The 72,089-nt window shown below is 40.9% G+C and overlaps 1 protein-coding gene and 1 pseudogene across 1 annotated transcript; both read right to left on the minus strand.

Annotated features, from left to right (window-relative positions):
• Nucleotides 1-30,437: 30,437 nt before the first annotated feature.
• Nucleotides 30,438-43,716, minus strand: LOC115832866 (protein ZNF738-like). The gene is made up of 4 exons (XM_030804341.1): nucleotides 43,594-43,716; nucleotides 31,638-31,764; nucleotides 30,706-30,801; nucleotides 30,438-30,490 (listed from the first exon to the last, which is right to left on the minus strand). The coding sequence occupies exons 1-4, from the start codon at nucleotides 43,714-43,716 to the stop codon at nucleotides 30,438-30,440; spliced, it is 399 nt and encodes a 132-aa protein (XP_030660201.1).
• Nucleotides 43,717-58,592: 14,876 nt separating this feature from the next.
• The window catches only part of LOC100591848, a 19,013-nt pseudogene continuing 5,516 nt past the window's right edge, over nucleotides 58,593-72,089 (minus strand).

Genomic DNA, 72,089 nt, shown 5'->3' on the forward strand with positions numbered 1-72,089 from the left:
AAGCTTTTAGCCAATCCTCAACCCTTATTACACATAAGATAATTCATGTTGGAGAGAAATTCTACAAATGTGAAGAATGTGGCAAAGCCTTTAGATGATTCTCAAACTTTACTGCACATAAGAGAATCCATATTGGAGAGAAACCATACAAATATGAAGAATGTGGCAAAGCTTTTAACCATTTCTCAACCCTTACTAAACATAAATTAATTCATACTAGGGAGAAACCCTACATGTGTATAGAATGTGGCAAAGCAGTCCTCACATCTTAATACACATAAGAAAATTCATACTGCAGAGAAACCGTACAAATGTGAAGACTGTGGCAAAGCCTTTAGCTGTTTCTCAAACCTTACTATACATAAGGGAATTCATTCTGGAGAGAAACCCTGCAAGTGTGAAGTATGTGGCAAAGCTTTTAAACAATCCTCAACCCTTACTGCACATAACCAAATTCATGCTGGGGAGAAATTCTACAAATGTGAAGAATGTGGCAGGGCTTTTAACTAATCCGCAAACCTTACTACACATAGCAAAATTCATACCAGAGAGAAACCCTACAAATGTGGCAAAGCTTTTCACCAGTCCTCACACCTTACTACACACAAGATAATTCATACTGGAGAGAAACCTTAAAAATGTAAAGAATTTGGCAAAGCTTTCAACTCTTCCTCAACTCTTACTAAACATGAGAGAATTCATACAGAAGATAAACCTTACTAATGTGAAGAATGTGCAAAGCTTTTAACTGGTCCTCAAACCTTACTGAACATAAGATAATTCATACTGGAGAGAAACCCTACAAATGTGAAGAATGTGGCATTGCTTTTATCTGGTCCTTGAACCTTACTAAACATAAGATAATTCATATAGGAGAAAAATCCTACAGATGTGAAGAATGTGGCAAATCTTTTAACCATTTCTTATTTCTTATTAAGCATAAGGTAATTTATATGAAGAATGTGGCAAAACTTATAAGTGGTCCTCAAAACTTACTGAAAATGAGATAATTCGTACTGGAGAGAAATCCTACAAATGAAAAAAAAATGTGGGAAGCTTTTAATTGGTCCTCAAACCTTACTGAACATAAGATAATTTATACTAGAGCGAAAACCTAGAACTGTGAAGAATGTGGCAAAGCTTTTTTTTTTTTTTGAGACGGAGTCTCGCTCTGTCGCCCAGGCTGGAGTGCAGTGGTGCAATCTTGGCTCACTGCAACCTCTGCCTCCTGGGTTCAAGCAATTATCCTGCCTCAGCCTCCTGAGTAGCTGGGACTAAAGGCATGCACCACCACGCCCAGCTAATTTTGTATTTTTAATAGAGATGGGGTTTCTCCACGTTGGTCAGGCTGGTCTTGAACTCCTGACCTCAGGAGATCTGCCTGCCTTGGCCTCCCAAAGTGCTGGGATTATAGGTGTGCGCAACCACGCCTGGCTCAATGCTCACATCTTATTGCACAGGAAAGCATTTGTACTTGACAAAAATTATACGAATATAAGAAATGTGGAAAAGCCATTAATATCTGCTCACATCTTACTCAACATCATGGAGTTCATACTTAATAAAAGTATTAAAAATGCAATTACTATCAAAAGATCTATCAGATAAACCTTTAAGAGTATTTATTTTGGGCCAGGCATGGTGGCTCATGCTTGTAATCCCAGCACTTTGGGAGGCCGAGGGGGCGGATCACCTGAGGTTGGGAGTTCAAGACCAGCCTGACCAACAGGGAGTAACCCCATCTCTGCTAGAAAAAAAATACAAAATTATCCATTCGTGTTGGTGCATTTCTGTAATCCCAGCTACTTATGAGGCTGAGGCAGGAGAATTGCTTGAACCCGGGAGGCAGAGGTTGCAGTGAGCCGAGGTCACGCCACTGCACTCCAGCCTGGACAAGAGTGAAACTGCCTCAAAAAAAAAAAAAAAAGAGTATTTATTTTGAAGATGAACATTACAAATATAAAAAGGGTTTTAGTACCTTTACTTGTATTACATTGTGATCTTGTTGTATACATTTTGTGCTACAGGAAAACCCTAAAGCAGTTTCTCAAAATTGTTGAACACCAGTAAATTTATATTGGAGAAATACCCTGCAAATTTAATGAATTTCGAAAAACATTTTTTAAAAAACTATAGCTTAGGAAACATCAGAGTGTAAGGCCTGGTGCAGTGGCTCACATCTTTAATCCCAGCACTTTGGGAGGCCAAGGCGGGCAGATCACCTGAGTTTGGGAGTTTGAGATCAGCCTGACCAACATGGAGAAACCTCCATCTCTACTAAAAAAAAATACAAAATTAGCCAGGCGTGATGGTGCATGCCTGCAATCCCAGCTACTCGGGAGGCTGAGGCAGGACAATTGCTTGAACCTGGGAGGTGGAGGTTGTGGTGAGCCAAGATCGTGCCATTGCACTCCAACCTGGGCAATGAGAGCGAAACCGCATCTCAAAAAAAAAAAAAAAAAAAGAAAGAAAACATCAGGGAGTATACTAAGAAATATTTTTTGTAAATGAATAAATATAAAGAATATTTTATCCAAAATTAAGTCTCTGTCAAAATCAGAGAATACACAGTAGAAATAATAAGGCACTGGCTCATCAGATATTTTTTGTAAATGCACTAAATATAAATAATATTTTATCCAAAATTAAGTCTATGTCAATGTCAGAGAATACACAGTAGAATTAATAAGGCATTGATACATCAGATATTACACTAAATGAGGGTGTTGAGTATAGAAAATAATCCCGAACTAAAATTGTTAGATAAGTTTTTTGTATATAACTTTTTTTAAAGTTAAAATCTTTTTGGACTAGATTTTTTGTAGTTATAATTACATTGGAAGTATACTTTTTATTCAAAAAAATTACAGACTTTTTGAAAAGCAAATAATGATGTAATTGAACCCTCAAATTATTTTATGCTCCTTATTTCTATTGTATTCACATGTGAAAGCCTGTGATCAACTGTTGCCATATAAGACATATGAGTGATTTTTTTATTAGATAGGCATTATTTATGAACTTTTCCATAAAAGAATAAAGATATTAAAATAGAAGATGCATGATTAAAATCTAAGTGGAGGCTTTTTGTGGTTAACTTATAATATTGAGTAGTGTATGAGATAGGTTTCTAAGTAATATTCTTGTGCATTATAGTGAGAGAAAAACATTTTTTATTTTAGTTAAAATTAAAATTAATAAAATTCATAGTATATAATTTCAATTGTGCTTATGTGTAATAGAATGTGGTACATTTAAAATTTTTAGATTTTATGTGAACTTAATTTTTTAAACACTTTTAAACATGTGAAGTTTACTGTGCATTCAATGAAGTGCTATTATGCCAGTAACTTTAACCTATCCCACCTTACTCAAGGGTGTAGGTAAAAGATGGTCACAGTATGTTATTTGGTAACATAGGAATGACATCTTTAGTAATCTATTTTTTCAGTGGCTTTAATCTGTAACTAAATTAGAGACTATTGTTCTCATAGGTTAAGTTTTTGTTTTCTTATTTAATTTTAAAAAAAAAATTTTGTGGGTACATAGTGTATATATATATTTATGCCATATATGGCATATATTGATACAAGCATACAATATGTAATAATTACATCAGAGTAAATGAGGCATTTATTCTTTAAGTTACAAATAATTCAATTCTACACTTCTAGTTATTTTAAAATATATGATTAAATGGTTACTGACTACAGGGTCATTTTATGGTAATAATAAAAATTATATACAAATATACATAATATCCATACATATCTGAGACCTCAATATTTTTAAAAACTTGTTACATATTTTTCTTTGAACATGTGGATACTCTGCCTGCAAAAACATAAGACTTTTAGTTTTGACTTGTTGGATTAAATATACACACATATTACTTTGAAGACAAACATGAGGTGTAAAAACATTATGCAGTGTGTTTGTGTAACTATGAGTTTGTATCTGTTTTCAGAAGAATACAACAATATTAGAACAAAACAAATTATTTTAATATGACTAATTTACTAGAAAACTAAAAACCTCAATTTGCCTAGGCAATAATCTATTGTGATTAATTTCCTGGATGTTCTTTGAGCTTCTCGTATTTTGACGTCTAGGTCCCTAGCAAGGCTGAGAAAGCTTTCCTTGATTATTCCCCCAAAAATGTTTTCCAAACTTTTAATTTCTCTTCTCCAGGAAAGCCAGTTATTCTCAGGTTTGGTTGTTTAACATAATCTCAAACTTCTTGGAGGCTTATTTTAAAATTATCTTTTCCTTGTTTTTGTTGGATTGGGTTGATTTGAAAACATTGTCTTCGAGCTCTGAAGTTCTTTGTTCTGCTTGTTTAATTTTATTGCTGAGACTTTTCAGGACATTTTACATTTCTCTAAGTGTGTCCTTTATTTCCCGAAGTTGTGATTGTTTTTTATGTATGCTATCTATTTCATTGAAGATTTCTCCCCTCATTTCTTGTATCTTTTCGAATTTTCTTAAATTGGACTTCACATTTCTCTGGTGCCTCCTTGATTAACTTAATAATTGACCTTCTGAATTCTTTTTCACATAAATCAGGGATTTCCTCCTGGTTTGAATTCATTCCTGGTGAGCTATTGTAATTTTTGGAGGGTGTTAAAGAACTTTGTTTTCTCATATTACCAGAGTTGTTTTTCTGGTGTCTTCTCATTTTGGTGGGCAATATCAGAGGCAAGATCTGGGGCTCAAAACTGCTGTTCAGATTTTTTTGTCCCACAGGGTGTTCCCTTGATGTAGTAATCTGCCACTTTTCCTAGGGATGTGGCTTTCTTAGAGATGAGCTCTAGTGATTGTTATTTCTTTTCTGGATCTAGCAACTCAGAAGAACTACCAGGCTGAGGGCTGGTACTGGGGCTTGTCTGCCCAGGGTCCTTTGATGTGAACCATCTGCAGGTCTCTCAGCCATGGATACCAGCACCTGCTTCAGTGGAGGTGGTAGGGGAGTAAAATGGACTCTGATGGTTCTTAATTTTGGTTGTTTAATGCACTATTTTTGTGCTGTTTGGCCTCCTGACAAGAGGTGGTGCTTTCAAGGGAGCATCAGCTGTGGTAGTAAAAGGAGGATCAGGTGGTGGGCAGGGCCCTAGAACTCCCAGGAGGATACCCTCTTTGTCTTCAGCTACCAAGGTGGGTAGGGAAGGACTGTCAGGTGGGGACAGGGTAGGCATATCTGAGCTCAGACTCTCCTTGGGCAGGGCTTGCTGTGGCTGCTATGGGGGGGGTGAGGGTGTGGTTTTCAGATCAACAAAGTTATGTTCCCAGGAGGATTATGGCTGCCTCTGCTATGTCATTCAGGTTTTCAGAGAACTGGGTGAAAGCCAGCAGTTACAGGCCTCACCCAGCTTCCGTACAACCCAAAAGGTCTGTCTCACTCTCACCGTGCCACCCCCAACAGCACCGAGTCTGTTTCCAGGCAGTGGGTAAGCAGGGCAGAGAACTTGCCACAGGCTCCCAGCCTTCCAGCTGAGAAAGCAGGACTTTCACACCTTACCACCTGTCATGTGTGCACACCGGATTCACACCCTTCTGGTGTTCTGGCTAGGAAACTTCGTGTCCAGTTGGAATTGTTACAAAGTTCAGCTGGATGGTTTTTTTTCTCCCTTGGTCTTTTCCCAGTGCCTCTGCCATCCCTCCCCAAGGATCCCTGTAAAATATATCACAACTGGGTTTTCTGGGGGACCCAGATTGCCCACAGGTCTTTTCTGGTTGCTGCTTCTACTCCTGCATTTTGCTCAGCCAAATTGATTTGGCTCCAGGTAAGGTCAAATTCTTTTTCTGTAATCTAGACCATCAGGTTTTTCAGTGAGGGTGTGTGTTTGGGGGCAAACAATCCCCCTTTCTTACTTTCACAGCTTGGGCATTCACAGTATTTGGGCAGTCTCCCGGGCCCTGCAGGAGCAATCTGCTTTTTTCAGAGGGTTTGTGGATTTTCTTGGCTTTTCTGGTATATTTCTGCAGTAGTTCTGGAGGAAAAGTTCATGATGCGAGTCTCAACATGCTGCTCTGTGTGTCTGAGTGGAAGCTGTGATCTAATTCTGTCTTCTGTATACCATTTTTCTGTTGAGTCCTGACCTATTTTTTTCTTGGGGGCTTTTTTAATACATATAGATACAGGTATAAGATTGGTGGATAAACATACAGAATGGGTCCCCTGGATATGTTATACACACTCCATATATACGTACATCTGTCAAGCCTCAGGAAAAAAAGGTCTGAGATTATTTTCCTTCACAACGCTTGAAACCTGGTGAATTTGAGAAGCTCATTAGCTCAGCCCAGGTTAATTCAATCAGCCAATCCTCTCAGCCCAGATGGATATGATCAGCCAATTAGCTAAACTGGAAAAGTGAAAGCATTACATTTTGTGATGTTATCAAGCCACAACATGGCTGATGTGAATAACACAGGCATACAGTGAGTATGAGTGTGGGGTCCTAAAATGTCAAAGTGAACGTAAAGTCTTACATGGCAGTAATGAGAACTTCTCAGGCTGTGTCCCATAATGTGAAGCTTTCTTGATGTTTATTCATAACATTTAATGGCTCTGTTCCAGCCTGAGATTCTATAAAGCAATATAGGTGAAAATAAGTCTAAGTCTGACCCTCCAGGCAGGATGAGGGATTAAAAGTGCCTCTTGGCCGGGCGCGGTGGCTCACGCTTGTAATCCCAGCACTTTGGGAGGCCGAGGCGGGCGGATCACGAGGTCAGGAGATCGAGACCACGGTGAAACCCCGTCTCTACTAAAAATACAAAAAATTAGCCGGGCGTGGTGGCGGGCGCCTGTAGTCCCAGCTACTCGGAGAGGCTGAGGCAGGAGAATGGCGTGAACCCGGAAGGCGGAGCTTGCAGTGAGCCGAGATCGCGCCACTGCACTCCAGCCTGGGCGATAGAGCGAGACTCCATCTCAAAAAAAAAAAAAAAAAAAGTGCCTCTTGATGAACATCTTTTGTATACATGAATATTTACATAGACAAACTCATATAATCTCGTGTGTGTTTATCTACTTATGTATATCTATATCCAGACGTGTCTATAATTCCATATTTATACAGAATATAAATATAGAAAGTGGAAGTATTGATAGGTATTTCTACTGAGTAATAAACTTTCATAAATGTAAAATTTTATATGCTTTTTGAACTATATCCACAAAAGTACACAAATGGAGGTATTCTTTGATATACATTCTGCTGCATTTAATATATATGAAGAAAGAATTGGTCTTTATTGGTCACATCTGTGAATAGAAAATAGACTAAGGCCATGGGAGTCATTCATTGCCAATTCAATGATGACTCTTCATTCTGGTGAACTAGGACAAGAGCTACACTAGCCTCAGCATATAGACCCTCACACAAATTTTTAAATACTTAATAATTTTCTTTAAACTTCAAGAAATTCAGGGGATTTTTTTTTTTTTTTTTTTGAGGAGTCTCGCTCTGTCACCCAGGCTGGAGTGCAGTGGTGCGATCTCGGCTCACTGCAAGCTGGACCTCCCGGGTTCACGCCATTCTTCTGCCTCAGTCTCCCCAGTAGCTGGGACTACAGGCACCTGCCACCACGCCCGGCTAATTTTTTTTTTTTTTTTGTATTTTTAGTACAGATGGGGTTTCCTGTGATAGCCAGGATGGTCTCCATCTTCTGACCTCGTGATCCATCTGCCTTGGCCTCCCAAAGTGCTGGGATTACAGGCGTGAGCCACCACGCCCAGTCAGGGGCTCTTCTTTTATGGACATGTGGCTCAACGCTAAAATCTTGGCTTCTTTGTTGGCTAGAGAAGTGACTTTTTAGGTAGGGGAAAAAAGCGTTAAGTTTGTGACTTAGACTTATATACTGAAAGCAAATTGTTTATCTTGGACAGTTTTTTTTTGTTTAGATTTAGATACAGATATAAAATATGTACATGGATTAACATTTACAAATTACACAGTTGTGTAAATAATGTCTGTGTAATGTCCATTTATGAGTATGTCTCATTAAGAAGCCCCAAAATAAAAGTAACATGTCATTTCACTATGCATCCCTTCAACACAGGTTAGTCCATTCAGCTAATTAGCTCAGTGGTGCTGATTTCAATAATCTAATTATCTAAGCCTAGGTGATTCCAATTAGTCAATTATCTCAGCCAAGGTGAATAAAGTCAATTAGCCCAGGCCAGGTGATTCCAGTCAGCCAGTTAGCTCAGAGTCCTTAGACCCAATATCATCAACAGTAGATTCCTCAAGGCAGACTCAGAATGGTTGATGGGAGTAGCACATTCACACATTGAAAATGAAAGCATAGCCCTAAAATGCTAACCTGAAAATGAAGTATTACATTAGTACCCAGCACTAGTATCCAGAATCTACGAAGAACTTAAATTTACAAGAAAAAATCAACCCTATCAAAAAGTGGGTGAAGGATATGAACAGATACTTCTCAAAAGAAGACATTTATGCAGCCAGCAGACATGAAAAAATGCTCATCATCACTGGCGATCAGAGAAATGCAAATCAAAACCACAGTGAGATACCATCTCACACCTGTTAGAATGGTGCTCGTTAAAAAGTCAGGAAACAACAGGAGCTAGAGAGGATGTGGAGAAATAGGAACACGTTTACACTGTTGGTGGGACTGTAAACTAGTTCAACCATTGTGGAAGACAGTGTGGTGATTCCTCAAGGATCTAGAACTAGAAATACCATTTGACCCAGCCATCCCATTACTGGGTATATACCTAAAGGATTATAAATCATGCTGCTATAAAGGCACATGCCCACGTATGTTTATTGTGGCACTATTCACAATAGCAAAGACTTGGAACCAACCCAAATGTCCATCAATGATAGACTGGATTAACAAAATGTGGCACATATACACCAAGGAATAGTATGCAGCCATAAACAAGGATAAGTTCATATCCTTTGCAGGTACATGGATGAAGCTGGAAACCATCATTCTGAGCAAACTATCACAAGGACAGAAAACCAAACAGTGAATTTTCTCACTCATAGGTGGGAATTGAACAATGAGAACACTTGGACACAGGATGGGGAACACCACACACCGGGGCCTGTCGTGGGGGGGTAGCAGGGAGGGATAGCATTAGGAGATATACCTAATGTAAATGATGAGTTAATAGGTGCAGCACACCAACATGGCACATGTATACCTATGTAACAAACCTGCACTTTGTGCACATGTGCCCTAGAACTTAAAGTATAATAAAAAATAATAAAAAAAGAAAATTATCTCCTTAATTGGCCAAAATATTAAACAAAATAAGGCATAGAAAATATTTAAGTCAAAATTTACATTTTAAGATTAATCTAGGAATAAAAAAGGGAGGAAAAATTATATAAAAACAAAGTAAAGGATATGGATTACTCACAATAGCTAATGTATGAACTCTACCTAAGTATCCATCAACAAGGGAATGGATAAAGAAAATGTGGTATATTTACACGATGGAATGCTATTTTTTTTTTTTTTTTTTTTGAGAGGGAGTCTCGCTCTGTCGCCCAGGCTGGAGTGCAGTGGCGCAATCTCGGCTCACTGCAAGCTCCACCTCCCGGGTTCACGCCATTCTCCTGCCTCAGCCTCTCCGAGTAGCTGGGAATACAGGCGCCCGCCACCGCGCCCGGCTAATTTTTTGTATTTTTTTTTTTTAGTAGAGACGGGGTTTCACCGTGGTCTCGATCTCCTGACCTCGTGATCCGCCCGCCTCGCCCTCCCAAAGTGCTGGGATTACAAGCGTGAGCCACCACGCCCGGCCAATGGAAGGCTATTTAGCCTTAAAGAGAAGAAAGTCTTGCTATTTGCAACAACATTAATAAACCCAGAGGACATTATGCTAAGTGAAATAAGTCAGCAGAGAAAAAAATAATACCAAACAATCTCATTTTCATGTAGAGTTTAAAAATATTCAAGCTCACAGGAGCAGAGAACAGAATAATGCCTGGGAGTGGAGGTGGACATGTTGGCCAAAAGCAATGGGTCTTCCCTAAATCTCCTACCTTAACAAATGAATTATTCTCCTATCAGTTTCAATTCATCAAGGAATTGAATTATATCCTTAAGAATCAAAACTGATGCCGGGCGGCACAATGGCTCACAGCTGTATTCCCAGCACTTTGGCAGGTGGAGGTTGTCAGATCACCTGAGGCCAGGAATTTGAGACCAGCCTGCCCAACATGGCAAAACCCCATCTGTACTAATACAAAAATGTAGCTGGGCATGGTGGCAAGCAGCTGTAATCCCAGCTACTCAGGAGGCTGACACAGGAGAAGCACTTGAACCTGGGAGGTGGAGGTTGCAGTGAGCCAAGATTGCACCACTGCACTCCAGCCTGGGTGAAAAGAGCAAAACTCCGTCTCAAAAAAAAAAAAAAAAAAAAAATCAAAACTGAACTAATATGTTAAAGTAATGCAGGTTGTATGCTGAAATTTCAGAGGCTTAGCAAAATATATTTTCTTTTTTTTTTTTGAGACAGAGTCTCGCTCTGTCGCCCAGGCTGGAGTGCAGTGGCGCTATCTCGGCTCACTGCAAGCTCCGCCTCCCGGGTTCACGCCATTCTCCTGCCTCAGCCTTTCCGAGTAGCTGGGACTACAGGCGCCCGCCACCACGCCCGGCTAATTTTTTTGTATTTTTAGTAGAGACGGAGTTTCATCATGGTCTCGATCTCCTGACCTCGTGATCCGCCAGCACAATATATTTTCTACTCACATCACTATCCTCTTTCTTTTTTCCTTTTGGTGTTTTTTAAGAGCACTTCATGATCTTTCAGAGATTATATTTCTTTTCTTTTTTTTTTTTTTGTTTGAGATGGAGTTTCGCTCTTGTTGCCCAGGCTGGAGTGCAGTGGTGCCATCTCAGCTCACTGCAACCTCTGCCTCCCAGGTTCAAGTGATTCTCCTGCCTCAGCCTCCTGAGTAGCTGAGATTACAGGTGCATGCCACCATGCCTGGCTATTTTTTGTATTTTTAGCAGAGATGGGGTTTCTCCATGTTGGTCAGTCTGGTCTTGAACTCCTGACCTCAGGTAATCCACCTGCCTCAGCCTCCCAATGCTGGGATTACAGGCGTTAGCCACCGCACCCAACATACTTTCATTTTCTCTCACATCCTCCTCTTTCTTCAGCCAATGGATGAAAAAGGAGATGCTGAGAAGACATATTTGCTTTTCATCCACATATCACTTCCACTCACTATTAGTCAATGTGGGTAGAGCTGAAAATGCCAGTTTCCTGGCAGAATAGCCACTTCTCAGCAGTAAAAAACACACTAAAAGTATAAATCTTTGATATAAAGCTAACATACTTTAAGCAAAATAAGCATATGCATCAATAATAAAATACTCATGGATATTCATTTTGTTGATTTCTTTTGAGCTCAGGTAATATTGATCTAAAGCTAGCAAATATACAGCAGATAAAGGAATATTACTGGAAATCAGAATATTGTCAATGAAGTTATTCTGTCAATAGAAGTAAAAATATGACTTCACACTAATAGTTTCACCCAGAGTTGTACAACATCAAATGCTACTTTTTATTAAAAATTGTATTTCATATAAGTATTCAATTTATATTACACTCCTCCACTATTTCAGTGCTTTCTACACTTTGTATCAGTAGAAAACAGGCCAGCTGGTTCTAGGAAAGCACACAGTGCTATTGCTACTTTAACAGTGATGATAAAGAGCAAAGAGCACTCGTTTGGGTGGTACTCACATGCCAAACTCTGTTTTGGGCCCAAAGTACTGGTTTTCTATTTTTCTTTTAATGTACTAATGAAATAGAATTCTTAGCTAAGAAGACTTTATCTCATTCAAGTATGTATTATAGAATTTGATTGACATGTGTCTCTGACTTACCTGGAAGAGTAAATTTTTCTATGAATCCAAATTGAGTACTATACCTAAACAGTTCTTTTATTAAAAGGATTTCAGAGGTAGAGTAAGATTTTTTTTTTTTTTGAGATGGAGTCTCACTCTGTCGCCCAGGCTGGAGTGCAGTGGCGCAATCTCGGCTCACTGCAAGCTCTGCCTCCAGAGAATGGTTCATGCCATTCTCCTACCTCAGCCTCTCTGAGTAGCTGGGACTAGAGGCACTCGCCACCACGCCCGGCTAATTTTTTGTATTTTTAGTAGAGACGGAGTTTCATCGTGGTCTCGATCTCCTGACCTCGTGATCCAACCGCTTCGGCCTCTCAAAGTGCTGGGATTACAAATGTGAGCCACCGCGCCCAGCCGAGATAGAGTAAGATTTACAAAATTTTATTATAATATGAAAAAACCGTGTTAACCATGTTCTCAGTAATCACTCTGAACAAAGCATTCTTAGTTCCCAACATTCACTGGAAGTCACACAGGGGAAATTGTTATCTCTGTAAAGAGGCAGAAGGAGGTGCTAAGTAGAGGTGCAGCACCTTCCACATGCTTTCCACATGCACCTATTAGGGTCTTAATTTAATTGGGCTTTCACTTTTATGGCTACTTACCGAATCTAGTCATACTATTTTTCGCATATGATGGCATGTGTTACTCATTAATTTTATACAATTATTTGCTTGGCTGAAAAATAAACCTTTTAACATACTCTAAATTTAGAGTTTATATTTGCAATTTTTAATCTTTTAATGTTAAAGCAAATCAGAGAAGGGCAGCATATGTATTTAGTGTGTTTTTTTTCTGCCTATCAGAATTCTTGTATTGCCTCAGAAATCCTAGGAAGTTACCTAAAAAATATTTTCTTATAATTTTTTAGCCAGAATTTTAGATTTCTAAAGGTCAATCATGTAATGATTGAGCAAAGCTAAAATCTTGTCTTTGCTTCTTGGTAGTAATCTGGCCATTTAAAAAAGCATGGCAATTATGCCAAGACATTGAAAATACATGGCTTTAATTTTATTCCATTTCAAATGTTTTCTTTGTTACCTTTATCATGTTAATCTAAGAGAAACTATCTGCATAACTGTTTGTGCATTCAAGAAATATTCATATTAAGGTGTTTAAAGTTCAATGTTGTATTACAATATAGTAGAATCTTCTAATATTAGCAGTTCATTATTAATAAATTTATTGTTTTCAAAGCTTTTCAATTGAGAAAACAAAAAATTAGGTATGTTTTTTAATTATAATTTCAATTTTAGGAGGTTACCCACTGGTCTCCATGGTATTTCTGAAATGGATAGTATAAAACTGGGGTACCAGAATGGTGAAGACATGCTGATTTATTAGAACGAGTTTAACCTTCTTGGTAGACTACTGTATCCCAGAGGCTGATCATTCACTATGGCTTACAAAATGTTTCTCCATAATGCCAGTGAGCACTTTTGACCGTGTTGTCTTTTTCCTCTCATTGATATGGTCATGTTGTGGCCTTTTCTGTTCATCTTAACGCTATCTCAAACGAGAAGTGATTATTTCTTGCATGAATGAGACCCCCCCTTTTTTTGTCATGGAGTTCTTTTGTCTTCCTATGGGAAGCAATATGTAGGAAGCAGAAATGATGACAATATGCAAACATTTCCTGCCAGGTGACTACCATAAGCAGCTTACAGCATGGCCCACCTAGAAGTCACTTACTTCCAGGCAAGCAGGGGTGTTTTTCTATGATGTGCCTCTTCCTCTTAAAAGCACCTCTAATTAAGTTTAGCCAAATTGGGATAATCTCCCTTTTGATTGTCAGGCCTCTGAGCCTAAGCCAAGCCATCACATCCCCTGTGACTTGCAGGTATATGCCCAGATGGCTTCAAGTAACTGAAGAATCACAAAAGAAGTGAATATGCCCTGCCCCACCTTAACTGATGACATTCCACCACAAAAGAAGTGAAAATGGCTGGTCCTTGCCTTAAGTGATGACATTACCTTGTGAAAGTCCTTTTCCTGGCTCATCCTGGCTCAAAAAGCTCCTCCACTGAGAACCTTGCGACCCCCACTCTGCCCACCAAAGAACAACTCCCCTTTGACTGTAATTTTCCTTTATCTACCCAAATCCTATAAAACGGCCCCACCCTTATCTCCCTTCCCTGACTCTCTTTTCAGACTCAGCCCACCTGCACCCAGGTGATTAAAAGCTTTTATTGCTCACACAAAGCCTGTTTAGTAGTCTTTTCACACAGATGCACATGAAATTTGGTGCTGTGACTCAGATCGGGGGACTTCCCTTAGGAGATCAATCCTCTGTCCTCCTCTTCTTTGCTCCATGAGAAAGATCCACCTCAGGTCCTCAGACCGACCAGCCCAAGAAACATCGCACCAATTTCAAATCTGGTAAGTGGCCTCTTTTTACTCTCTTCTCCAACCTCCCTCACTATCCCTCAACCTCTTTCTCCTTTCAATCTTGGCACCACACTTCAATCTCTCCCTTCTCTTAATTTCAATTCCTTTCATTTTCTGGTAGAGACAAAGGAGACACATTTTAGCCATGGACCCAAAACTCCGGTGCCGGTCACGGACTGGGAAGGCAGCCTTCCCATGGTGTTTAATCACCTCTCTGATTATTCACCCACGTTTCAGAGGTGTCAGACCATGCAGGGATGCCTGCCTTGGTCCTTCACCCTTAGTGGCAAGTCCTGCTGGGGGAGGGGCAAGTACCCCAACCCCTTCTCTCCATGTTTCTACCCCTTCTCTGCTTTTCTAGGGGGCAAGAAACCCCCAACCCCTTCTCCTTCAACCTTAGCGGCAAGTCCCACTTTTCTGGGGGAGGGGCAAGTATCCCAACCTTGTATCTCTGTGTCCCGATCCCTTATTTCCATGCCCTGACCTCTTATATCTCTGCGACCCAATCCCTTATTTCCACGTCCCAACCTCTTATATCTCTGTGCCCTGATCCCTTATTTCTGCACCCCAACCTCATATCTCTGTGCCCTGACCCCTTTCCCACTTTTCTGGAGGGTAAGAACCCCCAAACCCCTTCCCTCCGTGTCTCTACTCTTTCTTTTCTCTGGGCTTGCTTCCTTCACTATGGGCAACCTTCCACCCTCCATTCCTCCTTCTTCTTCCTTAGCCTGTGTCCTTAAAAACTTAAAACCTCTTCAACTCAGGCTGGGCGCAGTGGCTCACGCTTGTAATCCCAGCACTTTGAGAGGCCGAGGCGGGTGGATCACGAGGTCAGGAGATCAAGACCACGGTGAAACCCCGTCTCTACTAAAAATACAAAGAAAAAAAATTAGCCGGGTGTGGTGGCGGGTGCCTGTAGTCCCAGCTACTTGGAGAGGCTGAGGCAGGAGAATGGCGTGAACCCGGGAGGCGGAGCTTGCAGTGAGCCGAGATTGCACCACTGCACTCCAGCCTGGGTGACAGAGCGAGACTCTGTATCAAAAAAAAAAAAAAAAAAAAAAAAAAAAAAAAAAAAAAAAAAAAACCTCTTCAACTCACACCTGACCTAAAACCTAAATGCCTTATTTTCTTCTGCAAAACCACTTGGCCCCACTACAAACTTGCCAATGGCTCTAAATGGCCAGAAAATGGCACTTTAAATTTCTCCATCCTACAAGACCTAAATAATTTTTTTTTTTTGAGATGGAGTCTCGCTCTGTCACCCAGGCTGGAGTTCAGTGGTGCGATCTCGGCTCACTGCAAGCTCCACCTCCCAGGTTCATGCCATTCTCCTGCCTCAGCCTCTCTGAGTAGCTGGGACTACAGGCGCCTGCCACCATGCCCGGCTAATTTTTTTGTATTTTTAGTAGAGACGGGGTTTCACCACGGTCTCGATCTCCTGACCTCGTGATCCGCCTGCCTCGGCCTCCCAAAGTGCTGAGATTACAAGTGTGAGCCACCGCGCCCGGCCTCTCTAAATAATTTTTGTCAAAAAATAGGCAAATGGTCTGAGGTGCCTTATGTCCAGGCATTTTTCACACTTCGTTCCCTCCCTAGTCTCTGTTCCCAATATGATTCCTCCCAAATCCTCCTTCTTTCCCTCCTGCCTGTCCCTTCAGTCCCAACCCCAAGCATCGCTGAGTCTTTCCAGTCTTCCTTTTCTACAGACCCATCTGACCTTTCCCCTCTTCCCCAGGCTGCTCGTCGCTAGGCCGAGCTAAGTCCCAATTCCTCTTCAGCCTCCATTCCTCCACTCTATAATCCTTCTACCACCTCCCCTCCTCACACCCAGTCCAGCTTACAGTTTAGTTCTGTGACTAGTTCTTCCCCACCTGCCCAACAATTTCCTCTTAGAGAGGTGGCTGGAGCTGAAGGCATATTCAGGGTACATGTACCTTTTTCTCTATCAGACCTCTTTCAGATCATTCAGCATTTAGGCTGTTTCTCATCAGACCCCACTAAATATATACAGGAATTCCAATATCTGATTCTGTCCTACAACTTAACCTGGAGTGACTTAAATGTCATCCTGACTTCCACCCTCTCCCCAGATGAACAGGAAAGAGTTTTTCTCTAGCCCAATCTCACACTGGTAACAGCCAGCTTCACGAGCCAGATCTCCAGGGAGGCATTAGAGCAGTTCCCCAAGAGGATCCCCAGTAGAACTACCAGGCAAATTCCCCAGGTATAGCTAGGCAAGATTACATGATTTCCTGCCTAGTTGAAGTGCTTAAAAAGAAAGGCAGCATGGCCGGGTGCAGTGGCTCATGCTTGTAATCCCAGCACTTTGGGAGGCCGAGGCGGGCGGATCACGAGGTCACGAGATTGAGACCACGGCGAAACCCTGTCTCTACTAAAAATACAAAAAAATTAGCCAGGCATGGTGGCGGGCGCCTGTAGTCCCAGCTACTCAAGAGAGGCTGAGGCAGGAGAATGGCGTGAACCTGGGAGGCGGAGCTTGTGGTGAGCCGAGATTGAGCCATTGCACTCCAGCCTGGGAGACAGGGAGACTCCACCTCAAAAAAAAAAAAAAAAAAAGAAAGGCAGCTTACAAAGCTGTTAATTACAACAAGCTTAAAGGAACTACCTAAGATAAAGATGAAAACCCAGCCCAGTTCATGGCCCACTTAGAAGCAACCCTTAGATGCTATACCACCCTAGACCCAGGAAGGCCAGAAGGCCGCCTTATTCTTAATATGCATTTTATCACCCAATCCACTCTTGACATTAAGAAAGAACTTCAAAAATTAGAATCTGGCCCTCAAACCCAAGAATTAATCAACCTCGCCTTCAAGGTGTACAATAATAGAGAGGAAGTAGCCAGACGGCAATGCATTTCTAAGTTACAATTACTTGCATCTGCTGTGAGACAAAACCCAGCCACACCTCCAGCCTACAAGAATTTCAAAATGCCTAAGCCGCACACGCCTAAGCCACAGAAGACAAGCAGTCCTACAAGACTTCCTCAATCAGTATCTTGCTTCAAGTGCCAGAAATCTGGCCACTGGGCCAAGGAATGCCCACAGCCCAGGATTCCTCCCAAGCCACGTCCCATCTGTGCAGGGACCCACTGGAAGGCAGACTGCCCAGCTCACCCAGCAGCCACTCTTAGAGCCCCTAAAGCTCTAGCCCAAGGCTCTCTGACTCCTTCCCAGATCTGCTCGGCTTAGCGACTGAAGATTGACGCTGCCCGATCACCTCAGAAGCCCCCTGGACCATCACGGACGCCAAGCTTCGGGTAACTCTCACAGTGGAAGGTAAGTCCATCCCCTGTTTAATCCATACAGAGGCTACCCACTCCACGTTGCCTTCTTTTCAAAGTCCTGTTTCCCTCACCCCGATAGCTGTTGTAGGTATTGACAGCCAAGCTTCAAAACTCCTGAAAACTTCCCCACTCTGGTGCCAACTTGGACAACACTCTTTCATGCACTTTTTTTAGTTATCCCCACCTGCCCAGCTCCCTTATTAGGCTGAGATATTTTAACCAAATTATCTGCTTCCCTGACTATTCCTGGACTACAGCTGCATCTCATTGCCGCCCTTCTCCCCAACCCAAAGCCTTCTTTGCGTCTTCCTCTCATATCCCCCCACCTTAACCCACAAGTATAGGACATCTCTACTCCTTCCCTGGCAACCAGTCACATGCCCATTACCATCCCGCTAAAACCTAACCACCCTTAACTCGCTCAATGTCAATATCCCATCCCACAGCACGTTTTAAAAGGATTAAAGCCTGTTATCACTCTCCTGCTACAGCATGTGCTTCTAAAACCTATAAGCTCTCCTTACAATTCCCCCATTTTACCTGTCCAAAAACCGGACAAGTCTTACAGATTAGTTCAGGATCTGCACCTTAGCAATCAAATTGTTTTGCCTATCCATCCTGTGGTGCCCAACCCGTACACTCTTTTGTCCTCAATACCTTCCTCCATAACTCACTCTTCCATTCTCGATCTTAAAGATGCTTTTTTCACTATTCCCCTGCACCCCTCGTCCCAGCCTCTCTTTCCTTTCACCTGGACTGACCCTGACACCCATCAGTCCCAGCAGCTTACCTAGGCTGTACTGCCACAAGGCTTCAGGGACAGCCCTCATTACTTCAGCCAAGCTCTTTCTCATGATTTACTTTCTTTCCATCCCTCCACTTCTCACCTTATTCAATATATTGATGACCTTCTTCTTTGTAGCCCCTCCTTTGAATCTTCTCAACAAGACTCACTTCTGCTCCTTCAGCATTTATTCTCCAAAAGATATCAGGTATCCCCCTCCAAAGCTCAAATTTCTTCACCATCCGTTACCTACCTCGGCATAATTCTTCATAAAAACACATGTGCTCTCCCTGCCGATCGTGTCCGTCTGATCTCTCAAACCCCAACCCCTTCTATAAAACAACAACTCCTTTCCTTTCTAGGCATAGTTAGATACTTTTGCCTTTAGATACCTGGTTTTGCCATCCTAACAAAACCATTACATAAACTCACAAAAGGAAACCTAGCTGACCCCATAGATCCTAAATCCTTTCCCCACTTCTCTTTCCATTCCTTGAAGACAGCTTTAGAGACTGCCCCAACTCTAGCTCTCCCTGACTCATCCCAACCCTTTTCATTACACACAGTCGAAGTGCAGGGCTGTGCAGTCAGAATTCTTACACAAGGACCAGGATTGCGTCCTGTAGCCTTTTTGTCCAAACAACTTGACCTTATTGTTTTAGGCTGGCCATCATGTCTCCATGCAGTGGCTGCTGCCACCCTAATACGTTTAGAGGCCCTCAAAATCACAAACTATGCTCAACTCAATCTCTGCAGCTCTCATAATTTCCAAAACCTATTTTCTTCCTCACACCTGACACATATACTTTCTGGTCCCCGGCTCCTTCACCTATACTCACTCTTTGTTAAGTCTCCCACAATTACCATTGTTCCTGGCCCAGACTTCAATCCAGCCTCCCACATTATTCTGGACACCACACCTGACCCTCATGACTGCATCTCTCTGATCTACCTGACGTTCACCCCATTTCCCCATATTTCCTTCTTCCCTATTTCTCACCCTGATCACACTTAGTTTATTGATGGCAGTCCCACCAGGCCTAATCGCCACTCACCAGCAAAGGCAGGCTATGCTATAGTATCTTCCACATCTATCATTGAGGCTACCACTCTGTCCCCCTCCACTACCTCTCAGCAAGCTGAACTAGTTGCCTTAATTCAAGCCCTCACTCTTGCAAAAGAGCTACGCGTCAATTATCTATACTGATTCTAAATATGCCTTTCATATTCTGCACCACCGTGCGGTCACATAGGTTGAAAGAAGTTTCCTCACTACACAAGGGTCCTCCATCATTAATACCTGTTTAATAAAAACTCTGCTCAAGGCTGCTTTACTTCCAAAGGAAGCTGAAGTCATTCACTGCAAAGGACATCAAAAGGTGTCAGATCCCATTGCTCTAGGCAATGCTTATGCTGATAAGGTGGTCAGACAAGCAGCTAGCTCTCCAACTTCTGTCCCTCATGGCCAGTTTTTCTCCTTCACATCAGTCACTCCCACCTACTCCCCTGCTGAAACTTCCACCTATCAATCTCTTCCCACACAAGGCAAATAGTTATTAGACCAAGGAAAATATCTCCTTCCAGCCTCACAGGCCCATTCTATTCTGTCGTCATTTCATAACCTCTTCCATGTAGGTTACAAGCCACTAGCCCATCTCTTAGGACCTCTCATTTCCTTTCCATCATAGAAATCTATCCTCAAGGAGATCACTTCTCAGTGTTCCATCTGCTATTCTACTACCCCTCAAGGATTGTTCAGGCCCCCTCCCTTTCCTACAGATCAAGCTCAAGGATTTGCCCCTGCCCAGGACTGGCAAATTGACTTTACTCACATGCCTTCACTGGATAGGTAAAGGCCTTTCCCACAAGGTCTACGAAGGCCACCGTGGTCATTTCTTCCCTTCTGTCAGACATAATTCCTCAATTTGGCCTTCCCACATCTATATAGTCTGATAATGGACCAGCCTTTACTAGTCAAATCACCCAAGCAGTTTCTCAGGCTCTTGGTATTCAGTGGAACCTTCATATCCCTTACCATCCTCAATCTTCAGGAAAGGTAGAACGGACTTATGGTCTTTTAAAGACACACCTCACCAAGCTCAGCCTCCAACTTAAAAAAGATTGGGCAGTACTTTTACCTCTTGCCCTTCTCAGAATTAAGAGTCTGTCCTCGAGATGCTACAGGGTACAATCCATGTGAACTTTTATATGGACACACTTTCTTTCTTGGCCCCAACCTCATCCCAGACACCAGCCCTCTAGGCGACTATCTTCCAGTCCTCCAACAGGCTAGACAGGAAATTTGCCAGGCTGCTAATCTTCTCTTGCCTACTCCAGATCCCCAGCCATATGAAGACATTCTAGCTAGACAATCAGTTCTTGTTAAGAATCTGACCCCTCAAACTCTACAACCTCAATGGACCAGACCCTACTTAGTCATCTATAGTATCCCAACTGCCATTGGCCTGCAGGATCCTCCCCCCGGGTTCACTGTTTCAGAATAAAGCTGTGTCCATCGGACAGCCAGCCTAATCCCTCCTCTTCCTCCTGGAAGTCGCAAGTACTCTCCCCTACTTCCCTTAAACCCACTCGTATTTCTGAAGAACAGTAATAACCCTTATGAGCCTAATACATCCCTTCATTCTATTAGGTCTGTCCATCCTTACCCTACTTTTTGCAACAGGGCTTTACAAAGTCACCCCCATCACTTAGGCCCAGCCCCAAAAAACTTGTCATCCCTACTATTTTCTGTCTGGTCATTCTCCGTTCGCAACTACTCATACATGCCCTACTATTGTTTACACTGCCAGTTTACACTGTTTCTTCAGGCCATCACAGCTGATATCTCTTGGTGCTATCCCCAAACCACCACTCTTAATTCCCTCTTAGAGTGGGTAGATGATCTTTGCTGGCAGGGCACCAAATACTTCCACCCTGATGAAGTTCTATTCTTTTATACGCACTCTTATTCTCATTCCCATTCTTATGCCACCCTTTACCTCTCCCCAGCTATCTCCACCACACTATCAACCTTACCCATTCTCTCCTAACCACTTCTAATCCCTCCTTAGTGAACAACTGCTGGCTTTGCATTTCCCCTTCTTCCAGTGCCTACATAGCTGTCCCCGCCTTACAGACAGACTAGGCAACATCTCCTGTCTCTTTACACCTCTGAACTTCCTTTAACAGCCCTCACCTTTACCCTCCTGAAGAACTCATTTACTTTCTAGACAAGTCCAGTAAGACTTCCCCAGACATTTCACATCAGCAAGCTGCCGCCCTCCTTCGCACTTATTTAAAAAACCTTTCTCCTTATATTAATTCTACTCCCCCCATATTTAGACCTCTCACAACACAAACTACTATTCCTGTGGCCACTCCTTTATGTATCTCTCGGCAAAGACCCACTGGAATTCCCCTAAGTAATATTTCACCTTGTCGATGTTCCCTTACTCTCCATCTCTGAAGCCCAACTACACACATCACTGAAACAATTGGAGCCGGGCGCGGTGGCTCACGCTTGTAATCCCAGCACTTTGGGAGGCCGAGGCAGGCGGATCACGAGGTCAGGAGATCGAGACCACGGTGAAACGCCGTCTCTACTAAAAATACAAAAAATTAGCCGGGCGCAGTGGCGGGCGCCTGTAGCCCCAGCTACTCGGAGAGGCTGAGGCAGGAGAATGGCATGAACCCGGGAGGCGGAGCTTGCAGTGAGCCGAGATTGCACCACTGCACTCCAGCCTGGGCGACAGAGCGAGACTCCGTCTCAAAAAAAAAAAAAAAAAAAAATTGGAGCCTTCCAGCTCCATATTACAGACAAGCCGTCTATCCATACTGACAAACTCAAAAACATTAGCAGTAATTATTGCTTAAGAAGACACTTATCCTGTATTTCACTCCATCCTTGGCTACCTTCCCCTTGCTCGTCAGACTCTCCTCCCAGGCCCTCTTCTTGTTTACTTATACCCAGCTCCCAAAATAACAGAAAAGTTGCTCATAGATACTCAACATTTTCTCATACACCATGAAAATCGAACCTCCTCCTCTACGCAGTTACCCCATCAGTCCCCATTTCAACCTCTGACAGCTGCCGCCCTAGCTGGATCCCTAGGAGTCTAGGTACAAGACACCCCTTTCAGCACTCTTTCTCACCTTTTTACTTTACATCTCCAGTTTTGCCTCGCACAAAGTCTCTTCTTCCTCTGTAGATCCTCTATCTACATGTGTCTACCTGCTAACTGGACAGGCACATGCACACTAGTTTTTCTTACCCCCAAAATTCAATTTGTAAATAGGACTGAAGAGCTCCCTGTTCCCTTCATGACATCGACATGACGAAAGAGTTATTCCACTAATTCCCTTGATAGTTTAAGACTTTCTGCCTCCACCATTGCTCTCAGTACTAGAATAGCAGGCATTTCAACCTCTGTCACAACCTTCCATAGCCTGTCTAATGACTTCTCTGCTAGCATCACAGACATACCACAAACTTTATCAGTCCTCCAGGCCCAAGTTGACTCTTTAGCTGCAGTTGTCCTCCAAAACCGCAGAGGCCTTGACTTACTCACTGCTGAAAAAGGAGGACTCTGTATATTCTTAAATGAAGAGTGTTGTTTTTACCTAAATCAATCTGGCCTGGTGTATGACAACATAAAAAAACTCAAGGATAGAGCCCCAAAAGTTGCCAACCAAGCAAATAATTACGCTGAATCCCCTTGGGCACTCTCTAATTAGATGTCCTAGGTCCTCCCAATTCTTAGTCCTTTAATACCCATTTTTCTCCTTTTATTCAGACCTTGTATCTTCTGTTTAGTTTCTCAATTCATCCAAAACCATATCCAGGCCATCATCAATCATTCTTTTTTTTTTTTTTTGAGAAGGAATCTCGCTCTTTCACCCAGGCTGGAGTGCAGAGGCGTGATCTCGGCTCACTGCAGAGTCCGCCCCCCGGGGGTTCACGCCATTCCCCTGCCTCAGCCTCCTGCATAGCTGGGACTACAGGCGCCCGCCACCTCACCTGGCTAATTTTTTCTAGTTTTAGTAGAGATGGGGTTTCACTGTGTTAGCCAGGATGGTCTTGATCTCCTGACCTTGTGATCCGCCCGCCTCGGCCTCCCAAAGTGCTGGGATTACAGGCATGAGCCACCATGCCCGGCCATCATCAATCATTCTATATGACAAATGTTTCTTCTAACAACCCCACAATATCACCCCTTACCACAAGATCTCCCTTCAGCTTAATCGCTCCCACTTAACTTCCCACGCTGCCCCAATCCTGATTGAAGCAGCCCTAAAAAACATCGCCCATTCTCTCTCTCCATTCCACCCCCCAAAAATTTTCACTGCCCCAACACTTCAACATTATTTTGTTTTATTTTTCTTATTAATATAAGAAGGCAGGAATGTCAGGCCTCTGAGCCCAAGCCAAGCCATCGCATCCCCTGTGACTTGCACTTATAGGCCCAGATGGCCTGAAGTAACTGAAGAATCACAAAAGAAGTGAATATGCCCTGCCCCGCCTCAACTGATGACATTCCACCACAAAAGAAGTGAAAATGGCCGGTACTTGCCTTGAGTGATGACATTACCTTGTGAAAGTCGTTTTCCTGGCTCATCCTGGCTCAAAAACTCCCCCACTGAGAACCTTGCCACCCCCCACTCTGCCCACCAAAGAACAACTCCCCTTTGACTGTAATTTTCCTTTATCTACCCAAATCCTATAAAATGGCCCCACCCTTGTCTCCCTTCCCTGACTCTCTTTTCAGACTCAGCCCACCTGCACCCAGGTGATTAAAAGCTTTTATTGCTCACACAAAGCCTGTTTAGTAGTCTCTTCACACGGACGCACATGAAATTGATGAACACCAAGTCAACATATTAGTAACCTTATTTCATGAGTGATTTCTCACCACAGTCACAGCTTTTTTACACTCAAGAGAAAAGGATTGCACAGCAGATGTGCAACAGACTGGTAATCCTTGGGATCATCTTAGAATTTTGCCTAACCACCTGAATAGACTTTTAAAAGAGTCTGGTATTTTATTTTGTTATCTAAGTAAACAAAGATATCATCTGCAAATAATTAACTACTTTCAATTTATTGCAAATATTAACATTTTTTGCTTAAATTATTTATTTTTATTTATTTATTTTTTGAGATGGAGTCTCGCTCTGTTGCCCAGGCTGGAGTGCAGTGGCGCAATCTCGGCTCACTGCACGCTCTGCCTCCTGGGTTCATGCCATTCTCCTGCCTCAGCCTCTCCGAGTAGCTGGGACTACAGGCGCCCGCCACCACGCCCGGCTAATTTTTTTGTATTTTTAGTAGAGACAGGGTTTCACCATGGTCTCGATCTCCTGACCTCGTGATCCACCCGCCTCGGCCTCCCAAAGTGCTGGGATTACAAGCGTGAGCCACCGCGCCCAGCTAAATTATTTCTTTATGTATCATTTTATACATTCAAACAATCTTATAACCATATGTGATTCAATTTTTGTTAATTTTTATTGAGTGTTTAAATGTTAAATGTTAAGTTACTATGAGAACCAAAATCCATGAACACAAAATGTTATGGTTAGTGCTCAGTACAAATTAGCTATAAGATATTCATATGCTGAATTCCATTAATACGTGCTTTAACACATATTTTTACATAATACACAAGTTTGTCAACAAATAAATATGCATTTAATTTTTTAAATGTGGTAAATGGAATACAATTCAGCCTTAAAAGAAGGTAAATCCAATCATTTAAAACAATATACATTTGGAAGACATTATGCTAGATGAATAAGTCTGACACAGAAAGACAAACACTGCATGATCTCATTTATATGTAGAATCTAATAAAGTTTAACTCAAAAAAGTAGAAAGTGAAATAGTGGTGACCAGAAGGCAGGGGTCTGAGAGGGAAATAGGGAGTTGTTAATCAAAGGGTACAACGTTTCAAATAGATAGAGAAAAATAGGGTTTGAGATCTATTGCACAGCAGCATAACTATAGTAGACAATAATGCATTGTGTATTTCAAAATAACTAGGAGTAAATTTCTTTCTTTTTTTTTTTTTTTTTTTTTTTTGAGACGGAGTCTCACTCTGTCACCCAGGCTGGAGTGCAGTGGCGCAATCTCGGCTCACTGCAAGCTCCGCCTCCCGGGTTCACGCCATTCTCCTGCCTCAGCCTCTCTTGAGTAGCTGGGACTACAGGCGCCCGCCACTACGCCCGGCTAATTTTTTTTTTGTATTTTTAGTAGAGACAGGGTTTCACCGTGGTCTCAATCTCCTGACCTTGCGATCCGCCCGCCTCGGCCTCCCAAAGTGCTGGGATTACAAGCGTGAGCCACCGCGCCCGGCCACATGAGATATTTTAAGTAGTCACACTCATAAAAACAGAAAGTGAAATGGTGTTTGTCAAGGGCTGGAGAGAGGGTAAAATGGGTTGTTGTTATTTAATGGGTATTGAGTTTTAGTTTTACAAGATGGAAAATTTCGAGAAGTTTCTTGTATGTTAAGTACAATGTAAATGTACTTAACATGCCTGAAATATATGCCATTTTTTTGAAACAGGGTTTTACTCTGTCACCCAAGCTGGATTGCAGTGGTACAACTATGGCTCACTGTAACTTCAAACTCACAGGTTCAAGTAATCCTCTCCATCAATCTCCCAAATAGCTACGACTGCATGTGCACAACCCCATGGCTGCCTATTAATTTTTTTTTTTTTTTGTAGAGAGGGCGTCTTTATGTGTTGCCCAGGCTGGTCTCAACATTTTGGGCTCAAGCGATCCTTCTGACTTGGTCTCCCAAAATCCTGTTATACATGTGAGCCACCACCATGCCTAGGCCTGAAATGTACACATAAATAGATTAAAGATAAATTTTAGGCCAGGCGCGGTGGCTCAACCCTATAATCCCAGCACATTGGGAGGCCGAGGTAGGCAGATCACTTGAGGTCAGGAGTTCGAGACCAGCCTGGCCAACGTGGTGAAACCCTATCTCTTCTAAAAATACAAAAATTAGCTGGGTGTGGTTGCCTATGGCTATAATCCCAGCTACTCAGGAGGCTGAGGCAGGAGAATTGCTTGAACTCAGCAGGCCAAGGTTGCAGGGAGGCAAAGGTAGCAATGAGCCGAGATTATGTCACTGCAGTCCAGTCTGGGCAACAGAGCAAGATTCCATCTCAAAAAAAGATGGTAAATTTTATGTTATCTGTTTTTTCAACAATAAATGTTTTAAGAGAAAAACTGAAAAAAATACAGAATTATAAATCCTTTCAAAAATTACCTTCAAATCACAAGTTTTTAACACAAAAAAAATATATATTCACTATTAAACAAATGGTGAAAATAAGACTATTTCCATGACTACTCAGACAAAACCACTAAAAATCAGCTAAAAAATATATACATGATAAGTGATAACCAAAATTGGGGTATAGATAAAAACACACAACTATATAATCTGATCATGATAGATATGTGAATGGATGAATGGTTTATCTCTTTTTATTTCTCACGAGACAAAGTCTTGCTCTGTCACCCAAGCTGGAGTGCAATGGTGTGATCTCGGCTCACTGAAACCTCTGCCTCCTGGGTTCAAGCAATTCTCCTGCTCAGCCTCCCGAGTAACTGGGATTACAGGTACAGGTGCATGCCACCATGCCTGGCTAATTTTTTGTATTTTTAGTAGAAACGGGGTTTCACCATATTGGTCAGGCTGGTCTCGGACTCCTGACCTCAGGTGATCCGCCCGCCTCGGCCTCCCAAAGTGCTGGGATTAGAGATGTGAGCCACTGCGCCCGGCCTGGATGGTTTATCTCTTAATTAAAGCCCATATTGACTTAAAGTGTAAAAACAGAATTGCAAATCGTCTAAAATTATAGTATGCAAGTAAAACAAAAAAATCACAATGAACTGATGTTAAGAAACCTACACTGAAAAAAACACTAACATGGAGCCGGGCGCGGTGGCTCACGTTTGTAGTCCCAGCACTTTGGGAGGCCAAGGCGGGTGGATCACGAGGTCAGGAGATGGAGACCACGGTGAAACCCCGTCTCTACTAAAAATACAAAAAATTAGCCGGGCGTGGTGGCGGGCGCCTGTAGTCCCAGCTACTCGGAGAGGCTGAGGCAGGAGAATGGCGTGAACCCGGGAGGCGGAGCTTGCAGTGAGCCAAGATTGCGCCACTGCACTCCAGCCTGGGCGACAGAGCGAGACTCCGTCTCAAAAAAAAAAAAAAAAACATGCTAACATGGAACTGCAAAACAATCATAAGTAAAATGTTTACTCATATAATCTGGCATGCAACATTGATGTACCATTAAAAAAATTCTCTAGATAACTACAATAAGTAACTGTGTACTTACAGAAGGCAGGTATTTTGAATCATTGACAGGCACTGTGTGGCAGTAAAATTTTAGAGAAAATGCAGAATAACCATAAATAGAAGATTCTAATGAGAAACATTTAATAAATAAGCATTTAAACTAGAGATAATTTTTAATTGTATGTTATTATTTCACAAAATGAAACTGCTGTAATCCAATTTTAGAAGCAAGGAATAGCCTTACATTGCTAAATCATATCTATGTAATTATAGATATTATTAAATATATTTTATATACATATATAGCAATATTGTTAGTCTCATATAAAACAAATATTTGGAAATAAATTATGTTATTATTTAGATATAGGCTAGACAATGTGTGAGAAAAGCTTATAATTCGTTTGCCTGCAGCAAACTTAGATTTATAAGTAACTACATTAGTAAATATGGAGGGTCTACTAATTATCTAATTTACTTCAAATATAACATGTAAATTCTAGCTTATTGTTCCTAAATGTCTGAATCTAAAATAACAGGCAAATTTGAAATAGGAAATACAAATTAAAAACTTATAGAGTGACATTAGTAAGATGGAGAAATAAAAGGTGTCCTATTTGCCTATTCCACCACAGCAAGAAAATTTGTTGGCCATCCCTGTCAAAAATACCTTTATGAATCAGTCCTCATTGGCTTGAACCTGTAATAACAGCTACATGGTATGTTAAGGTTGGAGACTTGCTTCAGGTCAGGATTTCAAGACCAGCCTGGGTTATGTAGCAAGACCCCATCTCCAAAATAAGTGCTTTTAAGAGATCTTTAAGGTCCAGGGATGAAGTTGTGAAATTCTCCTAAGCCAAAAGATTGAAGAGTGTTTTCTTCAGAAGGCAGGCTCTCATTCCAGTGGCAAACTACAGGACCCCTGGTCTTGGCTACAGGACAGAAAATGGCCAACCCACCTTGGTCCCACTGAGAATTCTGAATTTACTCTGTAATTATTTCAAAATCCTTTCAGCCAGTCTGAGAGAGGTTCTTTACTTTCATAGGCCTTGAGGAAGACACCTGTTTATAGCCATGCAGGCAGGCCTGCAGACCCTGGCTTTTAATGTGGTGCCTGAAGCAGTTCAAAGTCTCAGTTATAGCTTCCTGGGCCACAGTTTATGGCCAGTTCTCTTTATCTAGAAACCAACACAGTGACCCAAGGAAATCCTCTGTGGTACTCAGTGAAAGCCATACTCATTTACATCCCAATTTAAGGTACATTACATACAGACCCAACTGCAAAAACCTGCCCTAGTGTCTGCCCTACACAGCAAAATTTTGAAGGATATCCAGTTTGTCCAAAAACAATATAGGAATTACAAATATCCAAGCCCCTTGTGACAAGCCAACCAAAGGTGGACCCTAGTGCAGACCCAGCAATTTTGTGACCAAGCTACATCATCATAAACCCTCAAGCTTCTCCATCAGTTATCAAGCTTCTCCATCATAAACCCAGAGGGAATCCCATCACCCTGGGGGAGCAATGGAAGAAGATCTTTACCTCCTGAAACCAATTTATAGAAACTTGAAGAGGTGTTTGCTCCTTCAAGTTCACAGACACCAAATGCAAAATTATATTGTGCACTTTGTCAATGCTTGTTTTAACATAGCACTGGAAGTATGTGGCAGAATAATTAGTCAAAACAACTTTCAAAAAGCCATTGAAACTTAAGACAAATAAGTAAAGGTTTGCTGTTTGTAGATTACATGATCTTATATATAGAAAACCATAAGCAGTGCATTAAAACCTAAGTTAATAAATACACTCAGTAAATTAGCAAAATATCAAATTAACATACAAGTTATGGTCCCATACACTCAGATCAAGCTATCTGATAAAATAGACAAAAAAAATCTTATTTACAATAGCAATAAAATAATAAATTTCTGGCTGGGCGTGGTGGCTCACACCAGTAATCCTAGCACTTTGGGAGGCCAAGGAGGGTGGAACATCTGAGGTCAGGAGTTCAAGACGAGTCTGGCCAACATGGTGAAACCCGATCTCTACTAAAAATACAAAAATTACCTGGGCATGGTGGCAGGTGCCTGTAATCCCAGCTACTTGAAAGGCCAAGGCAAGAGAATCACTAGAACCTGGGAGGTGGCGTTTGCACTGAGCTGCGACCATGCCATTGCACTCCATTCTGGGCAAGAAAAGTGAAACTTCGTCTCAAAATAAATAAATAAAATAAATAAATTTCTGAGAACAAATTTGACCAAGGAGATAAAAATTCTTTACACTGAAAGATATAAGATAGCTAGGAAAAGAAATGGAGAAGACACAAATAAATGTAAAAATGTTTTATGTCTCTGAGTTGAAAGAATATAGATTCAATAAATATAGATTCAGTAAGCTCCCTATAAAAATTCCAGTGGCAAGTTTTTTTCACAAGACTAAAGTTTACATAAAACTACAATAAATGTTGAATAGCCAAAACAATCTTGAGGAAAAAAACCAAAGCAGAATGACTTCATATTTTATAATTCCAAACTATCTTAAATAATATACTAAAAATAAAAAAGGATGGAATGTGCAGGAAAATTAAAAAATTCAATGGAACAGAAACCACTACTCCATTCATTTCAGATATGATGCAAAGAGAGTACTTAAAAAATAGCTTAACATAGAGTTTTTGAAAATTATGCAGATATTTGTATGTCCCTAAAAACAATGAAAAAGGAGTCAGATTGTAGTCTTTTATATCCCATGAAGAGGACTTTGGCTCTCACTGTAAACTTGAAGGAAAATGACTGAAAGAAAAGTAGACGCTTTAGAGAATTTAAAAGCATAAAACAGAAAATGTCCCTATGTGAGAGCAAAGAAAAAAGAAAAAAAACTCAGGCTTCCAGAAACTATATCCTTTGGAAAACTGCTTCCCAAATGACATTTTAAGGACTTGCTTTCTCCTTGACCTTTGGATCTCTCATCTGTGTCATCTGTTGTACTGGCTTTCACTCTCACCTACCTGGGGGTTTGGCTACCACCTCATGTCTCTTCATATTCCAGGGCTCTTTTCCTTTCTCCAGACAGGTGATCAGGTCTAGCTTAGAGACAGCAATACCTGATTAAAAATAAGTAACATGCATCTTGCTAATATTCTCCAATTATCAACTTAGTAATGTGCTCAGTAAAGGGGATGTAATACAATATTCTAATACATTTATCCCGAAATACTAATTTATAACAGAAATTTTTAAATATTTAGAAAATACTGTATATTTGTAGGTTCTTAATTCACTACCGAGTACTACTGAATAAAAAAATTGGTGGTAGTGATTAGATTTTAAGGTGGGGGCAACAATATTTTATGCCACTAAATTTCTGAAATTACCACTATCTAGAGTGAGGGATACAGATCAACTCAGCAATGTAGAAAGTTCAGCTCAAGATGAAACATCTTGAAATTTTTTTTCTACACTGACAAATCCTTATGATTTTCTTGAAAATAGGAATTTGAAACTCATTTATGCAAAGCATAATTATCAAAAATGACCAAATTAAGGCCGGGTGCGGTGGCTCAAGCCTGTAATCCCAGCACTTTGGGAGGCCGAGGCGGGCGGATCACGAGGTCAGGAGATCGAGACCATCCTGGCTAACACGGTGAAACCCCGTCTCTACTAAAAATACAAAAAAATTAGCCGGGCGTGTTGGCGGGCGCCTGTAGTCCCAACTACTCGGGAGGCTGAGGCAGGAGAATGGCACGAACCCGGGAGGCGGAGCTTGCAGTGAGCCGAGATCGCGCCACTGCACTCTAGCCTGGGGGACAGAGCAAGACTCTGTCTCAAAAAAAAAAAAAAAAAAAAAGACCAAATTACCAAAAAAATTCTTAAAAACAAAACAAAACAAAAATAAAGCCTTTAGGGTATATTAGGAATTGAGTATTGAAGTTATCCTCACCCAGGAAGACCAGGTTTCTGTAGTTCTCTAACATCACATCCCTATATAAATTCTGCTGAACAGTGTCCAGGCATTGCCACTCCTCTAGAGAGAATTGCACAGTCACATCCCTAAATGTCAGTGGTCCCTGGAAACACACACACACACACACACACACACACATTTACCAAGTGGTCATGGACAGAATTTTTAATTTCACTAACAGGTTCTGACTTATAGGAGTGACTGAAATTATCCAACAAAATAATTTTTAACACAGAAATATTCTCTAATGTATTCTCTGACTCTAAAAATCAACCCCACACACATTTACCAAGTGTCCACGGACATAATTTTTATTGTGGCTCAAGGTCAAATGAGACAGTAGAGAACTGGTTCTGACTTACAGAAGTGACTAAAATTATCTAATAAAATAATTTTCAACATAGAAATATTCTCTAATGTATTTTCTTTTTTCATTTAATTTTTTATTAAAGTAAGTTCTAGGGTACATGTGCACAATGTGCAGGTTTGTTACATATGTATACATGTGCCATGTTGGTGTGCTGCACGCATTAACTCGTCATTTACATTAGGTATATTTCCTAATGCTATCCCTCGCCCCTACCCCCACTCCATGACAGGCCCCGGTGTGTGATGTTCCCCAACCTGTGTCCAAGTGTTCTTATTGTTCAATTCCCACTTATGAGTGAGAACATACAATGTTTGGTTTTCTGTCCTTGTGATAGTTTGCTCAGAATGATGGTTTCCAGCTTCATCCATGTCCCTGCAAAGGACATGAACTCATCCTTTTTTATGGCTGCATAGTATTCCATGGTGTATATGTGCCACATTTTCTTAATCCAGTCTATCATTGATGGACATTTGTGTTGGTTCCAAGTTTGTGCTATTGTGAATAGTGCCACAATAAACATAGGTGTGCATGTGTCTTTATAGAAGCATGATTTATAATCCTCTGGGCATATACCCAGTAATAGGATGGCTGGGTCAAATGGTATTTCTAGTTCTAGATCCTTGAGGAATCACCACACTGTCTTCCACAATGGTTGAACTAGTTTTTTTTTTTTTTGAGAGGGAGTCTCACTCTTTCACCCAGGCTGGAGTGCAGTGGCGCAATCTCGGCTCACTGCAGGCTCCGCCCCCCAGGCTTCACGCCATTCTCCTGCCTCAGCCTCCCACGTAGCTGGGACTACAGGCGCCCGCCACCTCGCCTGGCTAATTTCTTGTATTTTTAGTAGAGACGGGGTTTCCACCGTGTTAGCCAGGATGGTCTCAATCTCCTGACCTCGTGATCTGCCTGCCTCGGCCTCCCAAAGTGCTGGGATTACAGGCATGAACCACCACGCCCGGCCTGGTTGAACTAGTTTACAGTCCCACCAACAGTGTAAAAATGTTCCTATTTCTCCAAATCTTCTCCAGCACCTGTTGTTTCCTTACTTATAACTACTTGATAGAGGTTCCAAGATGGCTGAATAGGAACAGCTGCAGTCTACAGCTCCCAGCGTGAGCGACGCAGAAGATGGGTGATTTCTGCATTTCCAACTGAGGTACCAGATTCATCTCACCGGTGCTTGTCAGACAGTGGGTGCAGTCCATGGAGTGTGAGCCAAAGCAGGGCAGGGTGTTGTCTCACCTGGGAAGTGCAAGGGGTCAGGAAATTCCCTTTCCTAGCCATGTGAAGCCATGACAGATAGTACCTGGAAAATTGGGGTATTCCCACCCTAATACTGTACTTTTCCAACGGTCTTAGCAAACAGCACACCAGGAGATTATATCCCATGCCTGGCTTGGAGGGTCCCACACCCACGGAGTCTCACTCACTGCTAGCACAGCAGTCTGAGATCAAACTGCAAGGTGGCAGTGAGACTGGGGGAAGGGTGTCTGCCATTGCTGAGGCTTGAGTAGGTAAACAAAGTGGCCATGAAGCTTGAACTGGGTGGAGTCCACTGCAGCTCAAGGAGGCCTGCCTGCCTCTGTAGACTCCATCTCTGGGGGCAGGGCATAGCTGAACAAAACTCAGCAGAAACTTCTGCAGACTTAAGTGTCCATCTGACAGATTTGAAGAGAGTAGTGGTTCTCCCAGCACAGTTCGAGATCTGAGAACAGACAGACTGCCTCCTCAAGTGGGTCCCTGAACCCTGAGTAAACTAACTGGGAGACACCTCCCAGTAGGGGCCAACTGACGCCTCATATAGGTGGGTGCCCCTCTGAGACAAATCTTCCAGAGGAAGGATCAGGCAGCAACATTTGCCATTCTGCAATATTTGCTGTTCTGCAGTCTCCGCTGGTGATACCCAGGCAAACAGGGTCTGGAGTGGACCTCCAGCAAACACCAACAGACTTGCAGCTGAGGGTCCTGACTGTTATAAGAAAAACTAACAAATAGAAAGGACATCTCTAACATATTCTCTAACTCTGAGAAAAGAGTGTGGCAAAGGATCCACAACATCAGTATACATATGCTATTTTTCTGAATAAAGTATAAGATTAAGGGCATAAACACAAACGTACATTTTTGAATGCTATATTTACATCATACAGAATGAGCTGTGTATATTTTTCAGATCAAAAAGACATGTTGAGTTAGAAGGTACCTCTTAAATTTTAATGTGTTGAATAAACTGGATATCTTGTTAACGCAGATTATTTTTTCAGAAGATCTGGAATAAAGTCTGAATTTCTGAATTTCTTTTTTTTTTTTTTTTCAGTTCCTGAATTTCTAACAAGTTCAACAGTAATGCCAATGTTTTTGGCCCAAGAAGAATATTTTGGCAAATATCCAGTAAGTAAAAGACCCTGTTTTTCCTAGTATTTCTGGACTCTAAAAAATGATGAGAGCTTTACTTGCTAAAGACAGATATATGCAAAGAAAACCTAAGAAAGAGGGGCAGCTACCAGATAAAATGTGATGGTTTATGCACATCAGCTGCATAAAAATAATTTATAATGAAAAGACATAATTAGCTTTCTAGTAAAAAAAATCTGTTGCAGAGCTCCTTAATCAAGTGAATCATTAATATTAACTACATTAGGACAAATTTTTGTGATGCGCTGATGCACAAAAGGACATAGCATCACCGCTGTGACATTTTCCCCCAAAAGTAAATTGTAGTCTGAATTTAACCATAAAGAACCATCAGTTTTATGTAAAGTGCAAGATACAAATATCTCCCATGTTCTGTCATTTTTAATAGTGATTTTAAGTAGTCTTTCTTTAGCACTCTAGAGAGCAGGTATTTTCTAATTTTTTTTCAGGACTTTCTGGGTAATAAATGCCATCGTCTTTAAATAAATATTTTCTTAATCCTGTTCTGCATAGAGTTAATGAAGAACACAGATGGAACCTCAACATTACAAGTTTTCCATCTTTACTAAGAAACCCATTCTTCTTCCAACAGGAATCTTGAGTATTCACACCTTCCCAGCCACAAAGGGAACATTTTTAATACAGCAGATTATAAATTTATGAAAAGAATTCTGCATGGCATATAAGAAGCCACGATGTAGAAGGCTCTGGTATATGGGAAAAAAACATATTTTTCAGAGACCCTTGACTATCATAAGACTTTTTTAAAGTAGTTAAACTCATTAGGGAGGAAAAACATAAGTAGAGAAGTAAAGGTTTGCACGTAAAAATGCATGGCATTTCAGAAGGCAGAGTGGACACAGCTCTTGATATGAGACATGTTTAGCTGAAAAAAAAAAAGCCATTTTTTCCTCCTTCTCCTCTGGAATTCCTGCTCAGATGAAATTTTCTGAACAAATTACCCCTGCATCTTGAGATTATGCCTTTAAAGGTGTCAGCACCACCCATTTACCTGCTATCACCACACCCACAGGCAGAAGAACCAAGACCTGCAGAAACATTCCATCCATTTCTGTCCTTTATACCAGAAGAGATTCAGGAACAATGAGCTATTCATGAAGATAAAAATATAAGTTTCTTCTTTTCTGTCGTCAGGTGCCACAGAGTAGTGCTACTTGGTTAAGTAGCAATTTCTGCTATGGTAATGGTAATATGGGCCACACTGCCTTATCTCTCCCAAACCCAAACAGAACAGGCCCTGTGACCACCCTTTAGTGCAAAGGTTTCTACCTTAACTCTCATGAATGTCTTGAACCCTTCATTGTTGATCCTGGCCTCATATTGGAACTATATGAGGCACTTAAAGCAACAAGTATGATTCCACCTAAAACAATAAACAAAACCTGTGAAAAAAGCACAAGGATTTTTCTTCAAATTGGCCATGTAATCCTAACTAGAGGTCTGGGCTTATAACCACTTAGCTAAGCATTTAATCTCAAGCTTTAATGAGCTTACAAATCACTTGGTAATTTTGGCCCCACTCTTTGTAATGTGATTCTGCAGGTTTGAAAAGGGTCCAAAATTAATGTTTTAAACAAGTCCCCTGTCAATGTTGATGTTGCTCCCCCCGGGCTCACGGATCAGCATTAGTTAGAGAAAGCAGGCACAGCACAGAGTTCCTTACACTCAGCACTCGTCACAACACAAATACTTCTAGGGCAAATGAAGACAACCACTCTCCATCCTAAAGTATCATATTCTTTGCTGGCTCTGTATACAGAGGAAATAGAAAACAGCCATGTCTGAATAAGTCTGAGTTTAAATAACAACATGTACAAATGTACTGATGGAATGTTGATTAAACATTGTGCTCTATGTGCTCAAGAGGATGTTACGGAGCACTGTGCTCCATAACACATCATGTGACTTAATCCTCATAACACCCTGGGAGTTGGTACCAAGTGCTTAATAATTCCCAGGATTTAGAGAAAGGGCACAGCATTTTAATATTTTTGTTTCTCTGTCATTAATTTAAAAAAAATGTATAGAAGAAAAGCTAAATAGATAGATGAGAGGGATAAAGGAAAAGTTTAATGTAGATTAGAGGAATTTTTATTGTGTTTATGTTTAATTTTTTGTGACTTGTGGAGCAACTACTAATTTGTAAGAAAAGAAAACAAGTTGCTAAATGGAATGTCTCTGCAAGCACTGGTTGTATCAAAAAACTTAAAAATTAAGATGCTAAAATACATACTTGATTATTCTCATGTGTCTGCTTTTGGATTTCAGGAAATTGTGAGCACCACCTCTACAAAGGGAGCAGGATTCACCAACCAAAACTCGGATCTTATTAAATCGGTTCTTTCAGGCAAGACTCCACAGAGGGGACAGGCCTAAATAAAGCCCCCAAGTAGGGTGGATCTAAACAGAACTGGAGCAGGGAGTGGATCCTATGTAGAATTTGTCCTCTGTGCCACTGGGGTACTTCCAGTTCTGTTTCCTAAGCTTACCTAAGAAAAACGAATCCCAGAGTTTGTGTAACTTTAATGTTTTTTAGCTACTACCCTGTGAATTTTATAATATACACTAATCATCCATTGAAACAAATATCTTAAGGATATCTAGAATAATTTTATTAGAAAATAAATCTGTATTCTCACCAAAGTAAAAGAAATAAAAATAATAACAATTCTGTCCATAAACATTCCTTCAGGTGATAACATCAGAAGTCACAATAAAAATATTATTTTTTATTTGTGTCGCTTATGGCCCAAAAAACCCCAAGCTTTTTGGACAAATCTATTTATTGTATCAACCATATGATGCTTAATTAATCATTTATCCAGTTGTTAGTCTGGACTAAAAGTTCATGGATGGTAGTAGAACAGGAATTAAAAGAAATTAAAGAATGTGTAAGCAAAAACTCAGATATATGTAAGAAAACCCAACTCCCCCTGAGGAAGAGAAAGATGTGGAGTCCTTTAAAAAATTAACTGCCTATTTTTTCTGTGGCCAGTGAGCCTTATCTCTCCCTTTCCCAGGCATTGTGAAGACTGTTTCTCTAGCTGTGCAGCTGCAAGGTCACTAGACAGATAAACTCAAGTCATAAAACAAGTTTTTCCTTGAAAAGTAGGAAATGATATAATGCATATCTCAATTAATTGAATAACTGTCTTTGTTTCTCGCTTCTGTAATATGCTTCCCCCTGCACAGATCTCCTCCTGCCCCACGAAATGCTTAAATGTTAACTTAACTCTTTGTTCAAGGCTCAGTCCCTTTGGAAGTTAATCCGACTGGGTTGGTGCACCTAAATAATAAATCCTCCTCAACCCCTCAGTCTGATTGCTAAATTATCCCATAACAGTAGGGACCATGACTGCTTCATCTATTATTCTAATGGCCATATGAGATGTAAGCATTTAGTTTATCTGTTTGAATTTCCAGAACATCTTCTTTTCCTCCCAAGTACCAGGAATCTGAAGAAACTGTCATCTGGGTACCAACCAAAGACATGCCTTGAATTCCTGACCTCGTGATCCACCCACCTCGACCTCCCAAAGTGCTGGGATTACAGGTATGAGCCACTGCACCCAGCCGAAGATCCAGTTTTATTCTTCAGTATGTGGCTTCCCAATTACCCCAGCACCATTTATTGAACAGGATGTTCTTTCCCCACTTTATACCTTTGTTTACTTTGTCAAAGATCAGTTGGCTGTAAGTATTTGGGTTTATTTCTTGTTTCGCTATTCTGTTTCATTGGTCTACATGTCTATTTTTATATACAATGCTGTTTGGGTAACTATAGCCTTATAGTATAGTTTGAAGTCAGATAATGTGATGCCTTCAGATTTTTTTGTGTGTTTTTGGTTTTCTTTTTTCTTAGTCTTGCTTTGACTATAGAGGCTCTCTTTTTAATTTATATAAATTTTAGGATTTTTTTTAGTTCTGTGAAGAATGATAATGTTATTTTGATGGAAATTACATTCAATCTGTAGATTGCTTTTGGTAGGTTGATCATTGTCACAACAGGATTGCTATCTATCCATAAGCATGAAATATGTTTCCATTTGTTTTTGTTATCTATGATTTCTTTCAGCAACGTTTTGTAGTTTTTCTTGTAAAGATCTTTCACCGCCTTGGTTAGACATATTCCTAATTATTTTTTTGCAGCTATTTTAAAATGATGAATTCTTAATTTAATTCTTAGTTTCGTCACTGTTAGTGTACACCAGTGCCAACAATTTGTGCACATTGATTTTGTATCCTGAAATTTTATTGAATTTATGTATCAGATTGAAACTTTTTTTTTTTTCTTTTTAAGACAAGGTCTTACTCTGTCACCCAGGCTGGAGTGCAGTGGCATGATCTCGGCTCACTGCAACCTATGCCTCCTGGGTTCAAGTGATTCCCTGGTCTCAGCCTCCCTAGTAGCTGGGATTACAGCCACTCGTCACCGTGCCCAGCTAATTTTTATATTCTTAGTAGAGATGGGATTTCTCCATGTTGGTCAGGCTGGTCTCGAACTCCCAACATCAGGTGATCCTCCCACCTCATCTCCCAAAGTGCTGGGATTACAGTGTGAACCACTGCGCCCAGCCCAAAAATATTCTTAACAGAACCTAAAGAATCTATTTTAAAATTCATACGGAACCAAAAAAAAAGCCCAAATACCCAAGGCAATCCTAAGCAAAAGGAACAGAGGTGGAGGCCTTACATTACCAAACTTCAAACTATACTACAGGGCTACAGTAACAAAAGCAGCATGGTACTGGTACAAAAACAGGCACAGAGACCAAAACAACAAATTAAAGCACCCCAAAACTATTCTGCACACCTACAACCATCTGATCTTTGACAAAGCTGACAAGATGAATTTGAGAAAAATTCTCTATTTAATAAATTTTGCTGGAATAGCTAGCACTATGTAGAAGATTGAAACTGGACCCCTCTCTTACACTATAAATAAAAATCAAGATTGATTAGGCCAGGTACTGTGGCTCATGTCTATAATCCCAGCATTCTGGGAGGCCAAGGTGGGCAGATCACTTGAGGTCAGGAGTTCGAGACATTGGCCAGACAGCCTGGCCAATACGGTGAAACTCTGTCTCTACTAAAAATACAAAAATTAGCTGGGCGTAGTGGTGGGCACCTGTAATCCCAGCTACTTGGGATGCTGAGGCAGGAGAATTGCTTGAACCCAGGAGGCGGAGGTTGCAGTGAGCCAAGATAGCACCAACACACTCCAGCCTGGGTGACAGAGCAAGACCCCATCTCAGGGGGGGAAAAAAAGAAAAAGGAAAAGCAGGCAAAAGACATCAACAGATGCTTCTCAAAAAAAGACATACATGTGGTTAACAAGCATATAAAAAATGCTCATCACTAATCATTAGAGAAATGCTAAGAAAAACCACAATGAGGCATTATCTCACACAACTCTGAATGGCTATTACTAAAAAGTGAAAAATATCACAGATGCTGGCAAGGTTGTAAAGGGAATGCTTATACACTGCTGATGGGAGTGTGAATTAGTTCAACCATTATGAAAAGCAATGTAGTGATGCCTCATATAAGTAAAAACAGAATTACCATTTGACCCAGCAACCTCGTAATTGGGTATATACCCAAAGAAATATAAATTATTCCATCATAAAAACACATGCACATGCATGTTCGTTGCAGCACTATTCACAATAGCAAAGACAGGGAATCAATCTAAATGCCTATCCATGGTAGACTGCATAAAGAAAATATGGTATGGGCAGGTACGGTGGCTCATACCTCTAATCCAACACTTTGGGATGCCAAAGCAGGTAGATTGCCAGAGCTCAGGAGTTTGAGAGCAGCCTGAGCAACATGGCAAAACCTCATGTCTACAAAAAACAGAAAAAGAAAAAAATAGTGGGTGTGGTAGCATGTGACTGTAGTGCCAGCTACTTGAAGGGCTGAGGTAGGAGGACTGCTTTAACTCAGGAGATTGAGGCTGCATTGAGCCTAAATCACACAACTCCACTTCAGCTTGGGTGAAAGAGTAAGAACCTTTCTTCAAATATAAATAAAAGATTTAATAAAAACAAATTATGGTACATAAGCATCATGGAATACTGTGTGGGCATAAAAACGAAAAACAAAAAAAAACAAGAAACAAAATCATGTCCTTTGTAGCAACATGGATGGAGCCAGAGATCATTATTCTTAGAAAACTAATGCAGAGACAGTAATCCCAGCACTTTGGGAGGCCGAGGCGGGTGGATCACCTGAGGTCAGGAGTTCGAGACCAGCCTGGCCAACATGGTGAAACCCCATCTCTATAAAAATACAAAAATTAGCTGGGTGTGGTGGCAGGCGCCTGTAATCCCAGCTACTTGGTAGGCTGAGGCAGGAGAATCGCTTGAACCCGGGAGGTGGAGGTTACAGTGAACCAAGATTGTTGCCACTGTACTTCAGCCTGGGTGACAGAGCGAGACTCTGTCTCAAAAAATAATAAATACATTTTACCATGTATAAGAGCTAAATAATAAGAACACATAGACACAAAGAGGAGAACAGACACTGAGGGCGAGTTGATAGTGGATGATGGGAGGACAAAAAAGGTCAGAAAAAATACCTACTTGGTGCAATGTTTAGTATCTCAGTGACAATATAATCTGCACACCAAACCATCATGACACAATTTTACCTATATAACAAACTTGCATGTGTACTCAGAAACAAAAAATAAAAGTTAAAAGGAAAAAAATCCATGAGTTTGGGAGAGTGCAGTGTAGGTGATAGGACTGGTTTGTGCTATGGATAGTGGCCCAGGTGTGACTCTACTCTAATTTATTTCTGGGTTCATGCAGGCAGATGAGATTATGAACAGGTGGTCCAGAACCCTAGGTTGGTGGAGAAAACAGGTTGCTGCTGCAGATTCAGTGTCTGGGGAAGGGATATGCCAGGAGACTTGGAGACACTTGTGGATTTTTGGCAAGAAACATTAGGATCAAAAATGCTGTGGTGAAATTCCTGAGGGTGATGTGTAGCCCTGGGAGTGGTGTAGACACCTCAATGTCTAGTAGGTGTGTTTGTGAGTGGGTAGAAATCCTGTGCTGGCAGTTGTGGAAAAAGGGAATCTACTATCAGATCTTCTTTCCTTTAAGATTTTTTTTTTTTTTTTTTGAGACGGAGTCTCGCTCTGTCGCCCAGGCTGGAGTGCAGTGGCACAATCTCGGCTCACTGCAAGCTCTGCCTCCCGGGTTCACGCCATTCTCCTGCCTCAGCCTCTCCGAGTAGCTGGGACTACAGGCGCCTGCCACCGCGCCCGGCTAATTTTTTGTATTTTTAGTAGAGACGGCGTTTCACCGTGGTCTCGATCTCCTGACCTCGTGATCCACCCGCCTTGGCCTCCCAAAGTGCTGGGATTACAGGCGTGAGCCACCACGCCCGGCTCCTTTAAGTTTTCAGTTCTCTTTCACGCTGGGAGGAGACCTAGAATCACAAAACAACGGGCACCGTGAAAGAAAAGCAGAGCCTCCCAGAGTTTCATTACAGGCCAAATCTGTAGAGTTTGCTGAACAACAAGATTCTCCAACATCAACTCATTATCTAAAATTTGCATTCTGACACCACCCATTCAGCACAGACCCTGATTCAGGGCTCAGTCCCACAGTATTCTCCTTACTGCAGATGTCAGGAACAAACCCAATGAACCCATCTATGCTCCTGAGCTACTGTTTAAAAATCGGGGACTCCCGGGCCATGTGCCGTGGCTCTCGCCTGTAATCTCAGCACTTTGGGAGGCCGAGGCAGGCGGATCACCTGAGGTTAGGAGTGCGAGACCAGCCTAGCCCACGTGAAACCTCATCTCTCCTAAAAATAAAATAATTAGCCAGGCATGGTGGCAGATGCCTGTAATCCCAGCTATTCGGGAGGCTGAGACAGGAGAATCGCTTGAACCTGTGAGGTGGAGGTTGCAATGAGCGGAAATCTCGCCTCTGCACTCCACCCTGGGTGACAGAGTGAAACAACTTCTCAAAAAAAAAAAAAAAAAAAAAAATCAGCAGAAAATTAGTCTCCTGTGGAGTGTGAAAATAACTAAGTGGCAGGCAACTAGGCTGAGGTGGCTCTGATCCCCGGATTTCTACTTTAAAGAAATTTAACCTAAATGCAAGGTTTTTGTTTTGTTTTTTGAGATGGAGTTTCAAAAAACACAGGCTGGAGTGCAATGGTGCAATCTTGGCCCACCGTAACCTGCACCTCCTGGGTTCAAGCAATTCTTCTGCCTCAGCCTCCCAAGTAGCTGGGATTACAGGCATGCACCATTACGCCCGGATAATTTTGTATTTTTAGTAGAAACGGGGCTTGTCCATGTTGGTAAGGCTGGTCTTGAACTCCCGACCTCAGATGATCGTCCACCTGGGCCTCCCAAAGTGCTAGGATTACAGGCGTGAGCCACAGCGCCCGGCCTCAAATGCATGTTTTTATAAATTACTAAACTGGGGGAAACAAAATTGAGGCTTAGCCAACTATAAACTGCCAGTTAACCTCTGATTATATAACCAGGAAATGTCCACCTTGATCGTACAAATTAAGAAACTATGTTAACTGTACCTAGCCAATTACTGAATTTAGTTTTCTTTATCGCACCTTATAAAAGTGTTTTCTTCAAGCCCCTGGTGTGGATGACAAACCATAGCTGGGTACTGTACAATTTTTTTTTTATTTTTTGAGACGGAGTCTCGCTGGGTTGCCAGGCTGGAGTGCAGTGGCGCCATCTTGGCTCACTGCAACCTCTGACTTCCTGGTTCAAGCGATTCTCCTGCCTCAGCCTCCCTAGTAGCTGGGATTACAGGCAGGTGACACCACGCCTGGCTAATTTTTGTATTTTTAGTAGGGACAGGGTTTCACTCTATTGGCCAGGATGGTCTTGATCTCCTGACCTCCTGATCCGCCTGCCTCGGCCTCCAAAGTGCTGGGATTACAGGCGTGAGCCCCCGCGTCTGGCCTACAATTCTTGAATCACTTGTTAAATTCTTAATATTTTTGCAGTGACTTTTGTACATTTTTAATAAGAGAAAAGGACTCAGAAGCCCACAGACCAAAGCTCTTCCCATTCATGAACCCTGCACCCCAAGTCAGGATTCTCCGTTGACAACCCTCCCGTGGTCCCTGAACAATCTGGAAGAGACCAGCGCTGCGGATGCAGAGCTCCCTAGAGAGGGCTTCAGGCCAGGGCACAGTCACTACGCAGGGAAGAGACAAGAATCCCGGGGTCCCGGCTGTCAGAGCAGCCGCCATCTTATGGCTGAAGGGGACTGACGCCGAGCTGGCCAAGGAAAACTCTGGCGCAGATTGTGGAGCTGACTGCGAGGAGGCTTGAGTCCCGCCACAGCCCCTTCCCCTCTCCTGGGATATATTTTCTGCTGACATCACTATCCTCTGGTTTCTTTTGATGTTAAGACGACTTCTTCATGAGCTTTCAGAGATTATTTTTTCTTTCTTTTTTTTTTTTTTGAGATGGAGTTTTGCTCTTATTGCCCAGGCTGGAGTGCGATGGGGCCATCTCAACTTACTGCAACCTTTGCCTCCCAGGTTCAAGCCATTCTCCTGCCTCAGACTCCTGAGTAGCTGGGATTACAGGTACATGCCACCACGCCTGGCTAATTTTTGTATTTTTAGTAGAGACGGGGTTTCTCTATGTTGGTCAGGCTGGTCTTGAACTCCTGACCTCAGGTAATCCACCCACCTCGGCCTCCTAATGCTGGGATTACAGGCGTTAGCCACCGCACCCGGCACACTTTCATTTTCTATCTGCATCCTTCTCTTTCTTCAGCCAATCAGCCAATGGATGAAAAAGGAGATGCTGAGAAGACACATTTGCTTTTCATCCACACATCACTTCCACTTACTATTAGACAATGTGGGTAGAGTTGAGAATGTCAGTTTCCTGGCAGAATAGCCACTTCTCAGCAGTAAAAAACACACCAAAAGTATAAATCTTTGATAAAAAGCTAACATACTTTAAGCAAAATAAGCATATGCATCAATAATAACATGCTCATGGATATTCATTTGGTTGATTTCTTTTTTTTTTTTTTTTTTTTTTTTTTTTGAGACGGAGTCTTGCTCTGTCCCCCAGGCTGGAGTGCAGTGGCGCGATCTCGGCTCACTGCAAGCTCCGCCTCCCGGGGTTCACGCCATTCTCCTGCCTCAGCCTCCCGAGTAGCTGGGACTACAGGCGCCCGCCAACACGCCCGGCTAATTTTTTGTATTTTTAGTAGAGACGGGGTTTCACCCTGTTAGCCAGGATGGTCTCGATCTCCTGACCTCGTGATCCGCCCGCCTCGGCCTCCCAAAGTGCTGGGATTACAGGCTTGAGCCACCGCGCCCGGCCGGTTGATTTCTTTTGAGCTCAGGTAATATTGATCTAAAGCTAGCAAATGTACAGCAGATAAATGAATATCACTGGAAATCAGAATATTGTCAATTAAGTTTTCTGTCAATAGAAGTAAAAATATGACCTCACACTGTCTCACCTATAGTTGTACATCAAATGCTACTCTTTATTAAAAATTGTATTTCATATTAGTATTCAATTTATATGACCCTCCACTATTTCAATGCTTTCTCCACTTTTATTAGTAGAAAACAGGCCAGCTGGTTATAGGAAAGCACGCAGTGCTATTGCTACTTTAACAGTGATGATAAAGAGCAAAGAGCACTCGTTTGGGTGGTACTCACATGCCAAACTCTGTTTTGGGCCCAAAGTACTAGTTTTCTATATTTCTTTTAATGTACTAATGAAATAGAATTCTTAGCTAAGAAGACTTTATCTCATTCAAGTATGTATTATAGAATTTGACATGTGTCTCTGATTTACCTGGAAAAGTAAATTTTTCTGTGAATCGAAATTCGGTACTATACATAAACAATTCTTTTACTAAAAGCCTTTCAGAGGTAGAGTAAGATTTACAAAATTTTGTTATACTATGAAAAAACTGTGTTAACCTTGTTCTCAGTAATCGCTCTGAACAACGCATTCTTCGTTCCCAGTATTCACTAGAAGTCACTCGGGAAATTGGTGTCTCTGTAAAGAGGCAGAAGGAGGTGTTAAGTGGAGGTGCAGCACCTTCCACATGCTTTCCACATGCACCTATTAGGGTCTTAATTTAACTGGGCTGTCATTTTCCTGGCTAGATAGTTACTGAATCTAGTCATACTATTTTTTGGCAGATGATGGTATCTGTTACTCATTAATTTTATATAATTATTTGCTTGGCTGAAAAATAAATGTTTTGTTAACATACTCTAAATTTAGTTTATATTTGCAATTTTTAATCTTTTAATGTTAAAGCAAATCAGAGAAGAGCAATGTGCATATTTAGTATGCTTTTTTTCTGCCTATCAGAATTCTTGTATTGCCTCAGAAATCCTAGGAAGTTACCTAAAAGAAACTATCTACATAACTGTTTATGCATTCAAGAAATATTCATATTAAGGTGTTTAAAGTTCAATGTTGTATTATAATAGAGTAGGATCTTCTAAAATTAGCAGTTCCTTATTAATAAATTCATTATTTTCAAGGCTTTTCAATTGTGAAAACAAATAATTAGGTATGCTTTCTAATTATAATTTCAATTTTAGGAGGGTACCCACTGGTTTCCATGGTATTTCTGAAATGGATAGTGTAAAACTGGGCTACCAGAATGGTGCAGACATGCCGATTTATTTGAATGAGTTTAACTTTCTTGGTAGACTACCGGTATCCCAGAGGCTGATCATTCACTATGGCTTACAAAATGTTTCTCCATAATGCCAGTGAGCACTTTCGACCATGTTGTCTTTTTCCTCTCATTGATGTGGTCATGTTGTGGATTTTTCTGTTCACCTTAACGCTATCTCAAATGAGAAGTGATTATTTCTTGCATGAATGAGCCCCACCCCTTTTATTTTCTTGTCATGGAATTCTTCTGTCTTCCTGTGGAAAGCAACATGTGGGAAGCAGAAATGATGACAATATACAAACATTTCCTGCCATGTGACCACCAAAAGCAGCTTACAACATGGCCCACCTAGAAGTCACTTACTTCCAGGCAAGCAGGGTGTTTTACTATGCTGTGCCTCTTCCTCTTAAAAGCACCTCTAATTAAGTTTAGCCAAATTGAGATAATCTCCCTTTTGATGAACACAAAGTCAACATATTAGTAACCTAATTTCATGAGTGATTTCTCACCAAGGTCACACCTTTTTTACACTCAAGAGAAAAGGAGTGCACAGTAGATGTGCAACAGACTGGGAATCCTTGGGATCATCTTAGAATTGTGCCTAACCACCTGAATAGACTTTTAAAATAGTCTTGTAGTTTATTTTGTTATCTAAGTAAACAAAGATATCATCTGCAAATAATTAACTACTTTCCAATTTTATTTGTTGCAAATATTAATATCTTTTTTGCTTAAATTATTTCTTCTTTATGTACCATTCTATACATTCAAACAATCTTATAACAATATAAATGATTCAATTTTTGTTGATTTTCACTAAAAATGAGTGTTTAAATATTATTAAGTTACTGTGAGAATTAAAATCCATTAACACATAAATAATGTTATGGTTAGTGCTCAGTACAAATTAGCTATTAATAAGATATTCATATGCTGAATTCCATTAATATGTGCTTTAACACAAATATTTTTACATAACACAAGTTTATCAACAAAAAAATATGTATTTAATTTTTTTAAATGTGGTAAATGGAATACAATTCAGCCTTAAAAGAAGGTAAATCCAACCATCTGAAACAATATAGATAAATGTGGAAGACATTATGCTAGATGGAATAAGTCTGACACAGAAAGACAAATACTGCACGATCTCATTTATATGTAGAATCTAATAAAGTTTAACTCAAAAAAGTAGAAAGTGAAATAGTGGTGACCAGAAGGCAGGGGTCTGAGAGGGAAATAGGGAGTTGTTAAAGGGTATAACGTTTCAAATAGACAGAGGCAAATAGGGTTTGAGATCTATTGTACAGCAGCATAACTATAGTAAACAATAATGCATTATTTCAAAATAGGAGTACATTTCAAATGTCTCACAAAAAGGTTATTGATACGTTATGTAACTTTACTTATTTTATATACATATATCAAAACATCACTTTGTACCCTGTAATGTATAAAACCCTGATTTTCCAATAAAAATACTATTAATACTTTTTTTTTTTGAGAGGAGTCTCACTCTGTCGCCCAGGCTGGAGTGCAATGGCGCGATCTCAGCTCACTGCAACCTCCGTCTCCCGAGTTGAAGCAATTCTCCCTCCTCAGCCTCCCGAGTAGCTGGGACTACAGGCGTGCGCCACCACGCCTGGCTATTTTTTGTACTTACTTATTTTGCAGACGGAGTTTCACTCTTTTTGCCCAGGCTGGAGTGCAGTGGTGCAAACTGGCTCACTGCAACCTCTGCCTCCTGGATTCAAGCGAATCTCCTGCTCAGCCTCCCGAGTAGCTGGCATTACAGGTGCCCACCACCACGCCCAGCTAATTTTTGGATTTTTGGTAGAGACGGGATTTCACCATGTTGGCCAGGCTGGTCTTGAACTCCTGAACTCAGGTGATCCGCCCACCTTGGCCTCCCAAAGTGCTGGGATTACAGGCATGAGCCACCGGGCCTGGCCTAATTTTTGTATTTTTAGTAGAGACAGGGTTTCACCACGTTGACCAGACTGCTCTGGAACTCCTGACCTCAGGTGATCTGCCCGTCTGGGCCTCTCAAAGTGCTGGGATTACAGGCGTAAGCCACTACACCCAGCCAGTACTTTTTTTTTTTTTTTTAAAGAGATAAACATTAAGAAATTGGGTCAGAGAAAACGTGTTTCTTCATCTTAAAATTCCAGGAAACATACATAAATTAAACATATATATATATATATATATAAAAACACACATATATATAAATTAAAACATATATATGTTTCCTGGAATTATAAGATGAAGAAATATATATTTATATTATATATATATATTTCAAATGCCTTTCTCATTTATTAATTTAGGTAGGTAAACTTTTAATATTATGAATAGTCTGAACCCAAAATTCAGAAATAAAATATGCTGATTTGAATGTTCAACATAATGTAATACTTTAAGAAACAGACTCTAAAGCAACCGTTTAAAGTTTTCTCTAAATGTCTAAGTAGATGATTTCTTTCACTTGTTAGAGAAAAAATATTTGAATACATATTTGTAAACTACATTTAAGTTTAACAAATGAACATAAATACTTGGCAATAAGAAATTTATTAAACAAGCAGATGAAGAAACAATTTGCCCCTTTAATTTTAACACTGACAAACACTAGGCATTTAAGTGCTTATTTATCTAGTGTTACTGGAGTGCTAAGGAGCAGTACTCAACGAGAAATCTTTCCACAGATATTTGTAACTATGTTGTATGTGAATATATGGGAATTTGCCAAAGATAGTATTAAAAACATCCAACTACTATTATAGCCCCAGACTGACTGATTAGAATAAACATGGGTTACAAACCACTGATTCGGCCACCTTCTTTTTAGGCTCACCATTGATCATGAGCTAACAGAATCAACAAGAGCTAAGAAATTTCCTGTACACTCGCTATGTGCTGGGAACTCTTCTGGTACCTTTATCAGTATTGTTTTAATTTTACTAATATCCTAAGATTTAAGCACTATTATCCTCACTGTACAGCTGAAGGGTTAAGCACAGGGAGGTTAACAAACTGTATTCAGGTCATACAGCTCATAAGTGGCAGAACTAGGATGCAAACAGGAACCACCTGATACTAAGTATCAATCTTAATCATTATGCCCAACACCCCCCAATGCTTTTTTCCATTTCCGACGTAACATTTTGGCTTTGAATTTTCTACTTTAGTAGAATCTAAAAGGAATTTAAAAATCACTATTTATACCCTTAGATAGTATGTAGAACTGGATTTTTGGTTTAAAGTACTCATTACTAAGCCTAACAAAAATACATTGGTAAATGGCTACTAACAATGATATTTCTCTTATTATTTAAAGAACTACTAATTTTACTGTTTATCAAATTTTTATATTAAAAGCTAGAATGAGCCTATAATTAAATAGAAAACTTATGGTCTGCACATACCTGATCATCTTTTGACTGGTTTACACTTTCTGAAAGTTTCAGAAACACTAATATCGGAATACTTTTTCCTATTTAATAATTAAAGAATATTAAGTTTTTACAGTGACTAAAATAAAAGTTTGGAATTTTTTTTAAAAAAAATTGTATTTACTTTTTTTTTTTTTTTTTTGAGATGGAGTTTCACTCTTGTTGTCCAGGCTGGAGTGCAGTGGCACGATCTTGGCTCACTGCAACCTCCACCTCCCAGGTGCAAGTGATTCTCCTGCCTCAGCCTCCCGAGTAGCTGGGATTACAGGCACCCGCCACCACGCCCAGCTAATTTTTGTATTTTCAGTGGACACATGGTTTCACCATGTTGGCCAGGCTAGCCTCGAACTCCTGGCCTCAGGCAATCCACCCGCCTTGGCCTCCCAAAGTGCTGAGATTACAGGTATGAGCCACTGCATCCGGTCAATAGTTTGGAATTACTAATCATCACTTACCAATGATCAAGGAGTTGGCTACAGTTAGGTGAGTTAAAATCTGTAGACTAAACTGTACCTACTAAAAAAAAAATCATATAAAAGAATATGGGCCAAGCATGATGGCTCATGCCTGTAATCCCAGCACTTTGGGAGGCCGAGGCGAATCTCAAGGTCAGGGGTTTGAGACCAGTCTGACCAACATGGTGAAACCCCGTCTCTACGAAAAATACAAAAGTTAGCAGGGCATGGTGGTGCGCACCTGTAATCCCAACTACTCAGGAGTCTGAGGCAGGAGAATTACTTGAACCTGGGAGGTGGAGGTGGCAGTGAGTTGATATCATGCCAGTGCACTCCAGCCTGGGTGACAGAACGAGATTCCATCTCAAAAAAAAAAAAAAAAAAAAAAAAAAGAGTGGAGTGGAATTTCTCCAAATTGTTTTATCAACAAGTAAAATAAATATTATTCCAAATTTCAGATCCACAGGTCATTGTATTGTTTTGCCACATTCAACATTCACACTTAAAAATATAAGATTCTGCCAGGTGCAGTGGCTCATGCCTATAATCCCAGCACTTTGGGAGGCTGAGGCAGGTGGATCACCTGAGGTCAGGAGTTTGAGACTAACCTGGCCAACATGGCGAAACCCCATATCTACTAAAAATACAAAAATTAGCTGGGCGTGGTGTAATCCCAGCTACTTGGGAGGCTGAGGTAAGAGAATCTCTGGGATCTGGGGGATGCAGGTCACAGTGAGCCGAGATTGGGCCACTTCACTCCAGCCTGGGAGAGAGAGCAAAACTCCGTCTCAAAAAAAGAAAAAAAAAGATTCTGCACAGAAACATAAGTTGTGCTATAAATATATCATAGGAAATTAAATTTAAAATTGTTCATTTACCATTAACTCTATTTAGAATCTAATTTCTGAAATATTTTTTTTACAAATTTTATATTTGCCATGCTTTTTGTAGGAATAAAACTTTTTTTTTTACAAAGAAAAAGCTAACTGATGTAATCTTTTCACTTGTTAACAGGGTATGTCCATTCTCTTAATTAACTAATCTGAAAGTTTTATTGATAAGCAAATTCTTCAGTTAAAACCAATTTTTCAGTGCATTAAAAATACCAACTTTCTCATGAGAACCTAGAAACTACCATGTAAAATGACAAGGCATGAAGACAAGAATGAGAAAACTGTAGTCATAACACAGTAAAAGAAAGACTGTGATGCATATATAGTTGGAATACACATAAGACAAAACTGAAGATCATTAGAAAATAAAAGCAGCAAAATTTGTGGTTACATTCAGTAAGTCAGCTTTGCAGCCTGAAAATGTCTTCTCCACATGATGAATCGATGTTATTTCTTCACCATTGCTATATTCCATCTTTGACTTGAAGTTACAAACTAACTCCAGCAAAAATATTTATGACTTATTATAAAGCATGTTTTACTCAGAAGCACTGTCATATTTGTTTGCTACATATGTAAAAACATCCTCATGACTTATGAAGTCTCCCTAGTACTTACCAAAGCAAATTAGCTCACTCAATAGATTTACTTATGTCAATTATAAAAAGTGGAAGAAACAATAAAGAAAATTAGGCTTATACAGGTTTCTCCAATAAAACAAAAATCAAACGTTAAAATATAACAATATAACTAATATTATAGTTACACAAAAACTAATTTATAGTTATACAAAAGTATAACTAATTTATAGTTATATAAAAATATGAATTTTGTAATTACATCTAAAAATTATTTTGTGTGCACTCTTAAATTTCATAAAAATCATTCTTATAATCCTTGACCAGCTCACATAATGAGTACTTGACAAAATACGAAACAAGAAAATTATGGGTCCAACATGAGTACCAGACAAGTAAAAACAGAGAATGTGCATAGGGAGATTCTGAACTATAAGCCCTAATATTTTACAGCAATGAATTCAATACAATGCACAGAGTATAGATTTGCTTTCAACATTTTCGAGGTTTTTAGTTTTCTAATAAGTCACCTTATTAAAATAATTTGTTTTGTTCCAATATTGCTTTCTCTTTCTGAAAATGGGTATAAACTCATACACACTTACTTCATAATTTTCTTACACCTAAGGTTTATCTTTAGAGTAATATATGTATATATTTAACTCTATGTAAATCAAAACTAAAAGCCTATATGTGTTTGCAGACAGAGAGAAAACATGTTCAAAGAAAAATATGTAACAAATTCTTTTTTTTTTTTTTTTTTTTTTTGAGACGGAGTCTCGCTCTGTCACCCAGGCTGGAGTGCAGTGGCGCAATCTCGGCTCACTGCAAGCTCCGCCCCCTGGGTTCACTCCATTTTCCTGCCTCAGCCTCTCCCAGTAGCTGGGACTACAGGCACCCGCCACCATGCCTGGCTAATTTTTTGTATTTTTAGTAGAGACGGGGTTTCACCATGGTCTCGATCTCTTCACCTTGTGATCCGCCCGCCTCGGCCTCCCAAAGTGCTGGGATTACAAGCATGAGCCACCGCACCCGGCCTACAAATTCTTTAAATATTTATTCAGGACTTAGAAATGTATCAATTTTATTTATACTTCTATATAAATTTTATTATGACCACAAAAATGACCCTGTAGTGAGAACAATTGTAAATTTAAAAATACTTTTAATATTTTAAAATAACTAACAGTATTTTTATTTTACTAATCAAATTGTTTGTAATAAAAAGGATAAATGCTAGGTGATGGATGCCTCATTTATTCTGATGTAATTATATTATATGCCTGTCCCAAAATATGCCATATATGGCATAAATATATACACACTGTATAACCACAAAATTAAAAAGAATAAATTTAAGAAAAAAAGGATAAAAATGTAACCTATGGGAAAAATATTTTTTAAACTTATTTGCAATTTGAAGCCATTGGCAGAAGAGATTACTAGCGGTGTTATTCCACTATGTTGCCAAATAGTATATTGTTACCATATTTTACCTACACCCTTGAGTAAGGTGGGGTATGTTAAAGTTAGTGGAATAATAATGCTCCATTGAATACACAAGTCTTTTTTTTTTTTTTTTTTTGAGACTAAGTCTTGCTCTTGTTGCCCAGGCTGGAGTGCAATGTCATGATCTTGGCTCACTGCAACCTCTGCCTCCTGAGTACACGTGATTCTCTTGCCTCAATCTCCCAAATAGCTGGGATTACAGGCACCCACCATCATGCCTGGCTAATTTTTTGTATTTTTAGTAGAGACAGGGTTTCACCATGTTGGCCAGGCTGGTTTCAAACTCCTGGCCTCAAGTGATCTGCCCGCCTCAGCCTCCCAAAGTGTTGGGATTACAGGTGTGAGCTACTGTGCCTGGCCTGAATGTACAATAGTCTTAATGTGGTAAAAGAAAATATTTAATTATAATTTAAGTCCACACATAATCTAAAAATTTTAAAATGTACTGCATTTTACTAAATAAAAGTACAATCAGTAACATTATATGGTAGTATTTTAATTAATTTTAACTTACATTTAACTAAAATTAAAAATGTTTTTCTCTCATAACATGAAAGAATATTACTCTGAGCAACTACTTCATACATCACTAAGTTAACCACAAACAGCCTCTTCACTTAGACTCTTATGCATCTTATATTTCAATGTCCTTACTACTTTATAGAAGAGGTCGTATATAATTCCCACCTAATAAAGAATCTCTCATCTCTGATGCAGCAATAGTTGTTCACATGCTTTCATAGGTGAATACAATAGAAATGAAGAAACAGCATGAAGTAATTTGAGAGTTGACTTACATCATTATTTACTTTTAAAAAGTTTTATAATTTTATCAAAAAAGTATACTTGAATTTAATTATGACTTTTCAAAGAAATGTCTACTCATTTGAAAGTTATATAAAATTAATTTACTTACCAACTGCAGTTTTGGATTTTCTATACTCAGCAGTCTGATTTAGTGTAATGTCTGAAGTGTCAGTGCCTTAGCTCTTTCTACTGTTAACTCTCTGATAATTATATAAACTCAATTTGAATTAAATATTTCTTTGTATTTATTGCATCTGCAAAAGTATATTTTAGTATGAGCTCTCTAGCATTTTCTTTTTTTTGTGTGTGTGTGTTTTTCTTGGTTTAATTTTTTTTTTATTTTTTTATTTTTTTTGCACACAAAAACAATAAACATTTTCTAAAAATACATACAAACAAAAAGATGCGTATCAAACATATTAGGAAGGTTACACATGGGAAGTCGGGGAATAGAAATGGGGGGTGGGAGTTAAAATAAGGTAGAGAGGGACTTTATGTGGATCAGTGATAATAACTCAATCCTCTATTTGACAAAGAAGAGGCAGAAGGAAGAGGAAGAAAAAGAAAGTGGGATAAAGGATCAGAAAGGGAGGAAAATAGAAAAAATTAGAGTATGACTCCAGGGTAGACCTGTTTTGTTGTCACTGAGTTGGTTGGTTGGTTTGTCTGTTGTATTTTTCATGTTTCGCCAAGTTGGCCAGACTGGTCTCGAACTCCTAGCCCGAAGTGATCAACCCGCCTCGCCCCCCAGAGTGCCAGGACCACAGGCGTGAGCCACCACGTCCATCCCCCACATTGCTTCTGGCCTCCATTGTAGACCTCCCAGACGGAGCGGCCGGGCAGAGGCGCTCCTCACTTCTTCCCAGACACGGGGCAGCCGGGCAGAGGCGCTCCTCACTTCCCAGACGGGGCGGCCAGGCAGAGACGCTCCTCACTTCTTCCCAGACGATAGGTGGCCGGGCAGAGGCGCCCCTCACTTCCCAGACAATGGGTGGCCGGGCAGAGGCGCCCCTCACTTCCCAGACGATGGGGGGCCGGGCAGAGGTGCTCCTCACTTCCCAGACGGGGCGGCCGGGCAGAGGCGCTCCTCCCTTCCCAGACGGGGTGGCCGGGCAGAGGCGCTCCTCACTTCCCAGACGGGGCGGCCGGGCAGAGGCGCTCCTCACTTCTTCCCAGATGGGGCGGCCGGGCAGAGGCGCTCCTCACTTCCTCCCGGACGGGGCGGCCGGGCAGAGGCGCTCCTCACTTCCCCCCGGACGGGGCGGCCGGGCAGAGGCGCTCCTCACTTCTTCCCGGACGGGGCGGCCAGGCAGAGGCGCTCCTCACTTCTTCCCGGACGGGGCGGCCGGGCAGAGGCGCTCCTCACTTCTTCCCGGACGGGGCGGCCGGGCAGAGGCGCTCCTCACTTCCCGGACGGGGCGGCCGGGCAGAGGCGGTCCTCACTTCCCAGACGGGGCGGCCGGGCAGAGGCGCTCCTCACCTCCCAGACAATAGGTGGCCGGGCAGAGGCGCTCCTCATTTCACAGATGGGGCGGCCGGGCAGAGGCGCTCCTCACTTCCCAGATGGGGTGGCCGGGCAGAGGCGCTCCTCACTTCCCAGACGGTGGGTGGCCGGGCAGAGGCGCTCCTCACTTCCCAGATGGTGGGTGGCTGGGCAGAGGCGCTCCTCACTTCCCTGATGGGGCGGCCGGGCAGAGGCGCTCCTCACTTCCCAGACGGTGGGTGGCCGGGCAGAGGCGCTCCTCACTTCCGAGACGGTGGGTGGCCGGGCAGAGGCGCTCCTCACTTCCCAGACGGGGCGACCGGGCAGAGGCGCTCCTCACTTCCCAGACGATGGGTGGCCGGGCAGAGGCGCTCCTCACTTCCCAGACAATGGGTGGCCGGGCAGAGGCTCTCCTCACTTCCTAGACGGGGCGGCCGGGCAGAGGCGCTCCTCACTTCCCAGACAGGGCGGCCGGGCAGAGGCGCTCCTCACTTCCCAGACAGGGCGGCCGGGCAGAGGCGCTCCTCACTTCCCAGACGGGGCGGCCGGGCAGAGGCGCTCCTCACTTCTTCCCGGACGGGGCGGCCGGGCAGAGGCGCTCCTCACTTCCCAGACGGGGCGGCCGGGCAGAGGCGCTCCTCACTTCTTCCCGGACGGGGCAGCCGGGCAGAGGCGCTCCTCACTTCTTCCCGGACGGGGCGGCCGGGCAGAGGCGCTCCTCACTTCTTCCCGGACGGGGCGGCCGGGCAGAGGCGCTCCTCACTTCTTCCCGGACGGGGCGGCCGGGCAGAGGCGCTCCTCACTTCTTCCCGGACGGGGCGGCCGGGCAGAGGCGCTCCTCACTTCTTCCCGGACGGGGCGGCCGGGCAGAGGCGCTCCTCACTTCCCAGGCGGGGCGGCCGGGCAGAGGCGCTCCTCACTTCTTCCCGGATGGGGCGGCCGGGCAGAGGCGCTCCTCACTTCTTCCCAGACGGGGCGGCCGGGCAGAGGCGCTCCTCACCTCCCAGACGATAGGTGGGCGGGCAGAGGCGCTCCTCACTTCTTCCCAGACGGGGCGGCCGGGCAGAGGCGCTCCTCACCTCCCAGACGATAGGTGGGCGGGCAGAGGCGCTCCTCATTTCACAGATGAGGTGGCTGGGCAGAGGCGCTCCTCACTTCCCAGACGGTGGGTGGCCGGGCAGAGGCGCTCCTCACTTCCCTGACGGGGCGGCCGGGCAGAGGCGCTCCTCACTTCCCAGACAGTGGGTGGCCGGGCAGAGGCGCTCCTCACTTCCCAGACGGTGGGTGGCCGGGCAGAGGTGCTTCTCACTTCCCAGACAGGGCGGCCGGGCAGAGGCGCTCCTCACTTCTTCCCGAACAGGGCGGCCGGGCAGAGGCGCTCCTCACCTCCCAGATGATAGGTGGCCGGGCAGAGGCACTCCTCATTTCACAGATGAGGTGGCCGGGCAGAGGCGCTCCTCACTTCCCAGACGGGGTGGCCGGGCAGAGGCGCTCCTTACTTCCCAGACGGTGGGTGGCCGGGCAGAGGCGCTCCTCACTTCCCTGACGGGGCGGCCGGGCAGAGGCGCTCCTCACTTCCCAGACGGTGGGTGGCCGGGCAGAGGCGCTCCTCACTTCCCAGACGGTGGGTGGCCGGGCAGAGGCGCTCCTCACTTCCCAGACGGGGCGGCCGGGCAGAGGCGCTCCTCACTTCCCAGACAATGGGTGGCCGGGCAGAGGCGCTCCTCACTTCCCAGACGGGGCGGCCGGGCAGAGGCGCTCCTCACTTCCCAGACGCGGCGGCCGGGCAGAGGCGCTCCTCACCTCCCAGACGATGGGTGGCCGGGCAGAGGTTCTCCTCACCTCCCAGACGGGGCAGCTGGGCAGAGGCGCTCCTCACTTCTTCCCGGACGGGGCAGCCGGGCAGAGGCACTCCTCACTTCTTCCCGGACGGGGCGGCCGGGCGGAGGCGCTCCTCACTTCTTCCCGGACGGGGCGGCTGGGCAGAGGCACTCCTCACTTCCCAGACGGGGTGGCCGGGCAGAGGTGCTCCCTACTTCCCAGACGGGGCGGCCGGGCAGAGGTACCCCTCATCTCTTCCCAGACGGGGCGGCCGGGCAGAGGCGCTCCTCACTTCTTCCCGGATGGGCGGCCGGGCAGAGGCGCTCCTCACTTCTTCCCGGATGGGGCGGCCGGGCAGAGGCGCTCCTCACTTCTTCCCGGATGGGGCGGCCGGGCAGAGGCGCTCCTCACTTCTTCCCGGATGGGGCGGCCGGGCAGAGGCGCTCCTCACTTCTTCCCGGATGGGCGGCGGCAGAGGCGCTCCCACGTCCCAGACGGGCGGTGGCCGGGCAGGGGCTCGGGAGGCTGAGGCGGGCAGAGCACTCGGCGTCAGGAGCTGGTGAGCAGCATGGCCAACATGGCGACCGCGCGCCTGCAGCCAAACGAGAAAAAGCAGGCAGCGGTGGCGTGCGGCGGCAGTCCCAGGCAGTCCGCGGCGAGCTGAGTAGATTGCAGCCTGGGCCACAGAGGGAAAGAAAGAAAGAAAGAGAGAGAGAGAGAGAGGGAGGGAGGGAGGGAGGGAGGGAGGAAGGAAGGAAGGAAGCGAGCTCTCTAGCATTTTCTAAGCTATAGTTATGGAAAAAATGTTTTTCCAAATTCATTACATTTGCTGAATTCTTCTCCAACATAAATTTCCTAATGCTGAACAAAATTTAGCAACTGCTTCAGTTATTCTCTAGTACAAAATGTGTACAATAAAATCTGTGATACAAGTAAAAGCACTACAACCCCCTTTATATTTGTAATGTTTGTCTTCAGAATAAACTCTTTTTCACTTTAAAGCCTTATATTTCTGAAAGATCATTTGACAATAATTGTATTTATAGTACTTTTTTTAAGTATGAACTCTCTGATGCGTAATATGTGAGCAAATATTAATGACTTTTCCACATTCTTTATGTTTGTACCCCATTTCTCAACTATAAATGCTTTACTGTACAATAAGTTGTGAACACTGGTTAAAAGTTACATTCTTCACACCTGGAGTTTTCTCCAGTATAAATTATTTTACCTGCAATCAAGTGTGAAAACCATTTAAAAGTTTTTCATGTTCTTTATATTTCTAGAGTTTTGCACTAGTGTAATATTTTTTATGTTTAGAAAAGTTTGAGGTATTGTTAAAAGCACTGTGACATCATTCAGGATTGTACAGTTTTGCTCCAGTATGAAACATCTTACATCTGTTAAGAATTGAGGACTTGTTAAGGGCTTTGTGACATTCTTCACACTTTAGGATTTCTGTCCAGTATAAATTATGTGTAATAAGGGTTGAGAACTTTTAAAGGCCTTGTCACATTCTTCACATTTGTAGGCTTTATCTCCCACATGAGTTCTCATGTTTAGTAAGAGTTGAGAACTGGGTAGAGGCTATGCCACATTCATCACATTTCAAGGGTTTCTCTCCAGCACGAATTATTTTGTGCTTAATAAATGTTGAGGATTTGTTAAAAGCCAGGCTACATTCTTCACATTTGTAGGGTTTCTCTATTGTGAATTCCCTTATGTTTCATAAGGATTGAGGAACAGTTAAAAGCTTTGACACATTCTTCACATTTGTAGGGTTTTTCTCCATTATGAATTATGTTTAGTAAGGTTTGAGGAATGGTTACAAGCTTTGCCACATTCTTCATATTTATTGGGGTTCTCTCCAGCATGAATTCTCTTATGTATGGTAAGGTATGAGAAACGATTAAAAGGTTTGCCACATTCTTCACATTTGTAGGGTTTCTCTCTAGTATGAATTATCTTATGTTGAGTAAGGTGTGAAGACCGGTTAAAGGCTTTGCCACATTCTTCACATTTGTAGGGCTTCTCCCCAGTATGAATTATCTTATGTTGAGTAAGGTTTGAAGACTGGTTAAAGGCTTTGCCACATTCTTCACATTTGTAGGGTTTCTCTCCAGTATGAATCATCTTATGTCGAGTAAGGGCTGAGGACTGGTTAAAGGCTTTGCCACATTCTTCACATTTGTAGGGTTTCTATCCACTATGAATTCTCTTATGTGTAGTAAGGTTTATGAACTGGTTAAAGGCTTTGCCACACTCTTCACATTTGTAGGGTTTCTCTCCAGTATGAATTCTCTTATGTTGAGTAAGGGTAGTAAGAGCTGAGTACCACTTAAAGGCTTTGCAACATTCAGCACATTTGAAGGGCTTCTCTCTATTATGAATTCTCTTATGTTGAATAATGTGTGAAGACTGGTTAAAGGCTTTGCCACACTCTTCACATTTGTAGGGTTTCTCTCTAGTATGAATTATCTTATGTTGAGTAAGGTGTGAAGACCGGTTAAAAGCTTTGCCACACTCTTCACATTTGTAGGGTTTCTCTCCAGTATGAGTCATCTTAAGTCGAGTAAGAGCTGAGGACTGGTTAAAGGTTTTGCCACATTCTTCACATTTGTGGGAATTCTCTCTAATATGAATTCTCTTATGTCGAGTTAGTTGTGAAAGCATGCAAAATGATTTGCCATGTTCTTTACATTTGCAAGTTTTCTTTTCAGTATGTCTTATCTTACGTCTATCTGAATTTGAAAATTTATAAAAGACTTTTACATATTTATCACACTGATATATTTTGGTCTGGGTAGTTATCAGACATTGATTAAGTCCATTATAACCTCCTTTGCACACCTTACACTCATCTGCACTTTTACAGCCCTGTCTTAATTGTAAATTCTCATGTTTGTATTTATCATATCTCCTCAGTATGACTTTTTGGAAAAAATATTTTATGTCTTGCTCTGGGCAAAGGTCTTCAGCAATATGAGAACACATAACTAAAAGAAATAAAAACAACAAATTACTCCACTTACTAGATTCAGGTAAATATTTTTTACAAATCTAACCTATAAAACTGTATACACTACATAAGCAAGATGGCATAGCAAAATACCACAGGCTCTAATTTATTAAAAAACATACAAAATGTAACAAAAATATACTGACCAAAACACATTTTTGGAAAATTTATAAATGAGTTAAGTGGGTGAGGTGCCCCAGGTTAACACAATGTAAAAAGCAACATAGAAGAAAAAGAAAAATCTGTTATATTAACCCAACACAGTACTTCCTTCTCCTCAGTATAACACAGTGCCCTTAGAAGTAAATTGCCAACTTCTTGTTTCTATTTAAAAGACAAGAAAAATATTGGCACATACATTTCTATGTCTGGCTTTTAGGGGTCTTTCAAGACTCTGGTTTCATTCTCCCATTAAATAAAATGCTGGAAAAAAATAGTATACTTTAGAATGACAATTTGAGACTGCTGAGACCAAAGGTAAATGTTACAGCAGCAGAGAGACTGCAGTACCACAGACAGGTAACAAGTGTAGCACGTGATTGATAACTGGGAAGAAGTGCAAATAAACTTTTTAAACTAGAAAATAAAACATTTCAGATAAGACACATTCTAAGAACATGTTTGAAAGGCTCCCAGAATGTCTAGCCATGACAACTGGTTTTAGACTATGCCAGGATAAAGCTACATTGTAAAGATTGCGACGGGTAGCTTTTTTTTTTTTTTGAAATGTCTAAGTCTCAATGATTACCATGTATACAAAATATTAGGGCAACATGGCCCCATCAAACAAATCATGAAATTTTCAGAAAGCAATCATTATAAAATAAAAATGTATACATTTTAGAAATTTAAAATAAGTTGAATAATACTCCATTGAGTAAAAGGAGCACAGACAACTACCGAAAATCAGAAAAGTGAGAAAAACAGCAAAAAAGTTAAAAGGATTTTAAAGACAGTAATTATGGAGGTAAATAATGCAAAGAGATAACTAACCAATTCTAAAAGAAAAAATGATATAAAAATAAAGAAGTTCAACAAACAAAAATACACATACAAGATATTTATTTAAAAAAGCACACATATAAGAACAACTTAAAATGTCACAGACAAGAGACAATCTCAAGAACTGCAAGATAAAATTGATGTGTCATTTAGAAGCATAGAGTTACACACTAAACAGTGAGTTTTTCAAAAGAAAATTTTGCAGGCCAGAAGAAAACTGTGTGATATTGTCAAAGTCCTGAAGAAAAAATGCTGTCAGGTGAAAAGAATAATCATCAGCAAAAACGTCCTATCAAATAAAAAAAAAAAAAAAAAAAAGACCTTCTAAAATAACCAAATCTTGAGACAGTATATTGGCACTGCATATGGCCTATATATATCAAAGATGCTGAAAAAAGTTTCTTCCACTGAAAATAACACAATGCAAGAGAACAACACATAATCATATAAAAATACATGTTCCTGAGAAACATACATACTCAAAAATAGAATAGCTTAGCATTCCTATAATGGGACAGAAAACATTTATAATTATGCTCTAAAGTTAGAAAAATAAAAGCACAGAAATTACTGTGAATATCTGTTAATAAATATACAACATATAATCAGCAATATCAATAACAAAGTTGAGGACAGATGTAATGAGGAAAAATTTTTGTATATAACTGAAGTTCATTTTTCACTAGATTATGTATATACTGCTTTATCTTTTAGAGGTTTTATGTAATCCCTAAGGTACCACAAAGAAAATATCTGTATAGACACCCAAAAGAAAATAAGAAAGAAGTGAAACTATATCAACACTAAAATGAAACAGACACAACGGAAGACAGAAAGGGAGAAAATGAGGGATAAAGATACAAGAATCAAATAAAATAATTGTACTTACATATAGGTATAATTAGCTTTCTCATCAAGAGACATAGTTTCAATAAAGGGATTCATTAAAAAACAAGGCCCGACTTGCCTTTCTACAACAGTCAGTTTAGAACTAATAATAAAAAAAGCCTGAAAGTGGCAAGATTGATGTAGGCATTTTATCCAAATATTAACCAAATGAGAGCAGAAAAGGTCAAAATAGTATTACACAAGCTACATCTTAAGTCAAAAACTCATATTATATAAAATGTATATGAAGTCAAAACTCCAAAAAGACAAAGAAGGACATTAAGCAATAATAGATTGATGGGGAACCTATGAAAAATTTGTATATACTCATGTTTGTGTGTTTGTGTGTGTGTGTGTGTGTGTGTGTGTGTGTGCATGTGTGTGTGTATCTCACATTAGGGTTCCAAATATGTAAGGTAAATGTTAACATAATTGAAGAAACACATAGAAAGCAATATAAATACAGTAGGATATTTCAATACCTCGCTTTCTCTGATAATAATAAAACAAGAGGATATTAGTAAGGAAACAGTGGACTTGAAGGCAGTATAAAACAAGTATGTCTAACACAGATAGAGATAAAACTTCTCAACATCAGGAAACACACCCTTTGCAATAGCTCATACAATCTTTTTGATAGACCACCGGTTAGGTCAAAAAATAAATCTTAACAAATGTTTTAAAACTAAAATTTTGAGCCAGGCATGGTGGCTCACATCTGTAATCTCAGCACTTTGGGAGGCCGAGGAAGGTGGATCACCTGAGGTCAGGAGCTCAAGAGCAGCCTGGCCAACACGAAAATATAAAATTAGCCGGGTGTGGTGGTCTTTACTGAAAATAAAAAATTAGCCAGGCATGGTGGTCTCTACTGAAAATACAAAATTAGCCAGGTGTGGTGGTGCATGCCTGTGATCTAGCTACTTGGGAGGCTGAGGCAGGAGAATCGCTTGGACCCGGGAGGCGGAAGTTGCAGTGAGCAGAAATCGTGCCACTGAACTCCAGCCTGGTGACAGAGCAGGACTCTGTCTCAAAACAAACAAACAATAACAACAACAAAAAAACCCTAGAACTTTGGCCAGGCACAGTGGCTTATGCCTGTAATCCCAGCAGTTTGGGAGGCCGAGGTGGGTGGATCACCTGAGGTCAGGAGTTTGAAACCAGCCTGGCAAACATGGTGAAACCCTGTCTCTACCAAAAATACAAAAATAAGTGGGCCTGGTGGCATGAGCCTACAATCCCATATACTCAGCAGGCTAAAGCATGAGAATCACTTGAACCCGGGAGGCAGGAGTTGCAGTGAGCTGAGATCATGCCACTGCACCCCAGCCTGGGGCAACAGAGTGAGATTGTTTCTTAAAAAAAAAAAAAAAAAAAAAAAAAACCTAAAATTTTATGGATTACTTTCTATGAACAAAATGGAATAAGAATATGAAACGATGGAAAAAAACTGAAAATTTCACAAATATACAGAAATTAAGTGGTACACTCAAGCATGCTCTTGTTCAAAAGTTAATTAATATTGTATAGATGTTTATACTGTTTAATGTAATCTACAAATTTAATGGAATGTTTTTCAAATTTCTCACTGCATTTTTGAAAAAATAGCAATAGCAAACTCAGGAGTGCTATTGCAAGAGACAACGAAGTACCCAACAATCTTCAAAAAAAAGAAACAATGTTGGAGGCATTATAATTCCTTATTTCAAAACAGATTGCAAAGCTACAGAACTAAAACAATTTGGTATGAGTATCAAGCTGAAAGCAAGTCAAATCAAATAGGATGCAACACATAAACATTCATATATATGGTCATATAGAGTCATTTACATACCCATAAGAATTGTAGCATTGTTACTGAAAGCCAGTAGTTAAAAACAATGCTAATTTCTGTCACCAAATTATTCAATAGATATAATTTGAAATGTAAAGCTACTGGAACATCACTCAGTTTTCTTTTTTTTTTTTTTTTTGAGATGAAGTCTTGCTCTTGTCCCCCAGGCTGGAGTGGGGGGAACAATTTAAGACAGTGTGGAGCAAAATCAAATATGAATGAGCCATACATCTAGTGCCAATATAATTGTCTCTGTGTTTGTCTGCCTTTATAAATATTATCCCTGTGTTTTAAAACTAAAATTTTGAACCAGGCATGGTGGCTCACATCTCAGCTCACTGCAACCTCTCAGCTCACTGCAACCTCTGCTTCCCGGGTTCAAGCAACTCTCCTGCCTTGGCCCCCCGAGTAGCTGGGATTACTGGCACCTGCCACCACACCCAGCTAATTTCTGTATTTTTAGTTGAGACAGGGTTTCACCATGTTGGCCAGGCTGGTCTAGAACTCCTGACCTCAGGTGATCCACCCACCTTGGTCTCCCAAAGTGCTGGGATTACAGGCGTGAGCTACCGCGCCAGACCACATCACTCAGTTTTCAAAAAGCAGAAAATATTCTAACTACACAGATAAATCTTGATGATATTTTGCAAAGTGACATGAGCCAGCCACAAACAGACAGAGATTGCATGAGATATATAAAGAAGTTACACCACTAGGAAGAGAAAACAGAGTGGTGTTTCAAAAGTGCCATAATACTAGAAAAATTGATAGTTGTATGTGTATTGAGATTTAGCTTTGCAAGATAAAAACGCTTCAGCAATATGTTGCATAACAATGTCAATATAACTAAAGTGAATATTTGAAAATATTTTATTATAAATTATTATGTTTTTGACAAGTAAAAATGAACAATGGTAGCTAGAAGAGAAATTTAGTTATGAGTTTAGTTTTTCGAGATGGAGTTTCACTCTTGTCGCCCAGCTGGAGTGCAATGGAGCGATCTTGGCTCACTGCAATCTCCACCTCCTGGGTTCAAGAGATTCTCCTGCCTCGGCTTCCCAAGTAGCTGGATGACAGGCGCCCACCACCATGCCCTGCTAATTTGTTTGTATTTTTAGTAGAGACGGGGTTTCACCATTTTGGTCAGGCTGGTCTCAAACTGCTGACCTCAGGTGATCCACCCACGTCGGCCTCCCAAAGTGCTGGGATTACAGGCATGAGCCACCACACCCTGCCAGTAGTTTTTAAATTATCTTCAAAGCCAAAAGTATTTCTTTCACAGAAAAATAATATAGATTCATGAATAAACAGGATATGGAAGATTCACAAATAAATAGGATGTTGAAATTAGGAGAATTTTTCTGACTACTCATCTACACAGGATTAAACAACCGTTCTCAACAAACCTACACAACAAATATACAAGTTATAAAGAAACACAGGGATAATATTTATAAAGGCAGACAAACACAGAGACAATTATATTGGCACTAGATGTATGGCTGATTCATATTTGATTTTGCTCCACACTGTCTTAAATTGTTCAGAACTAAATATTGTCATACACAATTATAATATAAACTGAAAAATCAAAACACAATTAACTGGTATGAGGTGGCATGTTCTAAAATATATAATAAAAAATATAAAATTGCAAAACAAATTTAAAACGTAGAAAGTAATACTTATTGGACAGCATCAAGTCAATCAATATATTCATGAACAAAATCTTCAAAGAAGACTATAGGGAAAAAGTAATACAGAGTTTACTTGAAAATGAAAAAGACTAAGTACTTCCCAAATTTTGAGGTAATAAAATAATACCTGACCAATAATACTTGATTTGAAATTATTTTACTTAAAAAAAAGATAAAAATAAACACTTTCCAAAATAAAAGGTGAGAGTGTTCATCACGACTAGCAGCACTGTCCTACAAAAAATGCTACATGGTGGTGAGGCACAGTGGCTGATGCCTGTAATCTTACAGTTTTAGGAGGCCCAGGCAGTCACATCACTTGGGACCAGGAGTTCAAAAACATCCCGAGGAACATGGTGAGACTTTGCATATAAAAACAAAGAAATGCTATAACTAGTCCATTATGTGGAAAAATAAAATTTGCACAGCATCATTTGACTATGTAAATATAAAGCTCTCTATTAAATGTAAATATACAGACACACATAGAATCCTTTACTATTATAATGATGGTGCATAAAATCCCTAAATTTCTTCTATAGAATATGAAAAACAAAATATAAATCTGCATAAATCTGTTATTAGATATAATTTGTAATATTAATAACAAAAATGTAGAGGTAGTATTTGTATTCAGTTGAAGTTGTTATAAGATTAAAATATATTGTTTTAACTTTAAGATGTTTTATGTAATCTTCATTTTTCAAGATGATTATGAAGATATTTATAGAAAGTATGCTAAACAAATAGAAAAATAAGGCATGTCACTATAAAATTAAACAAAATTTAAGGTGGTAAAATAGGAAATGAGAAAAAACATATCTATGAGAGCACATAAAACAGTAATAATAAAACTGGTAATAGAAACATTTCTTTAAGCAATTATTTTAAATACAAATTAATTAAACTATTTAATTTTAAAAAATGTAATCCCAGGACTTTGGGAGGCCAGAGTGGGCAACACGGCAAAACTGTGTCTCTACAAAAAAATACAAAAAAAACTAGCTGGGTGTGATGCCATACACTTGTAACCCAGCTGCTTGAGAGGCTGAAATGAGAGGATCATCTGAGTTTGGGAGGTTGAAGCTGCTGTGAGCCATGCTCAAACCACTGCAAACCAGCCTGGCTGACAGAGTGAGAACCTATCTCAAAAATAAAATATTAAATAAATTATATTTTAAAAATTAAATGCCTAATTGGCTTAAGAAAAACAGCATACAATATGCTGCATACAAGAGATTCATTTTAGAATTTAGTGAAATAGGCTGAAAGTAACAGAATGAAAAAAAATCTATGTTCCATGCAAATAGTAACTACAATTGGGTGAGGTAGTCATAATTATGGTAGACATAATATGTCCTAAGTACTAGCATGAGACAAAGATTGATATTATATAATGGTAAAATGTGTCAATTTAACTGGTATCTATCTATATGTATATAGCGATACATATACCTACAGATACGTGTATATATAACATATATATGTATACATACAGATATCTATATAGGGCCGGGCATGGTGGCTCATGCCTTTAATCCCAGAACTTTGGGAGGCCGAGGCAGGTGGATGAAGAGGTCAGGAGTTCGAGACCATCCTGGTTAACATGGTGAAACCCTGGCTTTACTAAAAATACAAAAATCAGCCAAGCATGGTGTCATGTGCCTTATAGTCCCAGCAACTCGGGAGGCTGAGGTGGAAGAATTGTTTGAACCTGGGAGACAGAGGTTGCAGTGAGCTGAGATCATGCCACTGCACTCCAGCCTGGGCAACAAAGCAAGACTCCGTCTCAAAAAAAAAAAAGTTTATATAGATATATAATATAATTAATGTAGTATTTAATAAAATACTTATCTAGACTATATGTATACATATATATAATATCAGGGCTCCAAAATATATAAAGCAAATATCAACAAATTGAAGCAGGAAATACATAGCAACATAGTTGTAGACATCAAGACCTCATTTTCAATAATAAATAGAAAATTCAGATAAAATAGCAATAATAAAACAGATAACTTAGAAAACATTATAGACTATAAATTATTTTGAATATACAGGAATCCTGATAGTAGATAATTTATAAAAAAAAAAAAGATTTGGCTCACAGTTTGGCAGACTGTACAAGAAGTGTGTGCCAACATCTGCTTCTGGTGAGGGTCTCAAAAAGCTTACAATCATGGTGGAAGGCCAAGAGTAACTGGTAACTGGACATATCACATGGTAACAGACAGCAAGTGTGAGGTGAAGGAGCCAGGTTCTTTTAATGAGCCAGCTCTCTTTTGAATTAATGGAGTGTAAAATTTTGATTACAAAGAGGATGGTGCCAACCCATGAACAAGGAATTTTTCCTCACAAACAAAACACCTCCCACTGGTCTTACATCCAATATTGAGAATTACATGGCAGCATGAAGTCCTCATGCCTATAACCCCAACACTTTGGAAGAACAAAGTGAGAGGCTCTCTTGGGGCCAGAAGTTTGAGACCAGGCTGGGCAACATAGTGAGACCCTGTTCCTACAAATAATAAAAAAAATTAGCTAGACATGGTAGTGCATGTCTATAGTCCCAGCTACTAGGGATGCTGAGGTGACAGGATCACTTGAGCCCAGGAGGTAGAGGTGACAGTGAGCCAAAATCATGCCACTGCACTCCAGCCTGGGTGACAGAGTAAGATCCTGTCTAAAAACAACAATAAATACGTTTAAGTATACCAAAATTATGCACTGTGTGTTTTCTGACCACAACTGAATGAAACAAGGAATTAAAAGCAAAAGTAAAACTGGCAAATCCAAAAGTACATAAAACTAAATATATAAAACTCTTCAACATATTCTTGCTCGGGGGCCCAAAATTTAATTTTTCAAAGGTGTCAATACAACCTACAGTTGTGAACAAATTTAATATAATCATTATAACAATCTCAATAGCACAGTTTTTAACAGAAATAATACGGTTTGGCTGTGTCCCTACCCAAATCTCATCTTGAATTGTAGCTCCCATAATTCCCATGTGTCACGAGAGAGACAGGGAGAGGTAATTAAATCATGAAAGTGGGTCTTTCCTGTGCTGTTCTTGTGATGGTGAATAAGTTCCAGGAGATCTGATGGGTTTATAGAGCAGAGTTCCTCTGCTAACGCCCTCTTGCCTTCCACCATGTAAGACGTGACTTGCTCCTCCTTTGCCTTGTGCCATGATTGTGAAGCCTCCCCAGCCATGTGGAAGTGTGTGCCAATTAAACCTCTTTTCTTTATAAATTACCCAGTCTTGGGTATGTTCTTATTAGTAGCATGAGAACAGACCAACCAATACAAGAAATCTTGTGTAAAAGTTTAAACCTTGATTACAACTATAGCCAGAAACCCATGAAAAAGAACAAGGAGGCATTATACTTTCTGATTTCAAAACATACTAGAAGCTAAAATAAAAACGATGTGGTACTCAAACAAAGACAGATAAACAGATGAAAGAACAGAATAGAGAGTGAAGAAATGAACCCCTCTTTAAAAGATCAAATGATCTTCCACAAAGTTGCCATGAGCACACAATAGAGAAAAGATAATCTCTTCAAAAAGTAATGTTGAAAACTGGATACCAGCTGGGTGCGGTGGTGGCTCACGCCTGTAATCCCAGCATTTTGGGAAGCCAAGGCGGGTAGATCACCAGAACAGCCTGACCAACAGGGAGAAACCGGATCTCTACTAAAAATACAAAATTAGCAGGGCGTGGTGGCACATGCCTGTAATCCCAGCTACTCAACAGGCTGAGGCAGGAGAATCACTTGAACCCGGGAGGTGGAGTCTGCAGTGAGCAGAGATTGCACCATTGCACTCCAGCCTGGGCAACAAGAGTGAAACTCCATCTCAAAAAAAAAAAAAAAAAAAGAAAGAAAGAAAACTGGATATCAACAGTGATAAAGCTGGATTATTTCCTTGAACCATATATGAAAAATATTTTAAATAAAATACCCAGTCATAAAAAATAACTAACCAATTTTTTAGAAATATAGAAGAAAAACACGACATTGGTCATAGCAACATTTTTTTCAGATACATTAAATGCATCAGCAACAAAGAAAATAATAGAAAAATTTAACTGTACTATACTTCAAAATTTTTGCACCCAAATAAAATATTCAACAGAGTGACAATGCCTTATAAAAAATGTGTGAAAATATTTGCAAATCACATGATAGGAGTTAATATTCAGAATATATAAACAAGTCTTAAAACTAAACAATACAGTTGAATAAGTTGATTTAGAAATGGTCAAATAATTGAACAAAATTCTTATCAAAAATATACCCAAATAAGAAAATGCATTTAAAAGAAAATGCAAAATAACTATTTTGTAGAGAATTGCATAAAAATCACAAAAAACAAAATCACCTCTCACTCATTAGAATGGTCACTATAATTTTTTTTTTTTTTTTTTTTTTGAGATGGAGTCTCCCTCTGTTGCCCAGGCTGGAGTGCAGTGGCGAGATCTCAGTTCACTGCAACCTTCGCCTCCTGGGTACAAGCAATTCTCCTGCTTCAGCCTCCTGAGTAGCTGGGACTACAGGCGCCCGCCACCACGCCCAGCTAATTTTTTTTTTTTTATTTTTTATTTTTAGTAGAGACGGGGTTTCTCCATATTGGCCAGTCCGGTCTCAAACTCCTGCCGTTGTGATTCGCCCACCTCGGCCTCCCAAAGTGCTAGGATTACAAGCATGAGCCACCGTGCCTGGCCTAGAATGGCCACTATAATTTTTTAAAAAAACACCAAATCTGTTGATGATGCAGTGAAAATGAAACCCATGTTCATTGTTGGTGAAAATCAGGAGCGCAGCCATTATTTATTTATTTATTTTTGAGACGGAGTCTTGCTCTGTCACCCAGGCTGGAGTGCAGTGGCACAATCTCGGCTCACTGCAAGCTCCACCTCCCAGGTTCACGCCATTCTCCTGCCTCAGCCTCCTGAGTAGCTGGGACTACAGGCACCTGCCACCACGCCCGGCTAATTTTTTTTATTTTTAGTAGAGATGGGGTTTCACTGTGTTAGCCAGGATGGTCTCGATCTCCTGACCTCGTGATTCGCCCGCCTCAGCCTCCCAAAGTGCTAGGATTACAGGCGTGAGCCACCGTGCCCGGCCTTTTATTTTAAAATGCTATAAATGTACTTCAAATAATAAAAAATAAAATTATCATAAAATACAGCAATCTCATTTATGAATCTGTATCTATAATATGCAACACTGGACCTGGAAGACATATTTGAGCAGTCATGTTTATTGTATTAGTATTCACAAAAGTCAAAAGGCTGAAGCAACCCAAATGTCTTTTAATTTGGAAACACATTGAAAAATGTAATACATAAATACAGTGAAATATTATTCAGCCTCATGAAATCTTGTCACATTTAAAGATAAACTGAGAATATTATGTCACCTGAAATAAGCCAGTAACAAAATAATGAATACTATATAATTCCACTAATATGAGATATTTTAAGTATTCACACTCATAAAAACAGAAAGAGAAAACGTTATTTGTCGAGGGCTGGAGAGAGGGTAAAATGGGTTGTTGTTATTTAATGGGTATTGAGTTTTAGTCTTAAAAGATGGAAAATTTCTGGAAGTCTATTGTATAACAATGTGAATGTACTTAACATGCCTGAAATGTATACCATTTTTTTGAAACAGGATCTTACTCTGTCACCCAAGCTGGATGGCAGTGGCACAACTATGACTCACTGCAGCCTCAAACTCCCAGGCTCAAGTAATCCTCCCCACCCAATCTCCCAAATAGCTAGGACCACAGGTGCATACCACCATGCCTGGCTATTAAAACATTTTTTGTGTGTGGAGAGGGGGAATTTATATGCTGCCCAGGCTAGTCTCAACATTTTGGGCTCAAGCGATCCTTCTGTCTTGGTCTCCCAAAATCCTAGTATTATAGATGTGAGCCACCACCATGCCTAGGCCTGAAATGTACACTTAAACGGATTAAAGATGGTAAATTTTAGGACAGGCGCGGTGGCTCATACCATAATCCCAGCATATTGGGAGGCCAAGGCGGGCAGATTGCTTTAGATCAGGAGTTCGAGACCAGCCTAGCCAACGTGACGAAACCCCATCTCTACTAAAAATACAAAAATTAGCTGCTCGTGGTTGTCTATGTCTGTAATCCCAGCTACTCGGGAGGCTGAGGCAGGGGAATTGCTTGAATCCAGGAGGCAAAGGTTGCAGTGAGCCGAGATTATGCCACTGCACACCAGCCTGGGCAACAGAGCAAGATTCCATCTCAAAAAAAGATGGTAAGTTTTATGTTATCTGTTTTTACAATAATAAATGTTTTAAGAGAAAAACTGAAAAAAATGCACAATTATAAATCCTTTCAAAAATTACCTTCAAATCACAAGAGTGTTTCTCTCACACACACACAAAAAATATATTCATTATTAAACACATGGTGAAAATAAGACTATTTCCATGATTACTCACTTAGACAAAACAACCACTAAA

This window comes from Nomascus leucogenys, chromosome 3 (genome assembly GCF_006542625.1).
Source record: "Nomascus leucogenys isolate Asia chromosome 3, Asia_NLE_v1, whole genome shotgun sequence".
Classification (NCBI taxonomy): domain Eukaryota; kingdom Metazoa; phylum Chordata; class Mammalia; order Primates; family Hylobatidae; genus Nomascus; species Nomascus leucogenys.

What these genes read in the sequence shown, in the direction of transcription:
- LOC115832866 (XM_030804341.1), bottom strand. Translation starts at nt 43,716, where the DNA reads ATGGCGGCTGCTCTGACAGCCGGGACCCCGGGATTCTTGTCTCTTCCC. An exon ending in CAGAAACCTGGTCTTCCTGG is followed by an intron (nt 30,802 to 31,637) that starts GTGAGGATAACT and finishes ATTTTTAATCAG; the next exon opens with GTATTGCTGTCTCTAAGCTA. An exon ending in GGTGGTAGCCAAACCCCCAG is followed by an intron (nt 30,491 to 30,705) that starts GTAGGTGAGAGT and finishes CTTTTCTTTCAG; the next exon opens with TCATTTTCCTTCAAGTTTAC.